The sequence below is a fragment of the Saccostrea echinata genome, unplaced genomic scaffold, assembly GCF_033153115.1.
Source record: "Saccostrea echinata isolate AGI-Se365-2 ecotype Australia unplaced genomic scaffold, CSIRO_AGI_Sech_v1 ptg000030l, whole genome shotgun sequence".
NCBI classification, from domain to species: Eukaryota; Metazoa; Mollusca; class Bivalvia; order Ostreida; family Ostreidae; genus Saccostrea; species Saccostrea echinata.
The window spans coordinates 8,818,249-8,879,196 of record NW_026889779.1 but is presented as its reverse complement, the minus strand read 5'-3'; the positions used below and the strand labels follow the sequence as shown (position 1 = coordinate 8,879,196).

Below are 60,948 nucleotides of genomic sequence, written 5' to 3'. Positions count from 1 at the left end.
AATAGTCTAGAGGCAAAACCATGCAACCATTCTCCAGTACGAAAAACAAAAGAAAAATGCCTTTTCAAATAGTCTTGAGACAAAACCAAACTAAATAGTTTAGAGGCAAAACCATACAAGCTATGATTTATTTTAATAATCCAAGTGTTCAAGTTCATTTCGGCTTACTTGTTAGGCAATAAAGTATGCAAGTTCACAGTTTCCTAATTTAAAGCAAGTCAGTGTAAAGTTCGTTGACATAACTCTGATACAGACACGTGACCTCTGACATCTTTGACCTACCTATAGTCGTTATCACTGACCGTTTACGTATGCTTGTCAGTAGGTTGCTGGATCCGCCTTGTCTTTATCAGGGAAGATGATAAACAGAGAAATGACAACTCCCTACATTGTCTCATCACTGATCACGGAAGCTTTTATCTAAATATAGTCTTAAATTAATACATCAGAAATATTTCCAACAATTTAACTTGCATTGTTGATACACATATTTTCCCTACATCGATCATTTATACATATATTGGACCAACTAATTTGCATATTATAAAGAAAATCAATTAAAAATTAATTTGTATTTTGGATAATAATGAAACTTGTGTTACAGGACATATTACAAGTAATTTGTGATACGGAAGCAGGTAATATTCCTTTGATCTATCGCGCATGCGTGTAAATTAACCTGTTTACATTTCTTGTCATTCTAAGATGACTGTGTGGTGTATTTAGCATTATTTCTTTCTTTCGGAACAGATTTTCCCAGTTATGGCGTCCCGCCGGGATCCGGGAGGGACCAAGAAGCTCCTGGAGATCCTCAGAGAAAAACAGGTAAGATGGTCAAATGAGAAACGGAAATTTAGCCTACAGGTGTGTACAACCAGGTGCAAAAACATATCCATTTAAATTGCCGGGTCTATAAATACCTTACCTGTCTTGATATACAGACATGACATGGAGTTCTCCCTGCATGGTGATCTTAAGATTCATATTCTTTTGAATTTTGAAAAATCCAGGCGTAAAAAAAATTATATATAAGAAAGCATTTACTCATTGATATGATTAAGGTATACATTGGATATTGACACGACCCCTATTTAAAAAAAAAGAAGAATCAATCATCCTTTCCTAGGGGGGTCCTCGAGGGACAACATGATTGTCGGTTTTCGCCATGTCAAACCACTCAAAAATCTGAGACATGAGATATTTCTGTTACAACAAATAACGGTTAAAATCGTCAAACTTTGTAAACTGTTCCATCGAAGACTCTGTTCTGTATTTAGGTCACTGTGATCGATAAATGGGTCGGTATTTGGCAGGTAAATTAAGGTGTAGTGGCGTATTGGGGATCAAATTTACAAAGTGTAAGAAAGGCCCCCAAATTTGAAAGATATGTTGACATTTTCCATCAACAATATTGACACAGTGGTCTCGTGTGACGAAATGTTGACATGCTGTTTCCTTCTTTAATATAACTGGAACGCGTTTATCATTCAATATTAGTTCTTACAGTGAAAACACATCAACTGGTATCAAAATACAAAGTATCAATGATCTCTATTCATAACTCACAATCAATCAAAAACATTTTGCTCGGAAAGGTATGTGTAATTTTCACTACAAGTAGGGAAAAATTAATGAATATCAACATACGAACTATAAGGAAACTGTGGTAAATACCTTAATATTTTGTTTTCACATGAAAAGTATGTTGAAAAGGTGATTGAGTTGTAAAAAGGCAACTCATGGTGTAGTATTACTAGTATACAAATGGATTCAATGCTTCTGGGTGGAGGATGGACCCATGAAAAAAACAGAACATACATTGCACATGCTCTAAGTACAACACGTTTCATTACTCGATCTCTCGGACCTTGATTCAAAGTTACCCAAAGGACAAACCACTTTATCATTTGAACTGGTTAAATATTTTCAAAGGTACATCTGTATACAGTATTTACTGTCACTGACTATTTCAAAATAAAATCCTTTCGATTCTGCACATTGTTGATGTGTGATGGAATTTTGCTATATATGCATCGGATCCTCAAAAAGAATAATTACTAACTTGCGTTTATGCTCATTAGCCTGTTACGTAACCTGTCTAGGATCCTGCACAAATATTGGATAACTACCCGATAAACACAATGCTTTACATTGATTTTCTTTTTTATAAAAATGTAATTATTTGTAATGTGCATTTGAAGCATAGTGCATTTTCAAAATAAATTCACAGACGTTGTAATTATTTAAATGAATTGCTTATTAATTTACGCCTGTAGATTCGGGTTCAGCTCTTGGACAAGGTAAGTGATGTTTGGAGAGCTTCACCAGCAGTCCCCCACTTCTATTTATAGCGTGGGCAGTTCTCACGAGTGTTTGGTTTGCTAGGCAAGACATGCACGAGTGGTCGACTATTTCAAAAACATCTGAACCATAATATTTAATATTCTACCTCATTAGTAAATGAAGACAAAATCGATTTGTGTAGAACGATAGAGTAATAAATTGTTAGAGGCAGATGGTAGTGTGTGTTTTTTGCTTAATCCATAGTTGGGAAAGTCTATGTTAGCAATGTCGGTACTTTTTTTTTCAACGCAAATTTAATTTAAAACAAGCTTCATTACTTTTTTCTTTACTGTCATTTAAAACATTTCAGTTGCTTAATGTTTGAATAATCTAAATAGTCATGGAGTTCGTGGCTTATATTAACAATGGTGCGACACATAAATATATCAACCTGCTTCCGTTCTGAATTTTAGAAACACCTCCAAGACGCCCCCTTTAGCAGTAACTACATTGGGGTCCAACAGGCTCTGGACAGAACCAAAGAAAGTGCCAGTGATATCAAAGGTCTAAAGAGGAAAGTAGAGGAGGCAAAACGTTCAAAGGTAACATTAAAACAGGTGCTCGATTGCACTACTATAAGTGGACTTTAGGTACTATTCATAACTGCAACTGGAAAGGGCTGAATATATAGATTCGTATTTGTGCAATAAAGTGGTGGTACTTACCACAAACTGTATTCCATGGAATACAATTCTACAATGAAATACAATTCTATATTATAAACTATGGCTAATATGTGATAGTAGGTAAAATACTTACAGTTAAATTTAGGTTATTCCTCTTCATGGAATGACTTAATAGTTGCACCAAGTCTTTAACAAGATGACTCAGCCATACAAAATTCTTGTGTCGTATATTCTCTATTATTTGTTTTGATTTGGAATAAGTACAGAGATCTATCATTTATAACCCAATACTGAACTTGAATAAACTTATTCCAATCAAATCAACTCAAACACCGTGTCTCGATAGCTTTTTCATGTTCTTTAACCCCAATCAGTGTATGGAACAAACTTCAATATTTGTGTTGGTAGGTCTGGTAGAGCTCCAAGTCATTGTAAATCTACCAATCGACATTTTAAAAACGAACTTTCATTAAGAATTTATGTGACAGTTCGTGTGTGTAGTTCTAGCTAATGCACGGATCTTGTCATGGCTAAAAGACCTCGTTATTGGGTAAGTCTGACCATATGAATGTATACAGGACCACATTATTCTCTTCTCAGTTAAGACAATTAAATTGATGGACATGTGAACTTTTTTTTTTGTTTTGGAAAAAAAGAGAGCAAATAGCATTCTATTGTTATGCCAAAGACTTAATAGGAATCAGAAAAAGCTTTGATAAAGCTACGCGATCTTGATAATGATCTTGTTTATGAAAACGAGGTGTCGTTTTACAGGAGGTCCTATAGTTAATTGACGTTCGTAAAATATGGATACGTACATTACCATATTTGGTCATTAAATCTACGTAACACATTAAAAAATATGGCGTTATCAGTAGCAAGCACTTGACAACCATTTTTAGGTTTTTGATAGCCTTATTTGAACTTTGGGTACACCTGTAAGATGTGGGAAGTAAATACAACAAACAACTGGCGAGACAACTTCCCTCTTTTTAATGCATTAGGACCTCTTTCAGTGAATTTTTCTTATGTTTGTCATTTTGGTGGCCTCTTACTTTTCTCTTTCAAATACAAAAACTGCAGTGTTATTGCAAACAGTGCATACCTCATGTGGTCTCTGAATCATTTTATGTTACTTTTTTTATCATGTCATACATATGATAAATGGCTTTGCATTATAGCCCAGCTGCTACAATACGAGAATTTAAGAGGATAACTTTTACCATGGATTTATGGGGTGAATTAAAAAAGTCTCTATATGGAAAATTGTCACACACATCATGATTAAAATAACGAAGAAGAAAAAAATAATTACTGATAAACATGTCTGGTAACATATAGCTTACTTATTGTTTAGGGACAGGACAAGGAAACGGAGGCACTAGATGCTGAATATGAACTGCTTGAGGTGAGTATGTACGACCTATAGTCAATTCCCGTGTTTGGTTTGAAGCTGAGGACACACCGCGCCAAAAACCAAGCCACATTTTTAAGATATTTTAAGGAATTCAAAGAGATTTATACTAGGTAAATCTAGCGCCCCTGGAGTTCAAAGCGCTTGTATCGTACCTGATCTCCGAGTTAAATGTCTTTTTATCACCACAAAAACCAACAAACAGAACATCTTTTTTTCTCTCTCACATCAATACACATCGATTGCCAGCGGGGTGCGAGAACGCAGTGATAAAGTTTGTGTGACTTTTTAAGTCTTCTGTAAAGAATTGAATGCACAATAAAATTTTAAAGAGTCCATGTTTTAAAAAAGCAAATCTTTCTCTACTTATAACCATAGTTTCAAATTCTTGACAATCTTTTATTAATATTTTATGATGCTTCATTATAATTCACTGAAAAAAACTCACATTAAAATGACATAAATGACGAATTTTGTAGGATCTTGCACTACAGAAGAAACGTTGCTTGGAGACTCTTTTATATGTCGGCGAGGTGGAAAATTTACTTCAGGTAAATCAACACAGTTATTCCGATACCAGAGTTATTCTGGAACATTATTACGTTCTATGACAATGTCAATTTGAGCAAAATGATAATGCATCTATGATTTTTAAGGGAATCACACATACTAGTATATAGAAATTATAGTTATTTCATTTCTGATAAAATAAGTTTACGATTATGCTATTTATGCAGTTTGGGAAACCCAATAATTTTTTTTTACGCAAGAAGGGGATATAATTCATCTTGGTTCTTACATGGTAGAATTTTGTTCAATAATTGAATAAGTTACAATATTTTCTAACAAGAGTAAACAAAATTTTGACGTTGGTCCATTCAGAATGTTCAAACAGAGTTCGAGGATCGAGCGCTCTACCTCACAGAAAGGAGGAAAGTTTTCGAGAGCATGTACCGGGAAGACACGGTGGAGGCTTCGGCAAGAATTCACAGGGTAAAAGAACGATAAAACGATAAATAAATCTTATATCAACCTAATCATGTCTTTTTTAATTATGTATGCCTTTTTATTATCAATATTCATTTGTAGGATTGTACCTATGCTTTAAGAGGAACTTGGAACTGGATGTCCCAAGTTACAAAGTGTCTTCAAATTCACATGACTAATGCTGGCGATTACCACCAGGTACATGTACATATTGTAACTCGGAAAATCTTGAGCATGCATGCTAGTCCTTTGAAAAAAAATCTTTATTAAATGATACATTAACTAACATGGTTTCTGCCTTCTATTTTAGTTTTTCCATGATGTCCAGTTTCTGGATGAAGATTTGAGCCTCTTTTTGAATTTAATGAATAGTGATTCCATGCGCACGCGCGTAGAAACTCAGGATGCAGAAGTTATGGGAAAACATATGAGGGTAAATCATAAACATATAATCTATTCTTCTCATTAGTAACCCGTTTCTTTGCTCAAAATGAAATATATGAAATTTTTTTTTCTAGAGCATCACAAACAAACTCTTAGACTTCCAGTGTCGGATTGACAAATTAAGTAACCAAGCCGGTGAAATCTATCCTATCCACCTTAGAAGGGAATCATGTTCTTACCCACTAAAAGCCAAATCACTTGTCTTCTACTGCCACGAAGAGGTAAGCATGTAGCCCTTATTACACAATTCAGAACCTCTTATGAAGTCTTTCATTGTTAACCTACCCTATATCTATGACTTGATCAAGCCATTTCCTGAATTCTTTAAGGTAAAGTTGGAACTTGGGGAGGAGGTTTTGATTCTGGACACATCTGATCAGGACAAATGGCGGGTGTGTATGAATTATAGTATTTCCCTCAATGATTCATTTTACTGTGGTCATTAAGTATGAATTGTTGAGAGACGCTAAGATTCTTGATCGATCTGCATTTAACCTGTTGCAGATTCGCTGTAAAAATGGCTCAGAATCGGAAGTACCAGGAGTTATTCTAGTGATACCCCCTCCCGATAAAAAAGCTGTTCAGCAAGTTCAAAGGTAACTAGTAATTTTCTGAAAATAGAAATCAAGAAAAACCGAAAATATTATTGTTTAAAATGCCCAAAGCATAAAGTAAAAATATGAATCAAACCTTTAATGTAAAATCAATACGTCATATAAATTGATTTATGATGTTTGCATTTTTGTAAGACGTGACATATTCAATAAACCTTCCAATGATTTGTAATATTGATTTTTGGTACTAGTGTAGGCGAAATAGTGATTCAGATTAATATAATTAGCCTACTATGACTTTGTAACTCCAGCTGTAATTAGTAATTTTTTTTTTTCAAAATAAATGCGTAAAAGAAGATAGGCGTGTTTGGCGTATGATCTGCAGGAATAAGGCGTACGAAACATTTATAGTTTAAATGTCTACGATTTGGTCGGCTGACCACAGCTGGACATACTTTACAAAGTTACGCACATGGGAAAATGTTACATTTAGTTTGAAAAACTTTGTCAAATTTAATATATCAGTCCGCTTATCTTAATAATTATACTACATGTAAAACTTAATAACGCTTCACATAAATAATAAACACCTATAGGGTATAGTTAATTGCAATTACATGTATATATCTAAGTATCAGTAGGTTGGAAGAATTGTTTTCGCTTTCGGTGCAACAGAACCAGAATGTATCTATTTGAAAATAAATCAGTACATAAAATTAAACTGAAAAAAGAATTGATTGTTTGTACTTATAAAATATTAACGCTCCATGCGAGGATCGAACCAAAAATATTTCTTTTACATTGCACTGGACGGGTAGCGCATACTACTGAGCTATCACCGCTACACACACTTTATGGTTTTTAAAGCGACAATGAAGCACCGCACTTACACACTGGGATTTTTTGGGGAAAAGTTAATTTTTTATCGTCTCTGGGTCTTCTTTCCATTTTTTACAAATGTTTGTTAGTTTCTTTGAATTAAAATGCACACAAATAACGTTTCAATATCATGGAGAGATGACCCAGAGATAGCATATTTTTAGAAAAACGTGGTTAAAAATGTAACATTTTGTACCAAATGACTCATCTAGCCAATTTTCAAGTTCTTTTTTAGCAAATCAAAATACAATATCGGTAAAATATTTCCCTTTCCTAATTCAAAGAAACCCGATACATCAAAAGAATGCTAAATTTTCATGTGACAGATCAATGAAATTTTCACTTTTCAAGGGCGCCCAGATTCCTGCCGAATTCCAATCAAAAGCGCCCTCGTTCTTTAGATTAAAGCCGACAATAAAAACTTTAGAGAGAAAAAAAGTTTGATTTTTTTAAAAAGAAGAGAAACTTGTTTCTGTACATTAAAATTATTTATGTCACCATCAGAATCAAGGAACAGCTTGTGATTCACTGGGACACTACACTCAGACGTCTTCGCACACAGCTGATTCAGTTCATCTCCAACAACATCAAAGACACGCAGGAAAAAGAGGTCTAAACATTACCTTGCTACTTGAATACTTTTCAAAATCACAACGGATGGATCTATTAAGATCAATTAGCTAGAAAATAAATGTAAAATTTACCTTTTTCTCGCAGCTTTCGCGGATCTCTTCCGGGCAGAAGGCGGAGTTGATGAGGTTAATGAACGAGGCGGTGCAACTGCTCCGACCATTGTCTATTGAAGATCCAGACTTCAAAGCCATGATGGCAAACGTTACAAACTTCAGAAAGATCATCAGTCAGATCAAATCGGGTGCGTAATATCAGATGCATATTAATTATCATAACCGTATGTGTAAAGGACATGTCATTGAAACATACATGTATTTCTTCAAAGGTGATAAAGATTATACCAACGGAACAACGCAAAGATGGCAGGCAAATGCCAGGGTGCTGGTTCACTATAAGGTTCGTATCCAGTCTTTACATATTTTACACTTCTATACTTATCTGATTTATAAATACGTGTTACTCATTAACCTTTAGGAGTTTTTGACATATGCAAAGACGTATAAACAAGGACTCTCAGGATCCAGAGAACAAGAAAAGCTTCTGTTGAAAGGAGCCGGTCAACGTATTTACTCCTCAAAAGCTTATTTCGAAAGGTAACTACTTTGTTATTCCTTATTTTCATCGTTTTCATACATTCTACAAATGCAAATTGTTACAATATTTTTCATTCTTTTAGAACTTTGCCAATGGTGGAAGTAAACACCACATCCTGCGATACTTTACTCACAAGTGTTAAAGCAGAAATGATCATTCATGAAAGGCAGAAAAGTAAAAGACCCAAGCCTCCACCCCGTCGAAAAAGGCAATTGAAAAAAGTTATGTCCTCAGCACTACCAAATGATATTAGCAGTGATCTGCCAGAATGCTCAGAAGAAGTGCAAGGTTTCACTATTACTGGTGTGTTGGACCCAAGATCCAAGCAGCGGTTGACAGTTTTCCAAGCCATGGCTCAGGGAATTCTGAATCAGGCTCATGGAACATATACTGACCCCACCACTGGTAAATCCATGTCCATCCCAGAAGCCATTCATAAGGGACTTATCACAGTGGATACAAGGGAGAATCTTCCTAACGGTCATACACAAGATGATGGATTTTCACCAATGAGGAACACCTTAGAGACTGAGATATTCCCCGTTGCAGGGGTAATAGATCCTCGAACAGGAGAATGGATTGGAGTAAAAGAGGCAGTTTCTTTAGGTATTCTGGATCCTAAATCAGGAAAATACAAGAATATTGTGACAGGGGAAGAGTGCGATCTTTTAGAGGCTGTAAAGAATGGATACATTGTGGTTGATCCTGCAGTACTAGAGGATGCTGAAAAGAAGGAGTGCTTCACATTTGTTGATTTTGCAGATGTTGGATTCAGGGTCACTGGTGTTGTGGATCCTGCTACAGGTGATGAAATACCTCTTAAACGTGCTATGACAGACGGAGTTATCGATCTTGGTAACTCATTGTATAGAAATCCTCATACAGGAGAAACTATTGCAATTGAGGATGCTATCAGACAGGGACTTATCAGGGGGCATTACCTCACTCCAGGAGAGACTGCCAATGGAGGGCCAGACGTGATGATTCTCAAACAGTTACAACTGAAGAATCAGCGGTACATTCCTGGAGATCATGAAGGTGCAGACGATGTTGATGGATACAAACAAACACCAAATTCTATTATGTTCAATAAGCTGCGCGCTAGAATTAATCCAGAAGAACAAACTGTTCTTGATCCCAGTGACTTGTCAAGCATTTCACTGCAGGAAGCTTATGAAAAGGGTGTAGTTGACTTTGCAAAAGGTGAATACAGATTGCCAAATGGTGAATGTTTGTCTTTAGAACAAGCAACTACCAGAAATTTTATGGAACCTTTATTATTGCAAGAAATATTGGGGATTTATAAAGATTGCAGCGTGAAAAACTTAACAAATGAAGGAAAGTTTGACCCAGAAACTGGCCTTGTCTTAGATCCAGTCTCTGGAAATTCAATGTCTCTTCAATCAGCAATAGATCAAAGAGTAATTGATCCTAATCTTGTGTATTTCTATGATGTGCCATCACAAAAACTCACGAATCTTGCAACGACCATTGAAAACGGTTCATATGATCCTTCTACGGGTAAGTACAAGAACAAAAAGGTTCCCCAGGCTATATCTTTGGAGCAGGCTGACAAAGTTGGAGTAGTTTTGTGTGATATTGATCCCGAAAAAATGACCATGGATGCAAAAACGTTAGAACGGCTTCAAAAAGTGATGGATACAAGCATTCCTGTTATGTCTGCACCATATTCCGAAAGCAGCGTTTCTTTGGAAGAAGCCATCAAGGCAGGATATATTGATCTTCAGAATGGTGTAGTAAAAGATCTTCGTTCAGGTGAAGTGATGTCTTTGGCTGAAGCCATGCAATCTTCAAAAATAGAACCTTCAGCTGCTAAGAGCTTACTTGATGCGTTGAATAAACTCTCACTGAATGAAATGATCCAAAAGGGTCAGATTAATCCCGATAAAGGTCACTTTATTCCTGGAGATCGATCCAGACCGATCACCATCCAGGAGGCTATAGATCGAGGTCTTATACATCCTGAAAATGTGTACATTGTAGACAAGGAGAATAATAACATTCTTTCTCTCGAAACTTTGATCAAATCTGGACGGTTGGATCCCAAAACTGGAATGGTGATAGATCCTAAAACAGGAAGGGCTATGTCTCTGTCAGAAGCTATTGCTAACGGTATTATTGATAGCAAAATATCTGCGGATGACTTCGTTGATACCTCTGTAACCCTGAAAGAATTGATAGATTCCAGCAAAGTCAACCCAAGGTCTACAACTTTCGTGGCACCAAATGACCATAAAATGTCTCTCAGAGATGCATTAGCCAATGGCTTTCTCACCATGAACTCCAACGTGAGGTTGGACCAGGAAACTGGATGTGTGGTGCTCGCCGCTGATGAAGAAATTGTTCAGGCTTTGGTTGATGTAAAGGAAAACTCAGACTGGATGACTGAAACAGAAAAGAAACTTGCATCCCAGAAGAAACCACATCAACGGTTGGAAAAACTGCAAGAACAATCAAAAGAAATCAAGGTGAGAATGTGTTTATTAAGCTAAGCAAAGAATGATTTTGCTATTTTTTTTATTCGAGCTTGTTAGCTCTTCTTGCTATTCCTGTCTTCGTCTATTATTCAATTAGGGAATGCGACAAAATCTTTAGATTTATTAGTCATCTTATAAATTGCAAAGGCTAGTTGCGCGGGAAAGTAAGTTAGTTTACAACGAATGAAAATAATCTGAGAATCGTCATTTTTTACGTTCTGTGTTGGGCATAAGATGGAATGACATTTTTAGTAGGCTAGTGAATTTTGTCACACACACAGTTTGTCAAAACAAAACAAATAGGCCTTGTAGTGTAACACAGAAGTCGTTGATAGTTGATCGCTCTTATGATTAATATCGATAGCTTTATCAGGTCGTTTATTACCCGTGTTCTACATTTTTTTCATTCCTGCAATGCACATTTTCTTAACTATTACTGAGGAAAAAACGAAATAGGAAAAAAGTTAAAATTTTAAATGTAAAAGGTACAGGTAACGTTATATAAAGTGCCTGATAAGTGTGTATTCCTTTGGCGTTGGTGTCATTACTGTCCTCGAGGGTCTAAAGCTGTCACCCTCGCCCATATGTTGGCTCTATGTGACCTCTCTGTTTCTTGTCTTTGCCTCTTGAATAAGAGGGCTACCATTACAAGGTGTTTTAAATGATTCGTTTGGAAAGTTATTAAAATAGTAAGAAAGTAGAAAATCGAAGAAAGGAATAATGCATAGGAGTTACTTACCTGGCTGGTTATGACCATAAGAAATGATATGGATTCGTTTGTGAACAATTTACAATTCTCATGGGAAATTACACATTGTAAATACACCACACAGCATCTTGTGAATTCTGAATACACGGGAATCTGGAAAGGGCTATTGATAATATACACAACAGAGTGTAGATGATGATATCCTCTGGTACCTCGTGAGGATGATGAAACTTGTCAAAAAACGTAAGATCTATAGGATATCTGAGCGGTATAAATGTGTCAAAGAGGAAGAGCCCGTGTTACTTTCTTTAAAGTTCAACAAAGAAGTAAGTGAAAATTAAATCTTCTTCAGTGATACATAGAGAAATATTATCCTCAAAATATAAGAAATTCAATTTATGTAAGTACAGTAATTAAAGACATTTTAAGAGAAATATACACGAAGTAACAGATTTGACATTAAGGCATGTATATATTGTAACGTGTTGATTGAAAACGAGTAGAGTACCAGTATGGACAGAAACTGTTATTTCATTCAAATGTTTTGAACAGCTTTGATTGTAGAAACGTTCAGCTCTATACAAGTGTAACGACACCGTCTTCTTTTGATGATAGAAAACGGATGAGGTGATAGAAGTTTCACAAACAATCAATTACGATGATTAAAACAAGATTCTTAGCTTAAATAAATGATATATAAAGGGTAATTAAATGCATTCTTTATCAAAAGCTTATTCCAAAATAGTCACTGGATCAAAACAGTACCAAATGTGTAGGTTTTAGACATATTATGGCTGGACTTAGCTTTTTTCTAATAACCATGTGTAATACAATGAATGCCAACATTTAAACCGTGGGGTTAAATAGAGTGCGGCTTAATCAGCAAAACAAAATGTTCTTTGCCACTTTTTGGGGGTGATTCTCTTATGAGAAGCCTTTATACATACCAATCCTCACTTATGTAACTTTCTTGATCTCTCTTCTTTTTTTCTGGAATGTGTTTTTGTGTAGTTCTTTTTATCAGATGACAATTAGTTTGAACTGATGGTCTTCTAGTTCATTGGAGTATCTTTTGTTGGGAATTTACTTCGGAAAACTGTCCTTATTCACCTGTTTGATGATCTCGATGGAATAAGTTGGACATAGATAGGGTACTGTAGTATTTTTGATGATTGTCATCTTTATGACTTAGCGATCGGATTGTATTCCTGTCGAACTTGGTTATATTGGAAGACAAAACTTCATTGTTTTTATTATACCACTGTCAAGTTGTACCTTTAAAAGATAAGACAGGTGATGATTACAGTTCATTTTGTGCATTGTTACAATAATTTATGATGAAATTATGATTTATATATATTTAAAATCGTTATAATAATGTTTTATATACAGTTTATGCAAGACGACATGGTGAGGAGGAAGGCTGGTGTGACTGCGTCCATCAAGCAGGCGGAGGAGCTCATCGATAACAATCAGACGGACCGGAAGGAAGATGGCGCTCAGCAGATTCAAAAACTCCGCTTTAATGTGTCTGATCTTAAAATCAGGTTCAATGCTGTAGGTATCTCATCTGTATTCAAAGTAGTTTAAAATTTAAAAATTACCACAGCAATATTTTTATTTAATTTTAGACTCGTTTTTGCAAATTTTTGAAAATTGAAAGGTCAACAAAGTGATTGGTTATATGTACTCTTTATGATATTCACAGTTCAACATTTATTTATCATAATGGATCATAAATTTCTGGAAATTACCTGTGTAAATGGATTTTTTCAGGCTTCGGTGTAATGTGAAAGAATTTTTTGTAAAATTTGATATATTGTTTCCCAGATACAGTCAAGTCGCACCTTTTATACTAGATTTCTTTTCTCCCGGAAATTATAAAACGGGTTTAAAATACAACAGATTTATCATTTAGAATACAATTCTAGATTTGAAAACATATTAATAAATATTACATATACTAATTTCTTACATTTCTGGAGAAGTTTCCTTTTTGAAAATATAATTGATATAGTTTTATTAAAAGGCTGATTACGAAAATTACTGAATATTGATATAATATATAAAGTATACTCAATGATACATTGCTGTCTGGAAGCAATGTTAGAGAAGAACTGAATGAATGAAATCATTAATTCAGAATGCAAGGAACGCTGGTTTTTTTTTAATGCAAAGTTTTTCAAGAAAAGATCATTTGCTTTTTTTTATTTACTGTATACTGGTCTTTATAAAGACAGTGTAGCATGGATTTTTTTTTCCTTTCAAGGCTTTTGGTGAAACTGAAAGCAGACGAAAGCGTTTCCAGAAAATGACAGAGGACTTGGAACAGTTCTACAAGACATTACAAGACATCGACCAATGGTTGGATCAGGCAATAGAGAAGTCACGTGACCTTCAATCTTCCAAGGATAACATTTACAACCAATATAATGATTTTAAGGTACCGTTATAGTACTCCGATATTGTACTCTCATATAGTACTGTTTTTCGTTAGACATAAAAAATTGTTAGGGTCCAATTTCAAGGTAATATCTTATTTAACCAAGAAATTCAATATTTATGTCCATTGATGTACGTTGAATATTGGCAAGTTTAAAAAAAAGTCTCACACCCGAATTTTTTTTTTTAGGAATTTGTCGAAGAATTACAAGGGAAAGAAGTTGAAATTTCGGGCTTTATCAAGATGGCTGATGATTTCCGAGATACAGCACAGGTACATATTCTTGAGCGCATCGATATATCGGAATTACAGAATATGTTTATAATCCTTATAATCATGGTATCTTTTTTCAGGAAGTGTTCATTGCTTTTAACGGAAAGACAAGTAAAAAAAAATATATTACAATGACTTTCTTAAGTTTTTGTTGATCAACATTTTATGGTTTTGATTTTGTGTTTGAAGAAGAACCATGATACTATCGTCAGACATTTGAATATGTCGTGAAAGACATGAATTCATGGGTCGCTCCGTACCAAATAAAATTAAGATTAAAATCCTACGAAAAATAGTGATTTTACAGTAGTAGATATTAAATCCCCGATCTTGGTAACCTTTTAAGTCCTCAAAATTTGTATATTCTTATGCATCTCAATTGAAATTATTATCCAAAATTAAAATTGATATTTATGTCTTGTTTACATATGTGCACCTCGCCCGCTTGACGCAGTTGATATAGCGTCTGCTCTAGAGTCGCGGAGTAAGGAGTTGATCCTTATTTCGCGGGTTCGAATCCCACTGCGGGACGTGGAGACCGGTTCTTTGGATGATACCATATAAACCGAGGTCCCGTGTCGCACTAGGTGCTGGCACGAAAAAGATCGATGCAGCACTACTCAATGGCCCTGATGCCGAATATAGGTCTAAATTTGCAGCCCTCCACCGGCAAGTGATGGCCTCTCCACTGAAAAATTCTCGAGAGGGACATTAAAAAAAATGTGTGCACATTGTAGACAAACATTTCTGCCACACATGCAGATGATTTAAGTTGTTTGTTTTAATAAATTTAGACTAAAAATCTTATTTTTAAAATATCTTTCATCGTTTACATTTCATTTTAAGGTTTTAATTACCAGAAGATTCTTTTAGATTTAAGATTCATATCAGTGGATAATATTTTCAATGAAATTGAAGTGTGATTAATAACCGTGACGGAACTTTAAATATTCACTATAGTCTCTTCCATTTAATTGATTTTCCATATCTAGAGCTAATAATATACCATATGTTGAGAAATATTAATAAAGAGTCTAATAAAGAGTGACACTTGTATGGAAGTGAAAAGATGAATGCTTTTAAGAGAGGTGATGTTGGCTAGATCTGGTGTCGGGATAAAGTTTATTGTTGTTTGTCTTTTTAAAGTGGAATTAAAACCCTCTTCAATAGATTGGTCACAGCATATATAAACATATGATAAATTCTTACCCTTTTGCGAATCATTGGCTCTTTAATGTTTTAAATCGCTGATTTGGGATATCGGATATTTTACACACAAAGATGTGAGATATGCAAGAGTAATGATTATTAAGCATAAAAAGATAGCGGGTGGCGACATGGGTTGAGACATAGGTGATTGTTAACGCATTTTTAGTTGGATAGGTTTAGTAATGGCGGCTGATGTACATGAATTGCAATGTCAATCAATCGAGGAAATATTTGAGGTAGGAAATATTAATTTGTTTTTTAAATATATAAGAACACTCTGAAAGAGTGTTTAATACGTAAGAAAAATAACCTTGACGTTCTGTTTTAACACTGGTGTTTGAATACTTGATCCTTTAATCTCAGTAACAGATCCTCAAGCATTTCCTTATGATCAATAATACTTTAAAAAGTCTTAAAATGTTTCAATAACTTCGTTAAACTGCTCTTGAAAAGAATATAAATCATATAATATGCACTGCAGAGGCATTATTTAATCTAGTAAAACGAAGTAAAGTTTTAACTTTGCAAGTGTAGTATTACTGTGTATACCCTTTCGATGAGATATTGGACATCTGGAGAAGTTGGTTTACGTTTTAAAACCTTGTTGTACAGGCCAGTCTTTTACATTTTGTTATAGAGTACTAGCATGAATTATCGATAAAAATTCATGATTTAAAATCCGTATAGCACAAAATGCAATTGATTTTTTTTATCATTGCATTATCTACAGAATAAATGCTTGTATAACTTTTGAACACAAATTCATAATCCTTGTTTTTTCTACGGCTCACAACACACCTGGTATCCTCTGATTTTTGATGTTGTCATAAAACTTTTAAAAAGAAAGCGGAAGATAAGGAATTAATCGGTTTACAAAATTTCTGTCTCTATCATCGATTACGTCCGTTATCCACCTCTTCATTCAAGCTCTTTCACTGCTATCACAATGGTTTATTTACAAAACCTTTTAATCTAGAAGTTCACAACGACATTCTCAGAGAGAATTGTGTGCAGTAGAAGATAGCAAGAAATAAACACTTGGCATCACTTTGACGGAGATCAACATTTCTTTAAATTTCAAATTAGTTTTTCAATTGTGTTTGATACATCATATCCATGAATTATTCATCGATCTACTGTGTTTTGAAACATCACTGATCGAAGCTCGGGTAGTTCAGTGTACTGTGTAGACAATTTGATAAATCGCTCGCCTAACTAAAGTTAGAAATACTGTTGATTAAAATCTTGCTGAGATGGAACCTACCTAAACTGTTGAAGAAATGGACATTCTTGTAGCTCATTTGAAAGCATGCCAGAAAGCAAAAGGGAGAACTGGGCTAAAAAAGAAACTAGATCGTATATATGTATCTGGCATGTGCATGGAATGTACTTGATATTAATGAGTGCAAAATGTGATCAGTGACGTGAGTGTAATGGCTTCAATAGAAAAAAGAAAAGTTTTTATTACTAACCATTACTCATACAGCGATGAAGAAGATGATGATGTTGATCTTTGTACATGTCAACATTTCGACTTCTTCGTAAAATGTGGTAGAGTAAGTGTTGCTGTTGTCTGTTGAGTCGTATTTTCTTTAATATCTTCACGTTCTTTCTATGTTGATCTTTTTTTCTCCAGGAATTCGAGAAAGAGGCTGAAGCTTATCGTCAGCGAATTCAGGTTCTGCCTCCCATCAAGGAAGAAGTTGACAACAATATCATCGATGATGAAATCGAATCTTTGGAAGAAAAGTACAAAGATGTATCACGTGACTGTTCTAAGCATATGGAAAGACTTGCTGCCTTGATGAAACAGAAGAAAGGTTTCGATGATTTAAAGGACAAACTTTCTTCTGTTTATCCTCAAATCGAGGCTCGGCTTAGCAACATTCATGGAAATGGTCTCGGAAAAAATCCGGAAAAGGATGCAAAAGACCTTGCATCAATTAAAGATTTGAAAGCAGATCTCATAGGACAAGACAGAAAACTGAAGGATTTTCTTCAAAGTGGTGAAAAATTGGTCAAGGGTTTAAATGAAATAAACATGAAGCAAAAAGCAGAAGAAGTTAAGAAATCAATGACTGAGATGAAAGGAAAACACGAAGCTTTACAAGGTGAAATAAGTGAGAAAGAAGAAGAGCTTTCGTCGGCTGTATCTCAGCAGCAAAACCTTAGGAACCGTTTGGATGGACTTTTGAGATGGATATCAGAGACTGAGAACACGTTAGGAGATCGACCATTAATTAGTCTGGACAAGGATAGACTTGGCAATCAGTTAAAGGAACAACGTCTCCTTAATGGGGAAATAGAAACAAACAAAACACTCTTGGATAGGATATCTCGAGAAACTGGACAAAATACCTCGGACGATGATGCAGAGGGTATAATCCTTGAACTGAATGAAAGGTTAGTAAAATAATACACTTGTAAATAGCCCGAGGTTTTGTTCAATGTTATGGAATAAAAAGGAATAACTATTATTCACAATGCTATTTAATAGCAAATACATTGAGTTGTAATTTTTTTTAGAATGTTAGAAGTAGAGAAAGAGGCTGATCAGATAACCATGGAAATTGAAGACGTGGCATGCAGTGTGTCCGAACTAGAGAACAACATTGGTCAGATGGACTCATGGCTTACTGATGCAATTAGTTCGTTAAAAACGAGACAAAAGGGTGCAAATCAGAAGGCTATAAAGGCCAAGATAGATGTGTTATATAATGACAAGCGGGAGAAAGAATATGATATGGAAAAACTCAGACAATCAGCAAAACAGATTATGGAGGATGAACGAGTTTGTGATCAGTTTGCAATGAAGGAATGCCTTGGAGAGGTAGAAGTAAAATGGCATGAATTAACGGAATATCTAGTGCAGCAGGTGTCGTTGGAGGTAAGAAAAGATTGAATAGGACGATCTTTATAAATTTTTACTAGGATTTGTTATGGGATAAAGCTATATTGACCATTATAGGCTCTAACGGAGATTGATGGAATGTTGAAGTACCTAGATAAAGCTGAAAATGAAATCAACACAGCAGAACCAGTCAATGTTGAACCAGAAACTCTCACAATTCAACTTCATGACCACCAGGTATACCCATCTATTGCTTTTATCAAACTAATTTTAAAGTCAAGTGACATCTTTGTGGAAATAGTCGATGATGTGTTTTTGAAAAAATACAATAAGACATATTTAATTGCAGTCAGTGTAATATAGATGAATACATATTTCATTGTAGTCATTCAACATGGATCTAAATCAAAAGAGAAATGCAGTCAAAGACATTATCAACAAGTGTAACAGAATGTTACGTGAAACTACCAATGCCCAAACAGATGAAATCAAATCAAGGCTAGAAAGCATCAAAACACAGGCTGATATTGTCTGTCAGTTAAGTGCAGAGCGACTGCATCAACTGGAATCGGCCCTTCCTCTTGCAACACACTTCAGTGAAAACCAAACGGAGATTCATAGCTGGCTTGATGAAATGGAAGCAGATTTAAAGGCTCATTCTTCACCAGGAAACACTTTAGAACAAGTGAAAAAACAGTTGGATAATATTAAGGTTCGTTAAAAAAAAGATGCATGTAGTAAGCATTCTAGCTTAATTTTGATTTTACCCATGTTAAAGTCCAAATAATAAGTTGTTTTTTTTTTCAGAATACAAAAAAGAAAAAATCAAACATATGCACCAAACAGTCTTTCAGACTAAAATTTATGTCTTCTTCGATTTTGCTTTGTTGAATGATCAAGAGAAAATCAAACTGAAAAAAAAATGTTTCCAAGTTTCCATTGGGGAGCAAAGTTACAATCTTTAATTATAAAGGGATGACAGACAGTATCCCTGCTCTGAATAACAATTCAATTATTTATTTTTTTTATTTATTTAAAATTCATTTTTTTATCATATGATTACTGAGTGTAAGAGGAAAAATAGCTCCAAAGTCTAGAGAATTTACATACATGTCTAAAACATGCAAAATTTACTTAAAGAAAAGAGTTTTTAGAAGTACATCGTTAATAGGCATATGTAGCCAATAAAAATCCAACCTTAAAACAAATAATGCAAGACAATAACAACAAAGATGTAACATTTGGTATTTGACATTTGTGCTTCTTTTGCAGGACACTCAACAGAAGATTGAGGATCACAAACCTTTCCTAGAAGATCTGAATACCACGGGTTTGGAGTTAATGGAGTTATGTTGTGAAGATGATGCTGGAGATATTCAGACAAAACTTTTAAAATACAATGAACAATATGAAAAGCTTAAAACTCAAGCGAGAGAGAAAGCTAAGGAGCTTACAGTTGCTAGGAGTAAGATGACTCAGGAGGTCTCAGATTCATTGGATCACATTTTAGGAGATCTTGAGCAATTGAACAGGGATTTGGCAACAGCAGATCCTGTGGCAGCAAGTCCTGATAAATTGCGAGACGAAATCAGACAAAACAATGTAAGTCACGTATTAGAATTCAAGATGGAAAACCGATATATAAATTACAAGAATTATTAATAACAAACCGGTGTACTTCTCATATTTATTGTTTTTGTCTTTTAGTTATTACTAGAAGATCTGGAAAACCAACGTCCAGCTATTGCAGCAGCTGATGGGGCTGTAAAGAAAGTTCTTGATCAAGGAGTGGATGATCCTGCAGAAGGTATAAGAAAGTTCATTGAGTCACGCTAAAAAACAATGGATTACTGAAATTTTTAAGGTTGAGATTTGATTAAATTTTATTTCATTTTTGCTTTGATTAGCTGAAGACCTCAAGTTAAAGTTAACAGAAATAGCAACGCTGAATAATCAAAACAGAGAGGCTGCTTTGAAAAGGGAAGCAGAATTATCTAGTGCCATGAAGGTAGCAGAGAAGTTTTTTGACTCCTGTAATGAAACAGTTTCTAACTTACGGGATCTAAAGGACAATTTCCTCTCTCAAGAACCACCAGGTGTAGATTCCTCAACTGTTGAAGAACAACAAAAGGAACTAAAGGTGAGAGAAAATTGTAATCTTAAAATTACTTTCATACGCAACTTAAAGTGAAATCGGGAAGAATCATTATTTATCTTTATTTGTATCAGGAATTAAGAAAAGAACTTGGAAAAGCAAGACTTTCATTTGAAGAGTGCAGACAATTAGGAGAAGAACTTAGTGGACTGTGTAGTGACCCAGGTCTGATGGAGATCAGAAAACAGTTGGAAGACATCCATGTCTTAGCAGATGATGTGCATGATATTGCACGTGACAGGGAAGAGGACCTAAAGAAGGCACTTGGCCACACTGAAAAATTCCAAGAGCTCCAAGAAGTAAGTAAAATTTTGTCAAATTTCATGATTTTCAGAAAAATATTACTGATCGTAAAATGACCCATTACTTTATTTGTCGCAGGCGATTATGACTTGGATGCCTCTAACAGAACAAGCCCTTGATGATATGGAGATACCCTCCAGTAATCCAAAGACTCTGAAATCCCAAATAGAGGAACTGAAGGTAATGTTTTATAACACATATTATGAATTGCATGAATCATATATCCGATATTTATTTCGAAGTATGTTGCATGAACATGATAAATGATACAAATCTATAATGTTCATAATTCTCTTTGTATTATATCACAATATCATGTATTCTAAAAATGGAAATATATTAAAAACTAACAAAAATATGCTTGCTTAGCATAAAAAAATAGAAAATGTTCTGAAGTTTGAAGTGTTTGGAAGATAATATTAACTTTCTTTTTCATTAGTAAATCTCTAAATTTTAAAACATACTGTAATATTTTAGAAAGTAACATAAATACGTAACAAGTAGATTCTAATGAAAATCAAATCGTCAATAGTACATATGTATATATTTTATCAATACACCATGTAATACAATTAGACTGTGTTATTCTAATTGACATCTCTATAAGTGGACAAGGTGTGTATTTCTTTGCTTTGGTTGACGTCTTCCTATAAACTATGTTGCAGGTGTTTGCGAGTAACATATATATTGAACCTCAAGGGGTTTGTATCATACTTGTGTAGCATTTTAACGTGACCATTGATAATCACGTAACTACGTAGCATATATTAACCTATACTACTAATATTATACTATGTATGTTTGTGAAATAGAGATTTTTTTTATCACATCATGCAGTTCTTATTTTACTAATTTCTATCCCTTTCCAGTTCCATAAGTCAACCCACTATAAGAGATTATAAAGTGTGAATAAACACAGAGGAGTTACTTTGTTGCATGGGTTTCCTTTGGTTGATCTGTTACATTTCTGCATGGTGTTGCATGATTCAATTCATATTTAGGTGTAGATAATGTTAGAATACAATTTTTTATTTTCATTAAATCGACAACTTTAGAGTAGCTAATTTTAATCTTTCTTTTACCCGATTTCTTGCTTATTCTTGATTTCTTAAAGTATTTAATTCAAACATTAAAGATCCACTTACCAAACTTGTATTGCAGTCTAATAAATCTGACATTCACCCTCATGTGGCGGACATTCAACAGTTAAATCAAGAGTTAGCTACTCTTAAGGATATGTCTCCTGTAGCCGCCGAAGCCCTTCAGAGACCGGTGGAGGAAATCAATCAGAGATGGACTGCTTTACTTAAAGGAATCGCTGATAGAGAGGTACTACCTACCTTAAATTATAAATTGTGATAACTTCAATATTTCGGTCCAAGTAAGATTTGGATATTTGTATAAATGTTTATTATGAGCCGGGTTTTTTGTTTATTCAAAGGCAAAGTTAAGTACAATGCAGTTGAAGTTGGGTGAGCTGGATGCTGGAATAAACGATAGCTTAGATAGCTTAGAAAAGATGCAAACAGATCTAGAGAAGTTTGAAGGTGTTAAGGGTGATCCTAAATGTTTGGAAACATACATGAAAAAACTTCAGGTAAGTTTTTTTCGTACATTATGTACTTATTCAGAAATGTCAGGTACTTTTTTTAATTATAAAGAAAGAAAGATAATTTGTCTCAGAAATTAGTAAGACATCATGCAAAACTAAGAAAATACTCTGGACTGTAGGTAATGAACAACGATTTGAAAAATCAAGATAAAATGTGCAAGAAACTAAGTTCAGCTGTTGATGCAATCCAAGACTGTCCTGAGTTAAAGGAAAAAAGAGATGTTATGAATGAACAGCTTCGGGCCACACAGGCCAACCTACGGGACAAGGAGGCAAAATTGCAAGAAAATCTTCGTCAAGTGAAAAAGTACCTTGGCGACTTGGACGATGTGTATCAGTGGGTGAATGATTTCCGAAATGAGCTGAAAGCAGCCGTTCCTTGTGGAGCACTTCCGGAGACGTCAAAAGCCCAGTTTGAGTCTTTCATGGCAAAATATGAGGAACTGGAATCTAGAAACGAAGCAACTCAGGGACTTATTGCTAAAGGACAAGAACTGGCCAAGTCTTGTTCTCCACAGGATGCATCTCAGATTACGGAGAAAATAAGGAAACTAGGAGATCGCTGGCGAGACACTCAGGACCGTGCAGAAAAGAGAAAGGTATGTTTTCAGGGAAAATCTTTAAATGGACCATAGTGATAACTTTTTTTAAAGTACTTTCTGTATTGTATATTATTTCTTTAATTCCAGGATAAGCTTTCTGAACATCTTCGTAATGTTGGAGAGTTCCACGATACACTGAAGACATTTACCGAATGGCTAAATAATGCCGAAATTGCCATGAGATCATTCAAATATCCCAGCAAATTGGTGGAGAAAGTCACTGTACAGATTGAAGAACATAATGTAAATAAACTTTCTTTTCACAAATGAATATAACAAAACTTTTTTTTAGAAATTTAAACAGACTGATGCTTTATAATAAATTGAAATAAAAGACGGTTACTTCATTTCGATTAATAAAATTATCTCTTTTTCTTTTTATATAGAAATTAAAAACAGAGTTGGAACAACATATAGAGAAAATGCAAAGTCTTGAAAAGAATGGAAGCTATCTTAAACACTTTGGAAAGAAACAAGATACCATATATATAAAGAATCTCCTTGTTGGAATCAAGTTACGATGGAAAAAGCTGATGAGAAGAACAGATGAGAGAGGACGTCTTCTTAGGTCGGCGTACAGAGAGGACAAGCGGGTATAAACTGTTGGAATATTTCATTTCATATAATTATACTGAAAGATTAAAGAATCATGTACACAAATCTAAATAAAAATATTGATAAAAATAAATACAGCTTTTTGACAAATCTCTTTATTCAGATTTTGATATCTTTAAAATTTATTTTCTGTTATTTTAACATTTTTTTTCTTTTTTAAGTTTTATGATGCTTGGAAGAGCCTTTGTGACTGGCTTGATGAAAGTTCCAAGACGATGGCTCGATTCATGGTACCAGTAAACCAGGGATCTGCCACCAAGCAGAACATTGACGACCTAAAGGTAAGAATAGAACACTTATTGCAGAATAAATGTACCAGCTTTTCTATCTAACATGCTTAAGACAACTGGTGTTTTACGCCTAAAACTTACTCTTTTTACAGATATTGCACAAATTTCTACCATTTTTAACAGGAGAGATAAAATTTTTCACAGTGTTTGAATTTTTTAATGAGGAAGAAAATCATTTTCCTTCCCTAGTGTTAAAAGATTGATTTATATGTGTGTATAATGATAAGTGACGTAAACAGAAAATAAGGTAACATCTGTTAAATGTGGACCATTGACTGGGATACATTCGATCACTGTAGACCATTATCAACTAAATAATCTAAGTAACTTTGGTTTCTTTAATTTGGAAGACTTTACTTTTGGAAGCTTTTCTACAGGTTAGTGAGCACGCTTCCGCCAGTGTTGTATGTAAAATTCCCTCTGGCAAGAAGTCCATATTACTTTATTTCGTTGCCTTTTTACGGAGCAATATTTTGCATGTTTTTCCGTACTTTATTTTGTTACAATTTTTAGTCCTTTGCATGTCTTTAGTGTTCAAATTATGATTTTTCAAGTTAATATTTTCATATTTCGTAAATTGATATGTATTGTATTATTGTAAAAAATATATTGAAATGAAAGCATTTGTACCGATGTAGATAATACTAAATGACCGTATATTTCAAGGATATTCAGGTTAACTATGAGAATTATAATACAGGCATTTTTAGTTCAGTAAAATTTGGTTGCATTGTCTCATCTACATAAAGTACCAGAGGTGATGTTATGACACAATGTCAGCCGACCATCACGTTTTCTGCGTCAGTGCGTTTTATGCTCCCTGAAATTTGATTTTTTTTTTTAAATCTGTAAAGCAATGGACTAGACTGTCATCTGATTCACACTATTGTACATTCCAGAGAAGATTGTCATATACTCCCAGTAAATGCCCGCTTTTGTATACAAACAAGTTACATCCACCTAAACACCAATACATCCCTTTGTGCAGCCTTCTGAGTATATACAGTCGGACAAGTAAATTAATGTACGCTTGACTGATTGGTAATCTATACGGTTCAATGACCTGGGGGACCATTTAGTTTTACGTATTTTACGAATTATAACTTCATAAATCATAATTTTGAAAATGTATTTACGGTGTAATATTTGAGTAAAAAGACTTGTACAGGTGTCTTTGATATAGTGGCCTTAGGGGTCCATGATGATATATTGACCCTTTTTGTTTTTTGCCCTATCGTGTGCCCCTTTTACTTAGTGTAATGCTATACCTGTATGTAAAATATACACCTGTATCGGGCGATTGTTAATGTCATCGTTGATTAAAGTGTATACCTAAAGTCATCCGAGTACGTGCATCATCCTTAGATAATATTTATTTCACAGGATTTTAGTAAGCTTAATCAAGGTAAGAATTTAATTAGCGAAATTCATTTAATTCAGGAAATAGTTTACAGGTGTCCTTTCATTGACGATTGGAGACATTTAAAACATACCTTTTCCTTGTATACAAACACAAAAATATCAATCTGTACGGTAATCATATGCATCAGTGGGGTCATTTTGTGACATGAGAAATAAAAACGAACATACAGATAACTATTACATATGTCACATAAATGAACCATTTATTTTGCTTTACCTTCTTTGTCCTTGACTCAGCATAACAGGAAAAACTGACTATATCTTTTTTTTTATTCTAGATTATAATTTTTACAGCTGTTAAAATGCAAAATTTCTATTCTAATACATAACTCATTTGTTATAAAGCAGTTTAAGATGTGCATAAAAATACATATGATAATATGCATATTTATACACTAACTGCCGGAGGCAGTTTTTGTTGTTAGTCAAACGCATTAAGATAATAGTCCTTATCTTCTCTCTGGCTATCTTGTCAGACCTGTTACTCGTATAAAATAGTCTTTCACTGATTCATTAAAGAAATATTTTAATAGACTCGCTCAACAGGAAAAGATAATTATTTGATAGAGACTTGGAGGTCTGTAAACTTTTGATGTTTCGATTTAATTGTTGTGATCAATGTAATTTGTGTCACCAAGTACATTAACCTTACTGCAGACGTGATTTAATGAATTACCGTTAAATAAATATTATTCTAACAGATAAAAAGTACTCATACAAATAACTACAAAGCAATTTTTAGCACTGCAGTTGAATTTCATACACAGTATAATAGCAAATGTCTCTTATGCCTCTTAAATTATATCAACACCTTGCATTTTACATATAAATGAAACACAATTTTTGCTTTGGGATTTTATAGAGGTTCCAACATCAACTGGCAGCAAAACATCAGGCATTTTACTCAGCCACGAGACTTGGTAGAAATCTTAAGGACAGGTGCACAAAGGCTGATTCTGAACGAGATGTCCTACAACAAATGCTGGATGAATTGAAAAATAAATGGAACGCTGTCCGCTCTGTCGTATCTAGGAGGTCAGTAACATACATGCAGTGCCATTAGATAGAGTATTTGATTTCCAGATTTTTCCACAAATGAATAACATAATTGATTTTATTAAATAACTCCCTACAAATCCCCTCATAACCCCCTTCCCCAGCCCAAAGATGATTAGCAAAATGATTAGCAGCATGCATAACATATGGTATACATATATTATAAAGCTTTATCAAAATGCCCTCGGAAAGAATATAATGGTGCATTGTGTAAGAATATTGTGTATATGAATGTGTTTGGGATATGTTAAGATGACAGTTTCAAAACAAGCTAGAGACTGGTCATGCAGTCGCCTACTCTACATTGGTTGAGTTTAGCTTTATATACAGTTTAGGTTCTTGTGCTGCTTTGGACTTGAAACTAAAAGATTTGTAATCTTATATTGTTTGTGATATTATTTATTAATTAGGAAAATTACACATGTGTAGACTACTTTGAAGGTTATGAAAACGATTTTGAAGTAATATATACTGTATATAGTCCATCTGATAACCTCAAGTCTGAACTTTTTAGTGTATCAAACCGTCTCGAAATGCCCAAAAAGCACTAAACTTCTCACCCTTTTTAATGTTTAATGTAGTCAGTTTAAAAGTGGTTTAAACAACATATAGGAAACTGTTTACATGTTAATAGATTTCAAATATGTTTGCATTTACGCCCTCTATGTAAATCTGCTGATTCCTAGGTCTTTTAATTTATCAAAAGCGTGTTTTTTTCTGTAAGCTAAACAATTTTGTATATACATGTAAACTACATATACATATATGTATTTTCAACTTCATATTGGTTCTTAGTTAATTTAAGCCAAATGTATGGCAAAGAGTTTCTAATTGTTAATATTTCATTAATCCTAATGCATTAAGAATTTAATCTTGTATAAAGATGTGAATTAGGACTCACTTAGCGTGAAATTCCATGGTGTCTATACAAACGGCAGTATTGTCTTCGTGCTTTGTAAGGACCAGGAGATGATATATCTGGGTGATCCATCGGCCATCATCTACCCCCCATTTACGGCCAATTAGACCAACAGACAAGTGCTTATGTGAAGTCAATAGGCCGGTCAATTGAAGACAGCTCTTTTCTCCTTTCTGTGTGACTGTTGTGTTTAGTCGGGTGTAGGGTGACTTGATGGTCTTTTATCGATCCATAGCGTCTTCAGAATTTGTTCTTTGTCACGTACTCTGTGAACCAAACATTTGGCACCTGCAGATAAAAAAAACAGCAACAACCAAGCAATGTCTCTTAAGATGTATGTTAGAGTGCAGAGTGTGATGGAAATGTTTTATATGGATAATTAGGAAGATGAATATGGAATTTTTTTTTTTTTCATCATTGCGAATTCTCAATGGGATTCGCTTCCATTTCGTGAGCAGGCCTTTTTGATTTATTATTCAGGACAATAATAAGCCCCCAAACCCGGACTGTCAAGAATACAAGACAACTGATGCATATAGTAGGGAATCACTACTTTCTGTTGTTTACATATATGCGATTTATATGTTATCCTATCTAGAACAGATTGTATCGGCTATGTTTACCTGGGAGAATAAAAAGATAAACCAATGGACTGGGTAGAGCAAGGAAAAGGTCTATAGACACCTCGTTCGTGATTTGAATTCGGTCGATAGAGCGAATCTGGCTGTTCTCAACATCTGGTACAGGAGTATAAGGTTGAAGCCTTAAGTACTTTATATGTACCTCGATATTATTAATACATGGGAGTTATTTTCTGGATCAATATTATTTTGAGCTGTTTTTATTTACTTGGATATTTGCATAGTGTGAATGATTGATGCGAGGAAGCGATCTTCTTTTCATTGAAATAGCAAAGGAAAGCGGATGACCCCCTGTATTTTAAAGTTCTCTGAGGTTATTGCATTAAATAGGAAATAAAGAACCAATAAGGATTCACTGGAAAGATTATGAGGGTACGCTAAACAAAATTAAAGTGAAAGGAGAAGGGTTACAAATGTGGACGTAAGAAATTATCGGTGAACAATATGTTTGTATTTTTATACATTACCGTACAGGGATAGACCCTGTTGACGATTACCTGTCGTCTGCTGTAAGGATACACCTGTGTAAATTAGAGGATGTTAATTTGGTTCTTGGATTTATACAGGATAGGCTAATTATGCCTTTCGATTCACCTGGAGAACCGACACCGTATACCCAAGAACACATCCCAAGACTGACATTAATGTCACCCAGGTGAGAGATTGACCCATAACGCCTTCACACAGGACCATGTGATTCAAAATGGCGGCAAATCGCCAATTGCTTATTTACAGTGTCGTTTTATGCAACATCTTGGAATGAACAGCATATCGAGATATCCTTATTGTTCAAATTCAGCTGTATTTGAAACATGGATTCCAATCATTCTTGAATTTCATATCAATCATTTTCATTTATTCAAAAATTATAAATGCGTAATGCTTCAGTTGCTCTGTTTAACTCTCCTGTAAATATTTCAATATAATTATTTATATCAATTTACCAGTAGAAAACTTCTTTTTAGAATTCCTCAGGGACTTGTATCTGTGATAACTGAGAACAGAATTCTAGCTTCAATCGCCCTTTAGAACCTTCAGATAAAGGGTTTAGATTTAAGTAGAATAGAAAATATTTTGGTTAGTTCGGTGAATAAAGTAGGGACTAAAATACTTGTATTGACACAGGAAACGCTTTCCATTCAGAAAACCCTTATCTGTATCTAATATGATAAGAAAATTTTTAAAAAGTTCAGTTTAAATAGCAAATTATTTACGGATATGATTACCTCTTGTGGTCTTTTGGCGCGAAATTTCCTTATACGCAGTGAAAATTAATCTCCCTTAGAATAACCTCGGGACTCTTCTTTCAAAAGGGTTGTCGAAAGTAGCAAGATGAGGTTTGAATTCTACTGGGTGAATTTATTCCACTCTGAATTGAATTATAAAATTAAAAAAATATGACTGTCACATTCACAGCATTTCACTTACTTAATAAACTACACTATCTTGTTTTGTGGACTTGTCCTTATATTTACAGATAGTATATAGAAAACGTTCGCTAGAAATTCGGTAATTCGACTCTTCTTTTTGGGTTAATTTGCATAAATTGAAAATATAACAACTGCAAATGTTGCATCCAAAGCAACCATCGTAGGCGAAGAGAAATTTATAAAACGTAATACGGCTATATTGAACACTTACCATTTGGCATGAAAATTGGCTTTTGGGTATTACAATTTGAGAATTAGGCATCTGTGTTTCTTGCAGCCAAAACAAGCTAGACGAGGCGTTGTTGACATCAGGAAGGGTGGCGGACGCTATCAGTTCCCTCCTAGAATGGCTAGGCAAAGCGGAGACGAGCCTGGCAGAGGATCAGCCGATTATGGGTGACACAGACACCATCCACATGCTCATTGAGCAGCACAAGGTTAGTGATAAACTGGAATATAAAGTGATGTGTTTGAATAAAAAAATTAAATAGATTTGTAATTTGCTTTTGCGCTGTAAAATCATTATTCCTTATATTTATAGGTTAAAAACATTAATTCGAACAAGTTTGTTGTTAGCCGTTTAGAAGTCCATGGGTAGATTACAGCAAAACAATTACCTATTTAAACAAATAGTTATAAAAAAGTGTTATTTTGGCAGACGATGCAGCAGGAGCTTGGAGCGCGGGAACAAACGGTGGCAGCAATGAAAGCCTCTGGCGATATTCCCGCTGCTCATCTGGAAGAGCTGGAGACCACATGGGACCGTGTCAACCATTTGGCGGACATCAGAGAAAGCCGTCTGCGAGAGTCGCTCAAACTGGTTAGTGTATTGTACACTATCCACTTATAAGGATGAGAGCATAGAGATTAAAGTGATGCTGGCAACACAATTCTGCCATACTATTGCTTTCAGTTAACAAATTTGAATTGTTTATATGGCTTTTTAGTTTAAAATATGTTTCTTATCTTACAGTAATGAATATACACATTTTAAGTTAATCAAATAGTTTTACTTGAAGTTTATAAAACCATTGCAGGCTGAAGAATTCCAGGATGCTGTTCAGATAATGAGAGATTTCTTGCCACAGGCAGAAGCAGAATTGAAATTTAAAGCTTTGCCAGATGACGAAATGGCAATAGTTCAATTGATTGAAAAACATGAGGTACGTCTGAATAACATTTAATTTTTTTGACAAAACTTTATCTTCAACACAGTATTTAACATGTATTCACTTTGTTTCTTTTGCATAGAAATTCCAAGAAGAGTTGCGGAATCATCAGGAATGTATAGACAAAATCCGGGAATTAGCAGAGGAGATCTTACAGAATTGCCACCCTAATGCTATTAGATTTGTCAAATATTACCTCACTATTACACAGACTCGCTGGGATCAGGTAAACTGATGTACTTTAACTTGAAATATATCCATGTCTTATTTATAAAAGTTTTGTGAATTGTTGACAGTTTGTTTGTTATGGAGACTTAAAACAGCTTTAAGAAAATATTAAATTTCATCACCTTTTGTAAAACTATGAAAATTTATTATAGTACATTTACAATATGATGTAAAAACAATTTTAAAGTTCCAAAAATATTCTATTACAATTACATAATGACAAAAAATAAAAATCTTTAAAAGAAATTTAAAAATGAGATTTTTTTTTAAAATTCTCTGGTTTAGAGTAAAGTGAATTAACAGCAAATTAAAGAATGTTACCTCCTCTTTTCACAGCTCTTACAGAGAGCCAAGAACCAGGAGAAGCGTCTACAGGAGGAACTGAAGAACATTCAGGGTAACGCTGCCCTAGTGGAGGAACTGCTTGCCTGGTTAACGGACGCCCAAGTTCTACTGTCCACCAAAGAGAGGGACCCAATCCCAGACGATCTGAAGGTCGTGGAGGACCTCTATAAGGAACATCTGGTGAGTAGAAATGTTATAAATCTGTGAATATTTCCTTATAAAGATATGAGGAATAAATCTGCTATATTTTTTTTCTAAACAGCCCTACCATGTTATAGTTCTGTGCTATTTGCCCATGGTGAAATAGTCATCGACTATTCACCGGCAGCATTTCATTTCCCTCACGTTTCTTCTCAGAAGAATTCTGGTTTTACCCGGATTGTGATATGCGCCTCAGGAGATAGTTGCTGTCATGGGGGACAATAAACTTGCTATTGTCCTCATAGCCAGTAAATAGGTGTATAAATGTATCATTCACACCCCTTTTGTAGGTAAATGTATTCCCTAAGGAAGGTAGGGTTTAGTCTCATTTTCTTTGGGGAATGAAATGGGTTTCAGAATGGGACACATCTCGAAGTCTTTTGTAGGTAAAAAAAAATGTGTTTACCTACCGAGACATAATCTATATGTGTGGTAATGGAACCAATACAGTTGCGTGTTCCTTAAATGACATCCTTTAATCTGAATGATATATACGTGTCTGGTTAGTTGGTTTTCATTACACGGTGAAAAGAGATTTTTGAGAATAGATTAAAGTTTGCAAAATTTATTATCATATTATCCTTTATGTATTCTAGATTCACATCAAGATTGTACAATAATTAAATATTTAAAGTTCCTTTTTTTGGCTTTCTCGAATTGCATAATCTGTCTTGACTACACATGGATTCATATGACATGAAGTGAACAACTAAACAAAAAATATACTTTAAAAATGTTAAATTTCGTAATTTGCAAGATCAACTGATACCTAACAAAGAGATGCATTTGATAATTGAAATCAAGTAATTTCACCTCAGTAAGATAAACACCATTAGCTAAATTTAATAATGTTTTAGAGACTCTCTTACAAATGGGTATGTTTAAATGGTGCAAGGCCCTGAGTTTATGAGAGGATCTTTGTCATGATAACTTTAGACATTTATGCATTTCATCTCTAAATTCAGGAATTCCATGAAGAGGTCACTAGTAAAAATAATGACGTGGAGAGGTTAACAAAGATCCTGACACTAGAACCAAAATCTCCAGGACGTCATTATGGCAGGTAAGTGCCCCCCTTCCCCACCAAAAAAAGTTAAACCATCATATTACTGTACTTTCTCTTTAGACGCATGCTTATGCCCCCCTTTCCCACCAAAAAAAGTTAAACCATCATATTACTGTACTTTCTTTTTAGACGCATACTTATGCTCTCCAACAGAACGCATCACTTTTTACTGTGCGCAATGACGTCTATTTGCTTTCCACAAAAATACATGTACATCAATTTTAATCTCTGCAATTACATTCCTTTCTTGCAATCCACAGCAACATGCGACTGAATGATCTGGACGGTTACAACCCACGCGTGCTCACTCTACAGAACAAGTGGAGGACGGTATGGCGCATGTCTGTAGACCGGAAGAAAGCTTTACAAGATGCTCTAGACACTTTACAAGAGGTAAAAAGTCGACATTGTCACGGAAAATTTACATTATATCGGATATAGAATTAGATCTTTTCACTCCATGATCATTTCATTTTCATAGTTGGAGGGATTGAAGACCTTTGACTTCGAAGTCTGGAAGACAAAGTATTTGAACTGGATAAAGGCCAAGAAGTTACGAATAACTGATTTCTTCCGACGACAGGACAAGGATGGAGATGGCTTTTTATCTCGTGATGAATTTGTCAATGGAATGTTACAAACTCGTACGTCTACAGATAAAATTTTTGAGGCATTTTTAAATTTAAAAAAAAAATATCTATATTGGTAACTATGATAATCTAGCTATCCGAGAAAAACAATGCTCGCCAGGCTAAAAGAGCTGAAATTAATTAAAATTTCACGATACATCACATTCTACCAAAGATTTTCAATTCAATGTTTCTTCATGTATGGTAAATGTCGTTCTTATCTAGTAATAAAATAATTGCCTAGTCTTTTGAAAATAATAAAAGATATATTATACGAATACAGTATTGAAATGAGGGACTTACATTCCACATTAACTAGCTATTATTTGTATTAAGTGTTGATCTCAATTTTTTGCTTGAACTGAACCAAAAATAATGCTAGCATTTTCATTGCATGGACGTCATAAATAACACTCCACAGTAAAGTAAGCAAAAATATTTTTTCTAAGATACGGATTTTTTGCCAAAGAGAGCCTGGAAAATATCCATTTATAAAGTAAATGATAATGATGTAAATATTAAACCATGTATCTTTTATTTTTTTCAGATTTCCCGACAAATAAAACTGAGCTTCATGCTGTTTTTGACATGTTTGCAAAAACAAACAGACATTTCATAGAATATAAAGATTTTATTGAAGCCATGAAACCCGTTAGACATGTAAGTATTCTAACTTATCAACTAATAAATGGTAATTAATCTTTGTCATATTAGTAAAAATTGTTAATTTTTATTATAATTTTCAACAAATCTATATCTAGACTTCTGTTACAGCAAAAGACTCGATTGATGAGTGGAAAGAGGCAAATGACGGACGCGGAACTTATTCACGATGATATAGAAAAAGAAATCTCTCAATGTCAGTGCAGGAATCCATTCCGTGCGGAGATGATTGACGAAGGCAAATACAGAGTAAGGGAGACTATCTGTTCTATCAGAACTCATCTGACTCAAGTGAAATTTAAACTTTCAACCATTGTATGAAATGTTCAGTAATAAAGGGTTTTTGCACTTTGCAATATTTTAAGCTATTTTATTTCTCTTTCACTTTCTGCAACGCTATGAAAGGATAAGGGAATCAATAGGCCTAGATTTATTGTATATCAAGCAGGATGTCAAGTAAATATCTGCACCCCTTTTTCAAGATTTTGCACTTATGTTTGTGGTGGACATTTTTTGGGTGTTTGCATGTCATTCAGCTGTTACTTTGCTTCAGCAACTTTCTTAGTAAATTTATTCCATAATGCGTTTTGTGTATTTTTTTCCGTTTAGTTTGGAGAAAAACAGAACATTCGATTGGTGCGATTCTTGAACAGTACAGTGATGGTCCGTGTTGGAGGAGGATGGGTCACTTTGGATGAGTTCCTGGAAACCAATGACCCATGTCGAGGTAAAACTTTTAAAATAGTATGATGGAAGATTATCATTTTATCCACAAACCTTATTTGGACACACATTTTCGTTGACATTTATCTCTTGGAGTAAGAAGAATTTAAATTTATGATATTCATGTAATTCATTCTATCAATTTCGTTTTTTTATTGTATCGTATTCTGCTTCACCTTCCACGCTCTTTAAATATATATGTATATTTATTTGTGCACATTATGAAAACCAGAACACCAGATATAGTAATCTGACTCTGGTCGCGTACTATATATACACAGCCCGACTTTGGATGCTGGCTTTCTCTGTTTTCTGTTCAGCTTTCTATGTCTCTGTTTCTCAGGACACACCATATATACTTATTCGACCAATAGTAAGTAAGGTCTTTTAAAGGCTTGGGAATGAATCTCTACTTCCGGTCATCATGCACTAGGGCATTGGTGTAATAGGTGAAAGTGTTCAAGGGTCAACTAAAACAAACTCTACTACGGGCATGCTGGGTGTATGTTGTATGTATTCTAACATTTATTTATTATAGCTAAAGGAAGAACAAACTATGATCTTAGAGACACATTGTCACCAAACGGAAACTCAACTTTCCGGCCCCGCAGGGGCAGTGGAACATACGGGTATCGATCAAAATTAAACGACACCGGATATGCATCCTCTACGTCTTCAGGTATTACGAATCACGTGCAACACTTGGATTTCTTTAAGTCACAAACAATCCACTTTTGGAAGCAGTCACAGGATAGACAGCTTTTTGATGTTTTGCTAGAGCGTTGTGTTTATACGCATTTGCAGTGTCACCTTTATTTATCATGATCCAAAAACCAATACCAATATATATATATTTATACAATTTAATATTTTTTCTAACTTATCCAACATCTAAAAAGATTTTACTAATATCATTATATGAATTATTATGCATGCTTTAATTGAATCATACAGAATATTCAAACTAATAATTGTATTAATATGCATTTACATTGAAAATTCTCACTATACTTACAAGTTAAAAAACTGATTGTCTGATGATTTAAAGCTGAAGAAAACATGTTTGTGAATTGCAGTTGATAGTGCTAAATCAAGATAGATAGTGCTAGTTTCTTTGGAAAGATTATGTTTAAACATTGAAGACCTCGACCAAAAATTGGGGGGAAAAATCCATTAACACCACTCTCATCACACAATCATTATTCAAACACTAAAATGTGTTTTTATCATATAAGACTGGAACTCTTCGGGTTTTGGCATCATGAAAATGTATTTTTTATCGTAAAGTTTACAGTAAAACACAAAAGTCGTTTAAAAATATGAACACTCAAGAACAAAACCCGAGGAGATCAGAAAGGCCCCTAGGTAGTTTAAAGAGGGACACACAATTCACGTATCATTCTTTTATCAGCTGGCAGTTCCGGAGATAACTCGCTCAGAAGAAGTAGGGTGACGTCATCAATGGTAAATCTGTCGGGCACTGGTGGTGCCCCATCCCGGAACACAATGCGAAAATCTTCCGATTTTGGCGGTAGGTAGTCCGTATTGTGTGTCTACCAACGTCCACCGCTTCTCCAATGTGTTCGCCATTTTAAGTTCCCTCAAAAATATTTTGTAATGAGCTGAATCAAATATAATTGCATTTTGTTATATTTGGTGGATGGTTTACTAAGTTCTTTTGTTAACGCATGTTAAAATTTGAAAAAGTTTTATTTTTGCAAGCATTGGCACGCACCTTGTGTAATGTTTGTTGGGGAAGGACACTAACTTAATTTGAAAACAATACTTATCTGGATTTTGTTACACGAAAAACACTTTTATTGCGTAGAGCTATTCCAGTAACTGATTTAGTTATTTTGCTACGTAGACAGAAATTGGCTATATTTTATTTGTAATATATAATTTCTAATATATGTACGTATAGTTGGTATACTTCATGTTGTATTCTCTCGAATATTTATTTATATCAGACCATCAACAATAGTTATATTTTTTATTAATTCAGCATTTACATGTACATTGATCTCTGCTGAGCATAAATTTGTACTCTTTTTTTAGGATCACATGTGTATGACTGTTGTCATTGAAGATTCGTTGATATTTCGATTTAAATATTTTATAATTTTTTTCCATATTTAGGTTCAACGGGCAGTTTACAGAGAACTAAGCGTTTAAGTAATTCATCTTCTAATATAACGAACAACCAATCAAAGTCTCGCTTGCCGCCATCTACACCTACTAGGGGCATGAACTCTTCCTACAGCTCCCCTCGGACTTCACAATCCCCTTCGCCATACTCCCGCTCTAAAACTCCACAACCGACTCCCACATATGTGCCACGATCAAACACTCCTACTTCAAGGCCATCTACGGGCACTCCACGAACACCCATGACTCCTAAAACATCAACTCCAGTTCGATCAGGGAGGACAACTCCCACATATAGCGCTAGCGGAAGAGTCACTCCTTCCGGAAGAACCACGCCTTCAGGTCGGACAACACCAACTATGCAAAATGGTCAAAGTGCGAATACAATAAGACGTCTTCCATCAACACCAAAGGGTCCGAGATGATCCGAAAGTTAAAATTAGATCTTATGATATTATTTTTTACATATAGTTGTTCGATTTGCAAGATGTCAAGGTATACTATGTAATGAATCAGCGTCTAGATATTATGGTACTATAGAGCGTCATTACACGTACCTGTACAATCCTTTAAATGCGCGGTACGTAGTAAACCTTGTATTCATTGTCACTGTCTCCATTCCATATCAAGGGACCAATTCAACTCTACCAAGCTTTATAATACACACCATATGACAATGCTGTACATCTGAAGATCAAATATCTAAATTTCAGAGCAAATTTTGATTTACTAGTATTTTTTTGTATTTAGCATTTATTTAAATTGGGCTGCTCGTTATAAATGCAATTTCTTTGTTTTGAATCACAATTCTAATCAAAATTTCGTTGCTGAATTTAAGAGTATATTTTTCTATAAAGAAATCACACACACCAGCTTTTAACGTTGCATGAGAAATCACTAAAATTGATATTTTTATATGAAGAGAGATTGAATGTTTTTTTATTGTACATAAACTTTCATTTTCATTTGTCATCATCATTAATAATCTTATTATGCGAGTACACTTTAATCAGGGGGAGAGAGGAGTGAGTCTGTATATTTGTATGATATATCAGTGAATAAAGAATATCTTAAATATGAATATCATGGAGTTCTTTTTTCGTAATAATGTAATAAGCTGTATATAAAGTATTTATAAGGTAATCTGAGTCACTCGGGTGACTTACTGCTACTCCATGTAAATTGTTCTGGGGTGTGTGTTTTCCGTAATTTTTTGAATACTCTCGGTTTCTTTTCTGGAACAATACGTAAAGGGAGATAACAAATTTGAATTTTTGTCCTCCTCGGTGAGACCTGAGAAATGTTTTTTAAAAAAAAAAGTTATAATTATTGCATTTTTAAAAAAAATTCTTTACTCCCAGATATCTATACGGTACAGGCAAATTTTGAATGTTATGAGTCTTCTACACCAAAATTTTGAAATGCGTTAAGAGTGCAAAGGAAAGGCCTCGGTGTGGGGCTATAAATAAATCGTGTCTTCAAATGTATTTCTTTCTGTTCTATACTCTTGCAAACAATCGTAAGCTCTGACCAGTTGACAGGTAAGAAATGTTACATGCTCATATTTAATACAAACTTGCATTTAACTCTAGTGTCCATCATCTGAATTACAATCATTTGAACAAAATTTCTGTCGATGGAAGGAAAATTTTGTGCGTGTTTTTTGTATTTAGGGGGGGGGGGGGGGGTTCATTGCATTTGTGTTTAAGCGAAAATATAAATATCGTATTGGTTCAAGGAATGAGAGTTATGTTTCTTTGACAGAGGTTTTACATGGAATGCTTCATACTTTGATTCCTTGTTTCCCTGTTCACAGTATATTTAAGGAAAGATCAAGTAACTGAGTTAACACTGTGCTGCTAGATCCATTTTGACGTCATAATTATTTCCATGTCTTTTACGGCTTAGTTGAATTATGTAGAAAAAAGCATTTTCGTGGCATTCATTTGAAACAGTGTAAAAATCCTTTGTTCGATTTTATGAGGGTAAGAACATATAATTTACCCTTTTTTCTGAAAGAATGACGTTAATCTAGACTCCTTTCATTTATCTGATATGAAAATTATGGCCTGATACACGTTCTTTAACCAACCAATACTTCCCTTGGGTACCGATAATTTTAACCTTGACTTTAAGTTTGACCTATTTTTAAGAAACTTTAACCTTTGCCGTAACTTTTGAATGCTTGGTGCCACTCTCTACCATCGGCTCATACATTCACCTCTGTCGTTGGCTCGCATATATCACAGTGATAAGCACGAGAAATAGTGCGTTTGTTTTAATTCATTATAAGTATATGTCTGCGTTAATGATAGTCCTTAGAGATCAATATATACTAAATAGATCTAAAACAATTAGTTTAATTTGAAATAACCCTTGAAATGTTATGTATTTTACGTTATGTCAAAAATCTTTACGCGAGCCGATTGCAGAGGTGTCTAAAAGAGAGGAACGAACGACAACTCTGTATAGGAGATTGGCTTGGTGCTAGGGCTTTTATATTTCACTTGTGTATTCCTTGTGACAAGTCCTTCCCTATGGTACCAACCTTTGACCTTGGAGTTTGACTTACTTTTGAAAAAAATTAACCTTGGCCATAATAGTTGGTGCCAGGGCTTTCATAATTCACATGTATTTTCCTTGTGACAAAACCTTCCCTTGGCTACCAACAATTTTGATTTGTTTACCCTGACCTAGGGAGTTTGACTTGCATGTTTGAATCTTTAACCCTCGCCATGAACTGCCAAACGGGGAAATCAGTGTTTCACAAACACATCTTGTTTTGATTTTGTATTTAGCTTTATGATAAATTTGATTGTTTGTTATAATGCAATTATTTTTTTCTAAATCTTAATTAAATCATAATTCTAATCAAAATTTTGTTGCTGAAATTTAAGAGTATACATTTGTATTTTAAAAAACAAAACAAAACTCATGCACCATCTTTTCACGTTGTTCGAGAAATGAAGCATATTAACTAGAAATTGATACATGTATTTTTACATGAGAGATCGAATGATTTTTTTTTAATTGTACATAAATTATCATTTTTATTTGCCATAGCATCATTATAATTTTATTCTTTTGTCAGGGGGACAGAGTAGTCAGTCTGTTTATTTGTATGCCTCAACAGCGAATAAAGAATTCTAATATCTTTAATATTTTAATATGCGGTATATTTTATTAATGTAAAAATGACTATAAATTGCATATTTATTTCACGTATATTTCACGTAATATAAGTTCAATAACTTTATTATATAGCTAAAACATCTCTCATTGTTTATATTAATTATTTCAATTAAATTTCCAAATTAATAAGAATTAAATTTTCAGTATCTGTATGTAAATTGACGTCTGTCCTGTAAGTGTTCAATATCGCATCATTCCAATGGCCCTACCAAGCGTTATGATTTGCTTATTGAGGTTTTATTGACACTAATACGTACTAAGTTTTTAATTAATAATTTCATTTTTTATGTGAAAATAGACACATCTTACCTAGCTACCACTACCTATCATAAACATGACCGTAGGAACCGGGGGGAGGGGGCACGGGGAGGCCGTGCCCCCCCATAATTTTGCCGATATATAGATTACTATAGTAAACATAGATACTATACGCTTGTGCCCCCTCAATAAAAACGTCAGATTACCTTTTTTTTTTTTTTTTTTGCTTGTCAGGAAATTTTTGGTAGTGCCCCCTCAAATATCAACTGAAAAATGTATGGCTGTCCCCCCCCCCCTTCCCCCAAACTGAAATTGCTTCCTACGTGCCAGATAAATTTGCCTTAAATTTGCAAGGTTGACCAGACGACATTTTTTGCTTACAACGGGGCGTTCGATATTGAACGCTCGTATTTATTAGCTATATAAAAAATGATCTTACCGGAAGATTTGTTTCTTCACCCCTTGATATCTATGTGTAACAGACAGACTGTCTGAAGGTTAATTAATGAATAAATGAACTTTCTACACGAAAACTTTGAAATTCAAGACCTGTGACGCAAAGGTAAGGCCTCAGGGTGAGGCTTAGTAAATCTTATATTGCAATTGTATATTATTTCTTAAAAAATTCCGTTCTTTACTCCTGTAATCATGAATCATAATCTCTGAATAATTGATCGATATGAAATGTAGAAACGTTATATGCTTTTAGATAATACAAATATGCTAACGACTCGAGCGTTCCTTGTATGATATACTCAAATTATATGTCACTGGAATGAAAAATTCGAGATTCTTTCTTTTTAATAACGAAGATATATTCGAAGGATATTCAATAAATATTGCATTTCACGTATCACAGTATCCAGATGGATGCAGAAATTCAGAAGTAGAAAAGGTAGTGTTTAAAAATGGCAGTCATCATGATCAATCGAGATGTGTAGTGACATAGAAAAAAATGGAGATGTTTTGAGGAACAAGATGTCTGAAGAATGATAGATATTATAGGATAAATTTTTATCCGGGGCAGTTCATAGGATTTTGACAAAAGAAAATGAATCTGAAGAAAAATGCTCACAGATCGGTTCCTCGGCTGCTTTTTGTGTTATTCTTATCTGCCTTATTTATTGAATTCCCACGTAAAAATGTCGTATTTGGTTCGATGAATGGGAGTTACGTTTCTTTGAAGAGGTTTTTACATGGATTGCTGAATAGTTTTTAAAACCACATACTTTGCCCTTAAATTTGTGAACACATTTACTGACAATGTTACATTATTCAACTTAGAAATTTTTGTTAATTTACTTTTACCTCCATCCGAGGCACTTTCTTCAGATAATTTTTTACCCTAGTATAATATTTAATAACACAAAGTATCTTACATTCTTACTCCGAATTCCATGGAGTATTCCCCGCTTCTCAGAATCCCAGTCAGTTACCCCTTTATAGAAAACGCACTAACGAACAATCTTCTACGATAGTTTATCATGGCTGTCGCGTCTTCGTTTTCTTTTATCTTCGTAAAGAAATCTGCTCGCCGACTTTTTTTGTTTCCTGTACTCTTAAAATGTACGATCAAGAGACGAACAATATTCGAAAAGTCTGTGAAGAATATAATATGTAATAGAATTCTGTATATTTATGGAATCCCAGACAGAGAGAAATGGTTTGACTTTAGCGTCGATACTCATTATTTCATTGAAAAAATGATTGAAAAAAGATAGTAACAAAGCTGTAATACATGTTATAATGCTGCTTTAAAATGAGGTAAACTTGTAACTGTAATTTACGACATGTTTTAGCATTAAGAATTTAATATCAGTAGTATAGGAGGAGTAATAGATAAGAGATGGGTACCCCCAAGTGTTATGGACGTACGGGCGGAACGAAGTACACCTCCTTCACTATATACCCCCGCTATTCAAGTGGGGGGTATAATAAAACTACGTACATGTACAAAGATTCTTCGTTCTGATATACGTATATTGTTGTTATAAGAAATGTTTATTTACTATGTTGATTCCCTGCTGCATTTTGATACAATACTCTCAGTACAACAAGAACCAACATAGAGAATAATGAAAGCAACACTTGTTCTGATAAATTCTAATGTGCAGAATATGCATGCTTAAGTACCTTAATGATAATAATGATAAAAATAACCGACGATACATATTTGAAATCAAGTTGCAAAAGCTTACATAGCATTTTTTTTTATTTAGAAAGTTTCATACAAGTGGCAATTTTGTTACTTCATGCAGACAATTTTAACTTGTAACTGACCCAAGAAGAATATCCGTTTTTAATCTTAAAAATACTTTAGAAAGGGACGTCTACGTATATAGTTAAGCTTTAATGTAAGAAAATATTTAAAAATGGTTAACCAATAATTTGTATTTAAATCAAGCGACCCGAATATTAACCAAAACAATTTGCCTGTAGATATACATGTAAATCTTGTTTTTGTAATGCATACGTTACTAGATTTAACTTTGGTCCGTTTCACAGAAGTATCAAATATCGGAGCTGATGGATTACCAAAAATAAAAACAAAAATGAAACAAAGGTCACCTGAAGCTAAATCCTACTATTTTTATCAACTCTTAAAATTTATATAAAAATCTGTGTCAAAAGATACAAAGAGACAGCAATAACCTTTTAGTATTAAAAGAATATAATGTTAATATGCAATCATCCTCATGTTTTGAATCAAAGAATTGTCTACTTTGTAAGACTGGGCCGCAATACTTCGTGGTCATACCGGTAATTTTGCAAAGGAAGTGAGTAGGGGAACTCCTCTCAAGAAATGCACGGTCATATATGGTTAAATTTTATCAGGTAGATTTCATTTTTAACTTTTGAGAGACAGCCCATTTACCGTGAACTAAGTCCTATCTGGAGCAGACTTGCATGGGTGATGCATCTAGGCAAGCCTTGGATGTTTTGACATACTTTTTTTATGCTTGAAAACTTAATGCTTTTGGAGGCGGTCTATTACCAGGTACTAGTAACTGTTACATAGGAACATATAGGCTATTTTTCTCCAAAAGATTTTAGTGGGGACAAGGTTTTATATCGGAATAAATGGAGGGAGGGGGCTTTCAACATTTTCTGCTAAAGAACAGCTGGGCTTTAGTTAATCATATCTAGTGTGGGGCTTAATGGAAAAAAAGAAGTATATATAAAAATGCATTCTTTACTAATTTTAGCAGGCAAACTGATTCCGTGATTATATTGTTTACTTAGTCTTCTACCAAAATATGAAATTCATGGTCCCCTGGGACCTGGTTCATGCACAAGGTAGGGTTTAGTTTGTCATATGTTGAAAATATATACTGAATTTTTGAAAATCTTTTTTTTTTTCATTGACATAAAAGTAAGAGTATATAAGAATATAGGGCATAAGAGTAAAGCCCTTTACCAAAATTGTAAAATGCATGTGCTATGGGTCCATCTTTCAGGCCCCAGGGCTGGGCTAAGGTGGTCGTCTTATGATCTATTGAACATACATTTCATCAAAATTTTCATTTAGACATAGACATTTAGCAGGAAAAAAATGTTTGCATGATTATAATTAACACTTGGCCCTCATCAAAAATGGTAAAATTCAAGGGCTCATGGCTCATGGTTACGGTATTAGGACGGTCTTAGATGGTCATGCATTGAAAACTCAACCTAAAAATTAATTGTCAAATACAAATTTAAATTGAAAAATTTTAAATTTTGTAGTGGACAATGTATTAAAATTTATCATATATTGCACCTTATCTTCTTTACTCCTAAACTTCCTTTTCTTTTTTTGAAACGACCTGCAAGAAAGTGATGATTATAGAGTTCTCATCTTTACATGATGCCATAGTTTCAGTTCCATGATGGTCTAAGGTGGTCATAGACTGAAACCTAGTACGTTACATGTACATACGTAATCTTCTAGAGCCATGGACCTCTTGTTTGTTTGTTTTTAATCCAATATTGAAATTAGGAAATAATGGTAAAATGTGAACGACTGTTAGTTAAGTAAATAATAATGGTGTTTGTATTAAGAACATATATATAAGCTTACATCTTATCTTTTTAAACAATTCCGATAATGATGATTAGGCATTGACGCAATCTTGAAGCAGATTATTTTAAGCTTTGACAGGTGCTATAAAAATTCCTGTTAAATGTCAACAGATAACAATCTCAGATTCAAATTGCAAGATAAAAATTTAAACCAATAGGTGTGTGTCTATTCTAATGTCATTTCCAGTCTTAATCATTGACGACATTCTGGTAATTCATTTACCAAAACTGTTTTTGCATTACTTAATGAACCGATGAACTGATGGAGTCACAATAGGCTGAAAAACTCCAAAAATATAGAAGGAATCAAACGACATTAATCAGATTCATATTTGCATGACTGCAATTTAAGGGTATTGAGACCTGACCGTTCTGGTTCATTGTTTCAGAATCGCACGTGGATCGGAGTGTGCATCTAGGAATTGTTAGATAAGTGCTATGAACTGATAAGTTGAGAAATATCAAAACAACTTCAGACAACTGTTACAAAAATAGTTTTTAATTATAAATTACGATAATTTTTAGAGAAAAACGGTAAGGTATGGGTCATGGAGGGCATAGACAGAACAACTGATTGGCGTCAATATTTTTGAATTTTTGCTATTCAACTTCAATTTTTTTTTTTTTTTTTTTTTTTGACAAATTCGTTTTCGAAGCTTCATTTCTCTCATTAAATATAAACTGACCTAAATCTTTTGAATTTTTATCAGTTAAACTAAGTAATTTCCTGAAGGCGTGACACTGCTAGTTAAGTACATGTACGAGTAATAAAGAATTGTCACGTTATTTTTTTTCAGATAATTTAGTTATCAGAAAAAAACAGGATATTTGAATCACGACGTTTTTGACGTGTTAAGTGTATTAAAAATCCTCCGTATTATTTTCTTTCATACAACATAGTTAGCACTGAAAATAAAGAGAAACTTCTAAAATAAAATTCAAAAATTTATTTTAGCTGACAATTTATAAAAAGGAGCCGGATTTAATAGAAAACTTTTGCTGTCAAACGATTGATTCAATTACCATGTATCTAGTAATTATGAAAAATGTTGATCTAAAAAGACAAAGGTAATACAATTCATTTCGGACTATTTTCTCTCTCTTTCCTCTAAATCACGTTCAATAAATAGACCAAGAGATTTTAATATCATTAAAAAACATCAGCAAAAGCGAGGTTTGATGCAATTTAATCAAGATAAGGAAATCATATATCCATATTCCAATTCTGATTCCATCGATATTGCACTAAAAAAATATACCACCGAAATATGGCGCCTTTATCGCCGACATCTGTGTACCTCCTAGTACCAATCAGTTAAAGAAAATCTTGTAAGGATTTTTTGTTCAGGATTCATAGTCTTGAACTGCACCACTAGACAAATCTGACTGTAAGAATTAAAGACTTAAAAAAATGTAGTTATCTTTCTTGAATATCAATCAAAAAAATATTTGTAACTTTTTAATAACTCAAGGTTCCATAGATCAACATCGGGGACACCGTTAATTGCTCAGATTGCGTAATCTGATATATCTGCTATGATCGTATGGCATATGAATGTAGAACTGTTCTATCATTTTTATTACTTTTCTTAATATACCAATAACCAATCTTATATTCTTCCTTTTAAAAATCAATATGCTTTGGTCAAGATCAAGAACATTCATGCTTCAAAATGAATGCGTCCTCTATTATGCACTTTTAAGAACTAAGTGTATTGCATATTCTTTCAAATTGTGAATACAAAAAGTTTGGCAAAAGAATAAAAAAATCACATGGAAATTTTTGAAATCGTACGATAATGAAGAGAACACATGCACTCGAGTAAAGATTTAAGAACATGTCTTTCCTCTCACTACTTTAATCATATTTCCCTAGATCAGATAGTTGCATGTAGCGCTTTCCGTGTACTTTTTAATAGACAGAAAATTTTAAAACTTCTAACAGTGTATAAATTTTAAAATTTAGCTTATGAAAATTCCTTTTTTACTACACCGAAAATTTTGGGTTTAGATCATAAATAAGATGAAAATTTCATCATTAACAATTTCTTTAATTACGTCCAGAGGAGAGGTAATAAAATTCGATGTGATTGTGTAAAGACTATCGCTAAGTATATTTTTACCATCAAAAATCACATAATCCTTATTTCTTTTATCTAATTTTTGGTGAGAAAACTTCCTGTCACAAAATGCAATCCATTTTTAACTCAACCCATTTTTTTCTAATAGGATTTGTGACACTATAAACAGAAAGTATAGATATACGATTTTATAATTAAATATGGAATGTGACTTTGCAAACTTAAAAGCCCTGACCAATTTTGAAGTTGAACTCTGACATACAGTGCAAGTAGCAAAGCCAATTCTGTTACAAGGTATCAAAAATTTAAGAGTGTGCATGATGCCTGAGTGGTTGTAATACTAACTAGTAATATACAGGTTAAAATTGCTAACTATGCCGGGTTCCCATTATAGAATCAAATGTGATAATAATTGTCTTATTGGGTATTTATCTTTTCATTTCATCAAATGCTAATTTTTTCTCTTCAATGCATATGTTTTCTAGTGATAACTATCACATTTTTGGGGGCAAAAATATTCCTACACAGTGTTATTTTTAATTTGTGTAGTCCCATTTTTGCGATTCTCCCTGTGGTTTTTTTAATGCATATGTCAAATTACTGGTGATAATTTTATGCAATAAAATGTTCGCTAAGAAATCAAAAATCGAATATCGCAAAAATACCCGTTACATGTATATGGTATAACTGTATCAGTTTTGATCTTAGTATAAACATTATCCTCTGTAAGCACTAAATATTTCGTGTATCAAAATTTGATAGAATTGTCACTCTTTATTTAAGGTATACAAAATGTAGTCCTGCTATTGTAATTGTTGCTTGTTAAAGAAGACTAAAGATTGAGTAGAAAAGTAGAGAATGGATGGTGAGTCTTCATCTATTGATAAGTGAAGGTAAATATTTTGATATGGAAAAAAAGAAGAAAAAAGTTTGTTTTATTCTGCCTTGCTTTTTTTCTATTCTTATTCACTGTACTAATAATTCTAATGTAGGACAAAGGTATCCCATTTAACAGTACCAAGGCTGCTAGGTGGATTATCATTATTATTTATTTCAGAAAATTTACCAAACGTGAATGGATAAACAACATATTTAACAAGATGTGTTTGTAAAACACTGATGCCCCCGTATGGCAGCTTATGGCGAAGGTTAAAGTTTCTCAAATGCAAGTCAAAATCCAGGCCAAAAGATAAAAAATGTTTAAATTTGAAAGCCCTAGCTGCAACTGTTCAAAAGTTATGGCGAAGGTTAAAGTTTTTTAAAAGTAAGTAAAACATCAAGGTCAAGGTCAAAGTTGTTGGTCTTGTCACAAGGATTACATATGTGAAGTATGAAAGCCCTAGCATCAACCATTCAAAAGTTATGGCCAAGGTTAAAGTTTTTCAAAAGTAGGTCAAACTCCTAGGCCAAGGTCAAAAGGTCAAAGTGGTTGGTATCCAGAGGAAGGTCTTGTCACAAGGAATACACATGTGAAGTTAGAAACCCCCAAGCACCAACTGTTCAAAAGTTATGGCCAAGGTTAAAGTTTTTCAAAAGTAGGTCAAACTCCAAGGTCAAGGTCAAAAGGTCAAAATTGTTGGTATCCAGAGGAAGGCCTTGTCAGAAAGAATACACATGTGAAGTTTGAAACCCCAAGCAACAACTGTTCAGAAGTTATGGCCAAGGTTAAAGTCTCATAAAATTTTGCAAAAGTGGGTCAAACTCCAAGGTCAAGGTCAAAAGGTTAAATATGATGGTACCCAAAGAAAGGTCTTGTCACAAGGAATACACATGTGAAATATGAAAGTCATAGGTCCAACCAATCAAAAGTTATGGGCAAGGTTAAAGTTGATAACAGACAGACAGACAAACAGACAAACAGATAAGCAGACGAACAGACAGACAAGACAAAAACAATATACCCCCGGATCTTTCGATCCGGGGGCATAATAAAAAAACATTAGCTGAAGATATTCTTTATTGCTTATGAAATACCATGATGTCATACATATAAAACTATGATTTAATAAATAAATATGTGGCTTCTCTGATAAGAATTTTTGGTAGAAATTTCTGTATTTTAAAATATAAATGTACCTTATGTTGATGTGTAAAGGACAGTATTTTTATTTAGAGACTTTAAATTGAGAATTCATTCATACGAAATGGTGTGTTTCAGTTTACATTTAGAAAACAATTTCCATGCATGACAGATTTCACTTTATCTTATTAATATTTTTCTCTCTCCTGGGTCAAATTGTCTTTGATTTTGATGACATTATTTATTTTACGTGCATTCTTTAAAAGTGTTTCGAGTTGAAAATCCAGTTGTGTGTACATAAAAATTTTGACACCTTCGACAGAAAATTATATTGATAGGGCACCCCACGAAGTTGCTAATATTGTTAAAAAGACTGATATTACATTATGAATATATGGAATACAGAGGGCGTGATATAGAACTACTAACCTACATTTTTTTTTCGTGGAATAATTCTTTATGATTATATACAATTTGTAAAATACATGTAATTATAACTCAGCGTTTTTCTATTTGACAAACTTATTGAGGACTTTCAGATACAACAAGCACAAAACACTTACAAGATATAGCTATTGAATTTAACAATGAATGTATTTTAAGTTGTATAATTCTTTTATAAAAGAATGAAACATGCATGCAACCGTGATATTTTAGGGGCAATCCGGGTACATTTGCACATCAGGTAATTCTGGGCATGAAAATACACGAAGAACATAGACTTGAAAACAAGAGGTTCATGAGCCACAACGTTCACCCGAGAAACTTCGGCCCTGCATGCTGTTCTTCTGCAGAAGATTTTTAAAAGAGTTTTTGATCGTATTTATTCTTATGCAAAATTTGAACCCACAATGGGACCTCACCTTAGCTCCAAGTACTCATGACTTTACAAAACTTGACATGGCTTGCTGATCTTGTTTTTCCTCTGCATTATGTACTAGTATCTCTTATTGTGGCCCCAACCGACCCTGGAGCCATGGTTAGAACAATATTGAATCTGGACTCCCTGAAAATGCCTATATATTAATTTCATTAATCACTGGCCAGTGGTTCTTGTAGAGAATATTTTCTCAGATTTTTTTTCCTGTATATATTCCAAGGTAAAATTTTGGTCCCATCCGATCCCTATGGGACAATGATTGAACAATTTAGAATTTTCACATGAAGTTTTCATTTAAGCACTGCCTTTGCTGATCCAGTGGTTCTTAAGAAGCACATTTAAAAAAATGCCATCAATTTTCACTATTTCTTAAATATCTCAGCCTTTAAGAGGGCGTGGTCTTTAATTTGAGTTTTGTTGTAATTGACCCAGTGGTTCTAGAGAAGGAATTAAAAAGTGTTAAGATTACAGATGGACAGAGGGACGAATAGACAGACAACGGCTGATGGCTCATAGCTGATTGCTTAGTCGAGTTGAAAATGACGCATGTTTTGAGGAAGTCAACAAATCTCAAATGACAATCGTGCGTCCTTCTTTCAAATTTCAATTTATTTAGTTAGCGTGGAGCGTGAATGGAAGATATTTGAAAATGATAAATTCAAATGAATCCTCTTCCATACGATTAAGTGTCATGTTCGACAAATTTTCTTTTTTTTTTTCGGTTTTTGTTTTTTAAAAGCTCAAGTGATTTTTCCTGATCACATTTCGGCAGTCAAGCGTGCGTTTGTAAACTTTCAACATTTCGACTTATTTTCCAGAATCACAGGGCCAACTTCAACCAAACTTGGCACAAAACACCCTTGGGCAAAGGGAAGTTAAGTTTATTCAAGTGAAGGGCCAAGTCTTCTTAAACGGGGAGATGATCAAGAAATGGCAAAATAGGAGGGTATCTTAAATAATATTTTCATGACCACGTGACCAGAAAAGATAAAACTTATGTGACGGCTTTGTGACATAATTTAGATTCAAGTTTATACAAATCGTGACCTCAGGGGGTAGGGTAGAGCCACAGTAGAGGATCAAACTTTTATACAGAAATATATTGGGGAAAAAACTTTTAAGATTTTCTTTGTAAGAACAGTAAGGTCATGAGCAATCTCAATATGCAAAGACCCTAAAGTAGTGTAGATTAAATCTTGGCCCCATGGGTAGGGTGGGGCCACAATAAGAAATCAAATTTTAAGTATTAATATATGTTTTAAAAATGGTAAATCGTTGAAGTTTTCTTGTTTAAAATAGCAGGGTCATGATAAGTCACAATAATATGCAATCATCTTTATGGAGTGAATATTCAAGTTTGTTCAATTCATGGTCCCTGGGAGTAGGATGGGGCCACAATAGGAAACCGATTTTTTTTACTGGGAAAAGTTATTAATAAGTCTTCTTGTAAAGAGCGTATTTTCGTAATATCTGTAAATAGAAACACATTTTTGTATGTGTTTAAAGTGTAATGCTAAAATTTGCTTGCAAGAGTTTTTTTTTTTTTTAATTTTTAGAATATTTGCATTGTCAAAGCCATTTATGTCAAATGTTGATACATGATTCAAGTAATTAAACAACAACAGAATTAATTATGATAGCAAATAGAATTTGATATGTGGTTTTGAGGTTTCAAACATGCTCACAAAAAAATGGCATCTTTATTTAAGTCCTCTTCCGTGCTCCAGTTTGCAACCTTTAAATCTTTATGAACTAGATTTTAATTACGTACGCTATGGGAAATGAGGTAAAAGCCACAAAAACGTGATTGTCAATGCATATACTGAGTACATAAAAATCATGATCTGACGAAATGGGATTGTTACAAATGGTTCTGGTGTCTTATTGGAATCTTATTGGTTTTCAAAATTCAAATTATGTTTCTGTAAAGTTCAAGTGGAATTTGAAGTTTGAGTAAATATTTTCCAACGCTAGTTTTTTTTTAAAGAAAAAAGAAATGTATGCTTAAATTCAATCCACATGCTATAGCCTCAGTCGGGATTAATTTGCACATATGAAACAAAACACAGCAAACATGACCCAAAAAACTGCACGTTTTAAACCAAATATTATCTCCTTAAGATCTTTAACTCTTCAACATCTACTTAAGTTTTTATTCTCTGTGAAAGTCAAATGTTTCTTTTATGCAAGAATACAATTACTCAGCACAAAACAAACATAAAGCTACCCAAGCTATTTTGTCTCTTATAAATGCCATTTTCCAAACCAAACAAGGATATGCAATTATGTTTGAATGAAAAGTTCAATAAGTAATCTGAACTGAAAGTACAAGCGTGTTCATTATACCGAAGTGTTTTTCACTGCTTCGTTTAGCTCTACATATGAAGAATGGCTTTGTTTGATTTTTGATACTGATCTTAATTACTCCCAAAGTGATTACGCTTGTTGCTTTGTAATATCTTTTAACATAATTCATATTAAATAGGAATTTCAATATTTCGTACATTAAAAAGATTGAAGGTATCTATATCAAAAACATTTCACAAAGAAATATAGAATTGTTCTTGAATGTTAAAGGTTCATCTCAGAGAGAGAGAGAGATGGGGGCATATTTACTGCATATTGAAAATTTACCAAAAATAATAAAGTGAAATCGAAGCAAAATAAATAAATATACGGAGGGAGGCAGATATAATCTTAATTGATATAATTTTCAAATTTGTACCTTGATCCATCCTGATAGGTGCAATTAGTTTAAACCATATTTTATTTGAAAAATACAAGCAGAAAATACAGATACAGATAAGTAGTACAGAAAAAAAAATCAAAAAGGATTCGGAAACAAGTTTGAAAACTTATACTAATCCGTTTCCTTATTATTATGATTAAGATGACAGACCCTTATTAGATAGTTACATAACACGGTTTGAAGCTGCTTAAAAACTAATATTTGAAAATGACATACATGTTACGTTAGAAATCATATCGATTCACACAAATGAATGACTTTCTAATTATACAGAAGAAGTCTAATGGATTTGTACAATATGTATGTATGAGAGAGAAAAAAGCGACAGAATATGGTTGAATTTATAGGAAAAATAATAAAGAACAAATACAGGAGATTTACAGCAGTAACAGATATTAATTCAGAATTGAGAAGAAAAATAACAATGAGAAAAAATAAATAAAAATGACGCTTGCTACACACACTTAAGAGAATATACACAAGAACATACCCACGGGAGGAGGAGTAGTGAATAGATACTAAGGAAAAACTGATTAAATAAATCTCTTGGTTGCTACAATATATTTTTGGACAGATTTAAAGATTGCAACATTTTCTGCCAGTGGTAGATTTTGGTCACCAAATAATAATATATTGGTGTTGATATAATGTGGAAGTGTGTTTATAAATCTATCTCTGAGATTTTCAAAATAAGGACAATGTAGGAGGAAATGTTCAGAAGTTTCAATCTCGCCACAATTACAGTTTGGGCTGCTGACAATATTTCGAGAAAATAAATGACTTTTTAGTGAGCTACAATCAAGTCGTAGTCTTGTGTGTAATATCTGTTCCTTGCGTTTACCAGTATAATAATATTGAGGGGGTTTATGATTTGCATTGTTGGCATTTAAATAACGTTTTAAATTTGACAACGAAGGGTTTTGTTTGATAGAATCGGGCAATTCGTTCCAGAGCTTGATAGTTGATGGGATGAAGGAGTTACTATAGTGGTCAGTTCTACATTTGACTTGCTTGATGTTACACTTTTGTCTAGTGGAATGATTGTGTATATCTTGATTTTGTGGTGGGACTAGATCCGAAAGGTATTGAGGAGTTTGGTTGTAGAACATTTTGTGGAACTGTATAATTTTATGTTTATATCTCCTATCTTTTAAAGATTCCCAACCGGTCTCCTGATAAAGACTATGAAGACTTGCAAGTTTCGTAGAACCGGTTACTATGCGAGCGGCCTCAATATTGATATGTTCGATTTTATTGACAAGATCACTGGACATATTATCCCATATAACGTCACCATATTCGAGTAGCGGTCTAACGTAACAAAAATACAATTTTTCAAGCGATTTTCTATCAATAAGAAATTTAAGTTTTCTTAGTAGATGAAGACGTTGAGATGCTTTCAGAAGGGTTGATTGTATGTGCAAATCCCAATGGCCATTTTTTGAAAAATGTATTCCAAGGTGTTTGTGACTTTCCACATTTTCGATTAATTGGCTATTCAGATAAAGCGGGGGATGTGTGATTGGAATGCGTTTATTGCTAAATAATAAACATTCGGTTTTTGAGGGGTTGAAATCGACCAACCACTGCTTAGCCCACGCACTTATCTTATCAAGGTCATTGTTTAATATCTGACTGGCTGTGCAAGCATTATCAACTACTATATACAGGGTTGTGTCGTCTGCAAACAATTTAATTACACAATTAATTCCACATACAATATCATTTATGTAAATAAGAAATAACAGAGGACCAAGAATAGATCCCTGGGGTACACCAGCTTTGATGCTACCCCAGGCTGATGAGGTGGAGTTGAGTATTACTCTTTGCTCCCTATTTGTAAGATAACTTTTAAACCATTTAAGCAAATTCCCATTTATCCCTGCAGTTCTTAGTTTGAACAGGAGACCCTCATGCCATACTCTATCAAAGGCTTTACTTATATCACAAAAAACAGCTCTTACTTCTTTTCCGGAATCTAGTGCTTTGCCTATGTCATTAGATATATCAAGTAATTGATTTATTGTAGAGTCACCTGGAATAAAACCTGACTGGTTTGAACAAAAGAAATTATTGTTGGATAAGTATAGATATACACGATTGTAGATACATCTTTCCATTACCTTTCCGGTTATGGAGATAAGTGATATAGGTCTATAATTAGAAACATTATTCCTGTCACCTTTCTTATATATTGGGGTAACGTTTGCTCTTTTCCATTCCATCGGAAATACTGCTTTTTTAAGAGACATATTGAAAAGTTTACATAATGGTAATTTTAATATAGAAGCTGCCTCTTTAAGAAGACGGGGATTAATAAGATCTGGGCCTGTAGCTTTGGAAGTATCTAATGATAGAAGAACTGTTTCGATTTCGGTTGCATCAAGAGTTAAGTCAAATAGTGTTTCGTAATTACTAGAGGAATGTGTATTAGGTAATCTGTTTGAATGATCATCAATTGATGACTGTTTTAGGAAAAAGGTATTTAGTAATTCGGCTTTTTCATTGTCATCTTCATATGTTTTACCTTCGAAAGTAAGAGGAGTATTTGTAAAGGGTTGTTTAGAATTTGAATTTATTAACTTGTTTACAATTTTCCACCATTTTTTTGAATCATTGCACACGTTAATTTCAGATGAGAGCTTACTGTAGTACTCATCTCTGAGTTTTCGGACAAGACCGACACACTGATTACGAGTACTTCTATAGTTTTCCCAGTCATTATCTCTCTTAGTCCGTTTAGCTTTTTTATGGAGACGACGTCTTTTCCGAATGAGTTTTCTTAAAGTGTTGTTGAACCATGGTGGGTCAGATTGCCGAATGATCACTGTTTTATTGGGAATTGACATTTGTGCGCATTCGACTATAATTTTATTTAAATTAGAAACGCTGTTGTCTATGTCTGATTCAATAAGTAAATCATCCCAGTTTACGTTTGCTAAATTTTGTCTGTAGGAAGTGTAGTCACCATTATCAAATAGCCATATTTTCCGTTTGAAACAGTGAGCTTCTAGAGGGGGTTGACTGAGGAGCCCGTAAGTAGGACAATGATATCGAACATACTGGTCTAAGAAACAATCACCAACCGAAGACCTCACCACAAGTGAGGTGTTACTTACAAGTATAATATCAAGAAGTGACGACGAATGCTCAGTGAAGTATGTAGGTTCTTCAATAATTTGAAACATGTTATAAGTCTGTATAATGTTTAATAAACGATCGGCTTGTGTGTTTGGTGAAAGTAGATTGGCATTAAAATCCCCAACGATGATTATTTTTCTTATATTAGTATTGTAAGCTTGATCTATTGAGAATTCAATGTCATCCCATATACTTATAGGTGAACTTGGGGGACGATAAAATGTACCGTATAAATAGATTTGTCCACGAATAACTATTTCAAGCCAGACGCATTCAACCGTGACAGGTTCTAAATCCGATCGACGTTTTGCAAGTATGTGATCTTTGACATACACGGCTACGCCCCCGCCTGTTTTGTTTTTCCTACAGTAACAAAATGGTATTTGGAAATTTTTTAATGAAATGTCCGAAAACGATTCATCGTTGTTTAACCATGTTTCAGTAAATGACAGTATACTATGGTTATGCAGTTCGCTTTCTAAAATGTCTAGCTTGGGTTTTAAGCTTTGAACATTTAAATGTACAAATGATATCCCGGTTGTACCGTCAAAAATTGACGAATATGAGTAAGATGAAGAAAAAGAGCCTTCAGTTGTGTTTGTTGAAGGACCAGGATTTGATTCAATATCTCCTGACAATTTTAGAGTTAGTGCTGACAAGTTGGTAAGCAAGTTAATATTTTTAGAGATATAGGCATATGAAGGCATAGAGAATGGCGCAAAGTACTTATGAGTACGATTTTTTTGTACAACTTTACAATACTCGTTAAGATCGGAAAGTAAGATGATCAACATGATAATTGGAACTCCATTACCTTTAAAGCTTAATATCAAGTTGATACAAATAATTTCAAACACACTTAAATGCAAAATAGAACGTGCAGCTTTTGAATAGTAATTTCCCACCCTGGCTCGATATTGTGCTATTTCAATACCCATATCTTAAGTCACACCTCGACAAAAAACAAAAAAAATGAGAGAGCCAGGGTAAACACTACATGAGCAAGAATATAACCAAAAACATGGGTATGTGGAATCAGCTAAATAGCAAGCGATTTGTAGGCATCTTATAAATGGGTTGTAAAAAACAAAGTCTGAGATAAACCAAACAGAAAAACAAAGAGTATACATGTATATACAGGGGATCATAAGAACAAGCATGATGGGAGTAGTGCAAATGGTTGAGGTGCATGGGAAACTAGCGTGAATTGATTAGAAAGATATGTACCTTAAATATTTTGTTTATATTACATACAAGGGAGTGTTCTAATGGAACAAAAATGTCACAGATCAGAGTTCAGGATTTACATGGTATGACCAAATGGAGTGAGATCCGACTCTTGTTGGATTATGAACACTTTGTCATTTAAGTCACGGATACGAATCTTCCCGTTTGAGGACCAGACTTGTTTGATATGGTGTTTACGGCTGAGCTGCCTCGCAATAAACATGAGTCTATCTCGGTATTTGGTGAGGTCCTCGTTTATCGAAATATTTTTGGTATCGGGATGGTTTTTGAATTTCTCCCAGTTTTTGATTAGCCTGAACTTTAGGTCGACGTTTTTCATCTTGGCGATAATCTGCCTTGGACCATTTCGGTTCTTATTGTTGGGGTTACCGACTCGATGGGATACTTCGATATCATTTGGCTGAAGTGGGATACCTGCCTTTGCTGATGCTTCAAGTAGCAGTGCAATTCAGATATAATACCGAAGTCTGAAGTTCTGTCAGGTTGTGAGAACATGCTTTCACCAGCTGTACATGTAATCACAGAAGACAGAAGTGACGGCGTTAACAAGAACTATAGGCTAGAAAATCTCCAGAATTGTCTCCTTGAAGGGTTATATCACATTTGGACTGACTGAAAGGTGCGTTAAACAACAAAGAGTCCAATTTTGATAGAAACAAGACTTTATTTTAATAGATTTTTCCATATATATATATATATATATATATATATATATATATATATATATATATATATATATGTGTGTGTGTGTGTGTGTGTGTGTGTGTGTGTGTGTGTGTGTGTGTGTTAGTTTAAGAGTTGTTGTAAAATGTGCTTTAAAAATAAAAATTAATATCATTGCAACGTGTATTGGTAACGATCCTCTAATAAAACTAATGTCCAAATAACTGTATCTCACTTCCATTCTCAATGACCGTGTAGTGTAGAGCAGCGCCGCGAGAATTCCATCAGCATCGAAAGCAAGTTTTTTCGACTTGCCTAGATAGCCGAGCGGTTCCTGTACTGCTAGGAGACAGATTCCGTAGGTCGAGAGTTCAACCCCGGGCTGGGGTGAATTTCTTTGTGCTTTCTATATATATATATATATATATATATATATATATATATATATATATATATATATATATATATATATATATATATTCAAAAGGTAGTCACAGATTGATGTCACACAGTATAAATAATTGCAAAAGAAAAAGAAAATACGCATTTTCCAAATTTCAATTCTAGCTTGTTCTGGATTTGCATACACCCTTCTTCAGGTTTACATACGTTTGAACAATATACATGTAATGGCTGATATGAAATATAAACGTACATATTCTAATCACCATTTTTGTTTCATACAAGCTGTTGTATTTAAGCTTATACTATGGTTTTTCTCAGCAACTTAATGAACATTAGAAATTAATATTACAAATATGTCCCTTATTCTTATTCTTAAGCGGTCCTAAATTATCTGGATTTTGTTCAGAATATAAGTATTTCAATTGGACATTTTGCTACAGAAAATCACAGTACTCAATTCGACTTCCCTATTTTTTCTAATGTAGACTATTTTATTTATATTTCTGGAATAATTCTTGATCAAGTTTAATTTTGAAAAAAAAATATTAACATTCATTTTTTTTTAACCTGTTGGCTCTCATAATCTCACAATTTCAATAAATTTGAAATAGATAATGCCGTGTAATTTTGTTTTAGCAGGACTATTCAATTACAAAATATGCTTCAAGGAGTTACTTTAAAAAATATTTAGGTAGAGACTGTAGCATCGCTTAGCCTGAATATCGGAATATTTTGTCAATACTTTATGTGCCTTAGACCTTAGATACATAGCAGGTTCTAGTAAATGTTCCACCAAGCCTCTTTTTTACTCCTCACTAAATTATTTACTGTAATGAAGAAGAAGCTTCAGGATTACTGTACAACAGTATATTTGAGAAGTGGTGTAAATCAGATGTGGATACTTAAAAACTCCAAAGAACTTTTAGAAAATTTGAAATCACAAAATCTTACTAAAATCAATAACATCAAAACTTACGACTTTTCAACACTTTATACAACCATTCCCAATAAATTGAAGTCACCAGCTTTTTGACATCATAAACAGCTGCTTTTTTTAAAATAAAAATGGAACTCGTAAATATACTTACCTTGTCATTGGTCATTTGCAAAATTATTTTGTTAAAAAGCATTCTGATAGTACACACAAGTACTCTGAAGTTGATATTAAAAAGATGCATGAGTTTCTGATTGACAATATCTATGTAGTTTTTGGAGATCAGGTCTTCCAACAATCTGTTGGAATTCCCATGGGTACCAATTGCGCCCCCTTATAAGCAGACCTATTTCTGTATTCATATGAAGAAGAATTTATTCAAAAACTTCTACATGAAAAAGAAAACATTTGCTGTGGCCTTCAACTCGACATTTCGATGTATCGACGACGTATTATTAATTAACAATAGTTACTTTCATTCATATGTCGACTCGATATATCCCGGTGAGCTTGAAAAAAAAAAAACACAACAGATTCTAACACATCTGTTTCATATTTAGATATTTTACTAGAAAAAGACGTTAATGGTAACCTAACAAGAAAGCTTTATGATAAACGTGATGACTTCAACTTTTCAATCGTCAACTTCCCTTACTTACGTAGCAATATACCCTTATTACCTGCACATGGGGTTTATGTCTCTCAGTTGATTCGATACGCAAGAGTTTGCTCTACGTATGAACAATTTCTAAAACGAGGCAAGTTAATGTTAAACAAGTTGATGAAACAAGTATATCAACAGTCTCGTTTGAAGTCATCATTTTGCAAGTTTTACGGTCGATACAACGACCTTGTCAGCACATACAACCTATCGTTGAGTCAAATGCTGACTGATGTTTTTCATACTAATTGTTAGGCTATTATTTATACACTGAATTGTCTACGGATTTTTTCGGTTTTTTTTGGATGATGACAAGGAGCACACGGCGGGTGTGACCGGTCGGCAGGGTATGCTCACTCCTCCATGGCACCTGATCCCACCTTTTGAGGTCCGTGTTTGCTCTGCTCCAAACTGGTATCGTTTCATTGGACTTTAGAGATTGAATATTGTTCGTTATCTTCATATGCCACCTTTTCATATCATGGCCGAGGAACCGGGGGGAGGGGGTTGGGGTGGGGGTTGGGGTGGGGAGAGGGTTGTTTCCAATAATTTTCCAATAGATAGTACACTATAGAAAACAAAGCTTCTTTGTGTTTGTGCCCTTTCAATAATAACGTCTGGTGACCTTATGTTAAAATATGAAAGTTCACAATTCTTCTGAAACTTTTTAATATACAAGTGCTTACATAACAACTGATACATGTAAAAGACCTATTAACTTGCTAAAAGAAACACTAGGTTTCATAAAAAGTATGATAGTTTATTTAACCTATCAAAAATCCCATTACTTAGATATGATTGGCAGAGCAATAGGCTGACACTGTGTTTTATGAAGAGTCTTTTTTATTAAATATCAGACATTACATTGACTTGAATATGATTGGCCGAGCAAGAGACTCTAGGTCTGATAAAGATTTACCAGCACAGAAATACTGAAAATGTACTTTCATGAAATTACCTGTTTTTACGTCCAGATCAACGCACTTTTAATTATTAAAAAAGAAAGTCAGTCTGTCAATTAGTAGTCAATGTCGGTTACAGCTATATATGTTTCAGTTTGTTTTGATTATTCGGGTTTCCCGCATTAATTGCTTCATCTGCGCATGAGCAGTTGTCGGTAACTAGGGAAGAGAAAATCTTACGATCGTTTTTCACTTACGACAATGTGTCGATCTTACGACCACTTTCATGAATAGCTCGTAACTGAAATCCTAAGATTATTGTAAGTTGAGGCCGTAGTCGTAAACTTACGATTTTTTGTTAATAGATGTCCTGATGATGCTTTGAAGCCTGATTTCAATTGACAAAATTTTCTACCCCCCCCCCCCCCTTATGAAAGTACAAAAGCCTGTTAGGATCAATCTATGGAGAAAAAAATTTGAAAAGGCGTTATACCGCCTTTCAAGAGGGCGTAATAACGCGAAAAAGGGTGTAAAAACGCGAAAAAGGCGTTATTACGCTTTCCAACGCCTTTTGAAAAGGCACAATAACGCCTTTTGCAAAGGTAATAACGCCTTTTAAATCTTTTTTCTCCATTGATTGATCCTAATAAGCTTTCGTATGAAAGTAGTTGTAAATAAGAGAAATTAACTTTTTGACACTGGTTTTAAAATTATTAATCCATAATTAATGAACTTAGCATTCAAACAAGTTCTAATAGCCAAATTCCCATTAATATTGAATCAAATGAATGTAATATGTAAACGGAAATTAGTGTTAGTGAGTGTATAGTTCTTACAATATTGAAAAAAATGCTGATTTAGGAACTTTGACGGGAAGGGAGGAGTAAATCGAAAGAATGAGTATTTCTTCTTAAAAATAAAATGTTTAATTCCCACATTTCCTTGCTGGCAAATAATTCAACGGCTGTTTTGAAGGGGGTGGGGGGGGGGGTTGTCACATACGACAAAAGATCAAACCTTTAGTAGGGTCTTAATAATAATTTGGAGGTAACATTTGTTGATATATGTTTTTATACTA

General features: G+C 33.9%; 1 protein-coding gene across 1 annotated transcript; it reads left to right on the top strand.

Moving 5' to 3' along the window:
* Nucleotides 1–677: 677 nt before the first annotated feature.
* Nucleotides 678–37,755, top strand: LOC133197219 (dystonin-like). Its single transcript, XM_061333136.1, has 49 exons — nt 678–825; nt 2,757–2,885; nt 4,327–4,377; nt 4,863–4,934; nt 5,266–5,376; nt 5,473–5,568; nt 5,681–5,803; nt 5,889–6,035; nt 6,144–6,206; nt 6,319–6,410; nt 7,752–7,857; nt 7,965–8,121; nt 8,206–8,276; nt 8,355–8,473; nt 8,557–10,963; nt 13,074–13,238; nt 13,951–14,124; nt 14,314–14,397; nt 17,243–18,009; nt 18,133–18,493; nt 18,575–18,694; nt 18,843–19,169; nt 19,730–20,059; nt 20,165–20,264; nt 20,365–20,597; nt 20,687–20,911; nt 20,994–21,095; nt 21,581–21,616; nt 22,077–22,244; nt 22,357–22,512; nt 22,647–23,126; nt 23,217–23,372; nt 23,516–23,722; nt 23,906–24,025; nt 26,319–26,491; nt 29,780–29,939; nt 30,161–30,322; nt 30,540–30,665; nt 30,754–30,897; nt 31,236–31,424; nt 32,411–32,508; nt 32,772–32,904; nt 32,993–33,155; nt 33,688–33,800; nt 33,915–34,052; nt 34,413–34,530; nt 35,065–35,205; nt 35,938–36,057; nt 36,666–37,755. The coding sequence occupies exons 1-49, from the start codon at nt 763–765 to the stop codon at nt 37,097–37,099; spliced, it is 10,530 nt and encodes a 3,509-aa protein (XP_061189120.1). The 5' UTR covers nt 678–762; the 3' UTR covers nt 37,100–37,755.
* The last annotated feature ends 23,193 nt before the right edge of the window (nt 37,756–60,948 follow it).

Excerpts from the sequence above, each read along its gene's own strand:
- LOC133197219 (XM_061333136.1), top strand. The coding sequence starts at position 763 with ATGGCGTCCCGCCGGGATCCGGGAGGGACCAAGAAGCTCCTGGAGATC. Across the intron at positions 23,373-23,515 it reads TACAGATTGAAGAACATAAT|AAATTAAAAACAGAGTTGGA; the intron begins GTAAATAAACTT and ends CTTTTTATATAG. Across the intron at positions 30,666-30,753 it reads AATTGATTGAAAAACATGAG|AAATTCCAAGAAGAGTTGCG; the intron begins GTACGTCTGAAT and ends TCTTTTGCATAG.